The following is a 55,227-nucleotide window of genomic DNA, read 5'->3' on the forward strand; positions in this document are numbered from 1 at the left end:
ACAGGATGATTCATAGTAAAGTGGAAAATAATCATCTGATGAAGACTTTGCGATATGACTATGAGATTAGATTTGTTTCATAACAATTGAACAAAATCTAACCATCTTTCTTTTTTTTTTTTTTAAATTGAAAGTGAATACAAATATTTTGAAACCAAATGTTAAAAAAGTAGATGTATTATGAAAGCAAAATAACCTCAAAACCAAGACTTATAAAACTATACACTCTCTATTGTCTATCTTTTATTATGATGTAAAGACACTAACAATATATCAGATACAAAATGATACTACATACAGTATTCCTTAGGAAGTTTCTTACAAAAATGAATTTCAAATATGAAACAGCTTAAAACTGAAAAGGATGAAACATTCCAGAAAGTAACCCCTGACACCTAAACAGGCCACAAACATTCATAAATCACATACAGTCAACACATGCATGACCACCAATAAATGTGAAATTGGGGGATTCCAAATTTGTTTAAAGCCCCAACAGGCCCTGTCCATGGTACTGACAGTCTTTGTGGAGATATAACAATATTAATAGCGGCCTTATTTATAAAAACTTTTCAGAAACAAGTTACAAAGGTCTAAAAGGTTAATTAAATCCAAAATTGAAAAACCATTGATAATAATAGTAATAATAGTGAAGCCAGTAGCAGTTAGTAGTAGTGGTTATCAATTCTTCAATAACCACAACAATGAATTTTCTACTGAATTTGAGTTCATCCAGCACAAGGGACACGAACGTTGATATTTTTGGCTGGGTTTGACTCAGTCCAAAGCACGGGCCCAGTTTCACATCCATGAGTAGCTATTGTAGGTCTTGTATCAGTTTCTGTTCTCTCTCTGTAATTTTTTTACAGTTGTTTTGCAAAATTCCACAAACACACTCTTCATAGCTGCTGTCTAAAAGTGTTTCAAAAGCAGTTCCACTATATTTAACAATACTGGAAACGTTGCTACCTCTATCGGTTGTTTCATTTAAATTATGTCTCATTAATGAGGCTGCAACAACACAATAGAATTACAATGAACGATTTTGAAAAAAAAGATTTAATCATTTAATTAGAATGACAGTAGCTGTTATATTACTGTGGGAAAAGCCAGTCGCCCTTTGCTTTCTGAACGATAATGCCATAGCCATTTACACCAACAGCTGGTCTATCTGGGTCGCTTAAATTTCGTTGGTGGCTGGTCAACATAATGACCAAATTATTAATCTACCTCATGTGTCAGTCTGCAGTGTAAAATAAGGGAATGCTGCATAAAAAGTCTTAAAGAAGATTGTTTTTATTGTTTTAAGTTGATATATACTAATCTATGAGCGTGTTCCTGTAACTATGCACATCTTTTTTTATTTTACATGTTACACATTTTTATATTACATAGCATTTTGTTTGACAGGAACAAGACCTTCCGCTGGTGCAAGCATCTCATAGAGTGACACAGGCTGAAACCAAAACTTTCCCTGAGTTTATCCATAGACACAGGTAAAGCTGCTTGGAAGATTATCACCATGATGAACCTTTCAGTCCAACCAGAGCAGCCAGGCTGCATGGCATTCATTGTTCACAGATCCAGATCTTCAGTGCTGGAGACAAAGTTGAAGGGCCCCTGGGGCCACATCAAGCTAATGATGGCAGCCAAAGGTAATTGGATTGACTTAAGTCCCCTCAGGCTCAGTATTAGAAAATCCTAATCAATGTCACCGGTAGAAAGCGAAGGGGTGCTTAGCTTTCGCAACCAATTAGATTTAGCCATACAACTTAGTGCCATTCATTTAAAATGCAGAAAAGGCCCTTATTTCAGACAATAGTCTTTAAAGCAGTTCTTCATCTCATGAAATTACTGAAGATAGACTGTGACTGTGGGAAAAGATGGAACAAAATCAAACAAATGTACTAAAAGGTCATTATTTTGTGTCACAATTTTGACCTATTATTGACAATGACAGAACTCATTACTGTGTCAGTTTGAAAGTTGTGAAATAATTTAGATAATTCATTACAAATGTGTTTTTCCACCACCAGCACCACAGAGTAAAGAGAAACATTCACCATGCCTGTCAGTATGCAAGTCTAAACTACAAACTGACTTCAAACTAATTCATGTTTAGATTAAAATAAATCTCTTTGAAGTTACCCTTTAAAGACACCACACAGGATTCCAATCATTTCCAATGATTATAGTACCAACAAACAAATTTGCAACACAAGATTGGTACATGCTGTGTGTATTGGTTTATTGATTGAATGATTGAATCTGAGTTATCAATAGTTCTTGATACTTATGAAGTTGTTAAAATCAACAACTCATGTTCACAACACAGGGGTAAAACAGGCTTTTAAAGTAAAATATCAGTTAATCAGTTAACTCGTCATCTCTGTTTTTCAATAATGTTATTTATATCATACCATTTATATGATGATTTTATTAGAAAAAAATAAGGACTATGTTCTCTTTCTGTCATTTGTTGTGAGATTGACTAATTAGTGTTTGTCAAATTAAATATAGGGATTATGGTTATCTATATATATATATATATATATATATATATATATATATATATATATATATATATATATATATATTTGGACACTCCTTGTGTCTAAACTTTTGACTGATACTGTGTGTAACTCTGTAATATTTATTTGGTGTTACAGTCTGACATCTAGTGGATGATAATCTACACACTGATCCAGAGGCTGAAAAGACTAAATGTTTTGTGCAGAATGTTTGAGGTACTCAAAGGTTGCCCTCTAGTGGATGATAGCCATACTCACAAGTCACAGAAGTGTGTACTGTGCCATATAAGGCAATGGGACAACACAACATTGAGGAAAGCAGGGGTGTCAATAGATGACGAGATACACATGAGTAGGTCGTTCTGATGAAAGTACCTTCTCATTTACCACTAATCATTTATTATTTACTTTTTCAAATCATACAGCGGGTCCACTTTTTGAAGTATTTGTATCTAAGTACAAAGCATGAACTGTCCTCAACAGGGACCTTTGACCATTCTACTGTAGGTAAGTTCTGAAGTGATAAAAAGCCAGCACTGATGTGAGGAACTCGCATTGGTTCACCTTCTCACTTCACTTTACCTCTGCTAAGAGATTATCAAGACTTTTCCCTAACTGTAAACAAACTGACCCTTATGGGCCTCCTGTTTCCTGGGACCTGCCCCTCCTGCTTACATGTCTTTCCACAAGACTGAATAATTGTGGTAGAAGAAAGGAGTGTGTCAGGCCCTTCCCGCCTGCTGCTCACTGACCCTCAGTTGTACACTGCAAGGTAAGTGAATCTAGGAAAAAACCTTATTTGGTCGATGGAATCTCATGTGTATTAGTTTGCCAAGCCAACAAGAGAGTCAGGAGATCTCCTCAAAGCGTCCGTATGTCTGGAAGGAGGAGACAGAAGAAGATGGCAAAATGGACAGATATTTGCAAACAACTTTCTATGAAAAATAACTTTTTCAGCAAGAGTTTGTTGTGTTAATGATGTGTACCATAACTATAATTTATATTTTTTGGAATAACAATGTATCAAATGAAAATGTATAATGTGGAAGATTTCACTTGTTGTGATGAACCTACAGAGAATTATCATGAGAACCTTTATCTTCATGGAGATTTATAATGAGTTTGTAAAAGCTTAATTCTATTTGTGAGACCACATTAGACCCATGGCTGTAATCACAAAGGAGCCTATCCTACCAGTAGGACTCCTCCTAACAGCACATGGCACATATAACACATTCACAACCCTGCAGAGATCAACTTTTAATAAGAAGCTGAGAGATTGGTTTCGGTTAGGGGTTAAGGTAAAGGTATGCAGATTTCCTTTTTTTCAATAAAGTATGTCGAACTGTCTCTCCAGCATCTACCAAAGCCTCTCAACCAAGTGAGTTGTAACTATTTTAGCACTTTGGTGGATTATTTTTTAGTGTCTTTTTATTTCAAAGTTAGGCCTAAAAAAACAAGATCCACAAACAGGTTACAAAGCCTCTGCTATCCTAACAGAGCAGTATAAAGGTCTAAAAGTGCCTTAAAAGGGATCTGTCTAATAACAGCCTTACTAGGGAGTCTTTGATCTGTTGCTTTTACGGTCTGGGAATAGCTACTATTCTTGGAAAAAGGAGGGTAAAGTCAACTTCCTTTAAATGATGTCACAGCAATTAACTGCCCAACCTTTCCTCTGCAACAACTGCAGACGTCTTAAATTATAAAACATAATAAATAACATGAATTTGAAGAAAAAAAAGCTACATTTCATATGTTTCATGACCCTGGGTTCAAATGATGAAATGGCATCCAACTGTTTAGTATTTTAGCATTTTCTGCTTCCTCTCATTTTGACATAGTGTGTCTATTTTCCCCTCCCTACCTTTTCCACTCTCTGCTTCCCGTTAACCAACAAAGTTTGATTATTTTCCAAACTGCCACGTTGCTGCCTGTGTGTTTTAGGAAAGGCCCCCACACACAGAGGACTGACTGTCTGAACCTTGAACAGACAAGGTTTATTCTGTTAGCAGTCATTATGACACAAACAGCAGAAAGGGCTAAACTGAGCCTCTCACTGAGCATGACTTGGTAAGTCTTCAACCAGGGCTGAGCCCCACAGGTCACTCCTTCTCCTTGGGGGGTGTAAGTGTCTTCCCAAGTGCTTCCCTGGGACCGCCATACCCTTTCAGTTCACACAAAAAGCCCAGGAGGGGCTGGTCTGTGGGCGGGGAATATGATAATACCCTCCAGAGGAAGTGAGCGCAGTGTAGTGGAATGTAGTTGCCATTAGTGGAAGTTGAGCTGAAGCTGGCTAACAGTTAGCCTGCTATGTTGAGTGTGAGCTGGAGACACAGGAGAGTGATGAAAACATGCCTCACTTCACAGTGGTGCCGGTAAAGGATCGAGCTGAGTCCAGCTATGACAGTCTAGAGGGGATTAACTGGGTGGATTACAGGGACACTGGACAGGACTACCCTGATCATCAAGACACTGTCAGCTCTGATGGTAAGTCTAATAACTTTTACTTAGCTCTTTATCTCTCAGCTTTGACATGTGTTGACTTATTTGGAAGTTGAAAATGTTGAAATGTGTCCTAAAAGTGATACTTTATGAACGGGCTCCAGCACAGCATGGGGAAGTTTTGCTTTGTCCTGAGAGCCTTCTGAACAGCTGGTTGTATGGTTACCATGGCAATTCTCCAGGGTCAGAAAGCAGTTTTCGTAGCATACCGGTCTGTTTTTGACAGCTCAGTTACAGTCGGAGAAATACTCCTTTTTGTTATTTTGAAGGTGCTTTTTCCTGGATATGGAAAACCTTTTCAGATAAACTGAGGGACAGAGGAGTAACAAAGGGAAACAATGACAGGGTTGAGAACTATGGGGAAAGACACAAGGGGATGGGGGGTTTTGTGAGGAGGGCCAATACCACCACAACAAGAAAGGCCTCAAGTGCTTCCACACAAAAGATGGAGCTCTCTTTGTGCCAGGGGAGGATTTCCTTACACAGAGATTGGCTGCTCAACAACACAGGAGCAGATTTCTCCCTCCTCGCTTCTCTGCCTGAGCTTGTCTTTCACTGTCACTCACTTGTTTCTCCACTGTATCAACATAGAAAAAGGGGGGCCAGTACCGACAGAAGAGAAAGGGAGGATAGAGGGAAGAGAAGTGGAGGCGTGAGGAGTTTGTAGCCGTTGGGTAGGATTATGTTAGAGCTGTACTGATTTGTGTGGGCTGAGAGAAAAAACAAACCAGGGGAACTGATTTTTTTCTTTTTAATAAAAAACTCACATGGGCGTGGCCTTCAAAATGAAGCGCCCACACTTAACCAAGCACCCAGAAGGCCAGGCTGGACACAAACCCACACACTGGTAGCCATTCATTTATATTACCAGCTGTCTAGCAGTGAATATCATGCTGACTGTGAGCTTGTTACTACTGAATAACATCAGAAAGGATCAGAATTAAAGGCTGAAGACTCATTTAACTAGCTGTTACTTTAACGTTAATGAGCTTCCAGTGTTTGTATAAGGAAGTGATACATGTATATTTCTGTGATGACCCGTGATTCAGTGTGCCACAGGGTTCAAGGAAACTGACTGATGTGAAGCATAACAAGGAATCTCAGCACATGTTGACCTAGCTGTCGGGTTGTATAGTTCTGGAATGCATGGAAGTCAACCTTTAAAGAAACACAGCGTTCTCAAACTGCAGAAATGCATGTTAATACACTTAAGATACTGGACACAGCTGTACTTCATAAGTGTTAGAGGGTAATGGCTATGATGTGGCCTAAGCAGAACTTTGTTTCATGCTCTCTAAAAAGGTTTTGATGACACAGCTGTCCTGAAATAACCCTGAAAGTTTTCTGAGGGAGTTTTCGCACATGCCTGCTGCTGTCCTTGTCTTCCTGCTGTCATAAGTCTCACTCACCCACCCAAGCAGAGCTTCCTAAAACATGGGAACAATAATAACCGTTAAATTTAGTGGACAGCTGCAAAGATGACTACACGCTGGGCAGGGAGAGAAGAGGAGAAGAAGGAAGGGAGATTGTAATGAATGACAAGGTGGAGCAAAGGGCATGCAGTATTTGACCATTCATTTTCAAACACACATGGTAAAACATGGTAACACATGGTAAAACGGACCCAATCCATGACCCTCTGCAGTTTGCCTACAGAGACAACTGGTCTGTGAAAAGTGGAGCAAACATGCAGGAATCTGCAGGAACCTATGCCAGGGTCCTATTTTTGGATTTTAGCCACCACCTTTAACACCCGTCAGCACGTCCCTGCTGCAGGACAAGCTCTCTTAGCCTGACTCCACCTGCAGCTGGATCACAAACTTCCTGTCTGACAGCATCAATTTCACTCAAAGCTACATCCTTTCCCCTCTACTTTTCTCCTTGTACACAAACAGCTGCACCTTCAGTTATCAGTCAGTCAAGCTCTTGAAATTTTCAAACCACACTACTCTTATTGGGCCCATCTCTGATGAGGATGACTCTGCCTACAGGTCCGAGATTGACCATCTGGTATCAATGCTGTAAATAAGAATTATAAGTATCATATAAAGCATTGACCGTACTACTCCACATGACTGTTATCCTGACCCCAACTGACACCACATGTAAATTAACACATGTCCACATCTTATGCGCTACATTAACACATATCTTGCAAATATTCTGTATTGCACATATCCTTATACTGTACTTCATACTGCGAACTTTTGCACATTCCCTGACAATATCTGACAATATCTAGCACATTTCCGCACAAAACTGCACATCACGATTATTAAAAATAAATAATTTATTTGTATAATACTTTTTCATATATTTAAGTGTTATCACATATGTTTCTTGTATCTTGTTTTGGTCCTTGCACTTTTCATCGTTATGCATCATTGCACCAAAGCAAATTCCTTGTACAAGAGAACATTCTTGGCAATAAACCTGTCTGTGATTCTGATAATGAACTAAACAGTATAAGCTACTCAAGTCAATGTATTTGACTGCATTTAGATAGCATCTCTAATCTCTAATTATGGAAAAGAGTTATTTTAGGATTTTGCCATGCTTATGTTTAAACATGGATTTAATGGGTGAAATTATAGAAAGAAGTTTGGAACATGTGGCATATGAGATGTTGCTCCAATCCAGTATGTGAAAAAAGTTGAATCGGAAAGTAGTCACTGTGATAAAACAATCCAAAAGTGATTGCTTCTACTGGATGATTTCATCATGGGAGTGGTGGGTTTGGGTTTGGAACATGCCGTGTGTCTCAGCCACAGTGTGATGTTTACAGCAGGGAGGAAGTGACACAGTGTAGAGTCTGTTTCAGCCTATGAACTCAGCTCTGTCTGGCACAGGACAGGACTAGCCTTAACACTGTGGTCATTGTCACAATGCTGCACTATACTATACTTCACTTACCTGAAAAAGCATTCACAGGGAGGAAAGCGTGTTGCTATTTCTTGCTTGTCTATTTTCTTACTGCTACATGCAAAAAGAAAAGAATATCAGCATTATGTATAAATATGTTTAACACAACCTGTCCTCAGTGGACATAGCATTCTATTATTCTGCCATTAGCTAAAATTTTATTTTCTGTATGTTGTTCATAAAAGTGAGAAGTGTAGGTTTATTTGCAACATTCTAACATACTACTAAAGTACAATAAATCAAACTTTGTCAATAATCGAATGATAAAATCCTGTACTTATGTATATTGTTGTCCCTGGTGTTCTCACAGTTCATAGCCATTAAGCAAGGTGGAGACATTAGTAGAAATATTACAAAATAGTACAAAAACATACTGTAGATAAGAATGTACCAAAAGATTTGAAATATCACTCATGAAACAGAAGGTATTCATATTATTATTATTATTATTGTGAATGGTAAAAACTGATAACTGACTTTTCAGTTATGCCACAAAATCCAATTGAGTGGAAAAAAGTACATTATTAATAAGCAGCAAATTGTTATTACATTAATGTTTTATAATGACATTTAAAATTTCAGAAGACAAGAACAAACATTAGCATCATCAGGCCAATTGGCTAATGTAAGTCAACAGTCCTCAAGTTCTATTTTGTTCTCCATAAACTCTTAAGACAATATCTGGCTTATGTTACTGTGTTCTCATACTTTGTCCGCCATGAATTAGCCTATTGTTGGTTTAACAGAGTTTTATTTGGGAGTTTTTAATTTTAAAATTATGAAAATAGGTGCCTGCTGTGTCTGGAAATTAAGTTGATGAGATCAACATTTTTTGGGCTATGAAATCAAAACAATAATGCTAAAATGCTCTGTAGAAACGATTACATGTTTTTTTTGTGAATATAAAAGTATTGATTTGTTCAGCTATATTTCTTCTTCTTTCTTTTTTGTCTGCATTGGCTCCTGAGAACCTTTTTTAATGAGTGGAGGATTTGCAGAATTCCTCTGTGTGTTCCTTCACTAATTCTGGAGAATAGAAGAACCATTCCTGTCATGCTGTCTGGCATGCTACTCAGATATCCATGCAGAGATAAACACACTGTGGTACAGCAGAAATGTGGAGCTGATGAAAGAGATCTTACAAATACAGCTAGCCACACACGCATACACACACACTCATACACATGGCAAAAATCATGCTCTCCTAATTATTAAGATTTGTGAAAGAAAATACAACAAGACAGTTAATTTCTGATAAATCCTCTTAAGAGAACTATTCCAATGATGTAATTGTCAAGCCATTTGTGTATTCATCCAACTATCTGCCACCTTTGTTCTATCTGCTTATGTTAGTCAGCTTTAACGTGGCAACAGAGCAAACAGAATACGTCTACATTATGTTTTTCCAATGGGTGCTGCCAGCTCTTCCTGAGGATTCCTGCATTCTGGGGGATGTAGTTCCTTCAGTGTTTCCTGGGTCCGACTGCCTCACTTCAGACACTAAGAAAAGAGATCTGTGCAAAACAAGTCCAGTAATACATAAAAACATAGATAGTTCAGTGTCCATGCATAAATTATTTTTGCTGTGGTTTTCTTGGGTCTACAGTGAATGTGAAACATGTGAAACGTATTAGAAAAACACTTTCAGATAAGACTGTGAAAATATGAGTAGGGAATTCTGGCTTGAAGAAAGAAGCTCCTTCATGCAGCTACTATATTTGAGCAAAACTGTTGAGAGTAGAACTGATCTGGGAATCATAACTGAAGGAAAAACTTTACTAACAAGTTATGCTACTTTGTACCATGGTTCAAGCATTTAAATATATCCTGTGTAGATGCACAAAGCAGTGTCAGTGACTTGTTTAGTCATTAGATGTACACCTAGTGAAATCCCAATTTAATTCATTTGTGACTTTTGAAAGTCTGTTGTACGATGCACCTCTTCCCACCACCTTTACCCCCTGAGGTAATCAGGCTGTGCTGCAGTCATTTTCTCATCATTAGAACACATCAAAGTTAATATGGTTTGCTGTACGACTCAGCAGGTTAGCATTCCTCTGTTCTGTTCTGATGCTGCTCTGCATAAAACGCTGCCATTAAAACTTAACTTAATATAAAGCTAGAATTGAGTTTGATATGGAAACTAATTTAAGTTGGCATTTTGCTTCTAAAATTTGCCAATATGATTTGTTGCTTTTTCATGATGAAACAGTTTCTCTATAAAATACCGAAATTCACTGTGTAGGCCTGTTTTTCATAGAAATTTTAGCAAGTGTTGCTATTGTATCTCACACAGGCCATGTCCTCTACTGGACTCTACGGGTAATACTCTCCTCCAATCACACGCATACATTTGCCCACTGAAATATGCATGCACATAACCAGCCAATCAGGATGTGCTTACCCATTCTGTGTGTTCCACACAGTATAAAGAGGAGCTTCTCCTTGCAGCTCACATCCTTCTCATTTAAGAGACATCAGCTCACTGATCTTACTTCTGCACAGATGGAGTTGCCACTCCAAACTTGTTCCTCCCATCTCCTCTGCTTCAATTGCCTTACATGGGACCTTGCAGAGAGCAGCATGATGCAGCCACCACCAAGTGTGCACTGTCGGCCACTTTCTTCAATTCAGTGCTGGCAATGGTGGGACCATTTTCAGCTGTGTAAAGTCTGCTGCAATGAAAGTAAACTGAATCTTGAGATTGATCTCTGTGGCAAAGATGAGTTCACTGTTTTGTCTGGCCCTCCACATCTGCTGCCACTGCCACCACAAGGCATCTTGACTGAGACAACAACGGATAATAACTGGGTCTGAACTTTGGAAATCCACCACCAGCTTCAGTTCGCCATGATTTCCCTGTAGGTTACGGCTATGGCGGTGGAGTGTGTAGGGCTCTCTGCCCTCCCATCATGCCTAAGCCAGTCAACTGGTTTCATGAAGGCTTCTGCGGCCTGGCTCATCCGGCTTAACCTCCCTTAGTTTAGCCTCTTCTCATGGACATTTGTCAGTGTCTAAGTGTCCTGGAAGGAGACGCTGAAAGTGAAAGCACCTGTGGCAGGACTGGTTTCCTTACTGAGAGTGGAGGGCTACACAGAGTTGGGCTTTCCTGGTGTGCCACCCCCCTGGAAGAGGCCCTCACAGCCCTCCTGATTCCTCACTTGGTTGGCTAGGCGTTGAGCAGCAAGCCACAGCCTCCGCTGGTGCAGGGTAGGGACATGAAATATACCGGCCATGGCAGTTAACAATCTGGGAGTGTTGGGCATCACTAGTGTTTACTAACACACCACTGGATGCGCAGCTGAGCTGTCATCTGCTGCGCAGCCAGCAGCATTGCTTCCTCCTTCGGGGAGTAATGCCCCAGGCGAGCACATAGACCGAGGACAGTAGACATCAACTCTGTGCCAGTCCCCTCCCTTTTGGGCCAATTTTCAATTTATGGAAAGTTTGGCAGCAGAAATGGCTGAATCAGAATATCACAGCTTCCTGGCTGCTGACCTCAGCTGGTCACCAGTCTTCTGACATGTTTTTACAATGGTGTCACAGATGTGTGTCATCAGAGTGAATAGACAAAACGCTGAGACTGGGTCACTCCAGTTTTGCCATGTTCCTCCTCCGTTCTTGGGCATCAAAGAGATGAATCTGTTGTCATAAGAGATAGATTCTCTCTTCGAGGAGATCCAGGACCTGTTACTGAAACAGTCCGTCTTAATCGTTCCCAGTCATGACCTTCAGAAGGGGTTTTACTCCATGTATTTCCTGGTTCCCAAATAGATGGGAGGATTCTGGGACCCAGAATGGCCCATTGTATTGCCTGAAAATGCTAACTTTCAGGAGATTGCTGGAACTGGTTCAACCAAGTGACTGCTTCACCACCTTTAACCTGAAAGATGTGTTTTACATTGAGGTGGTACTGAAACACATGAAGTTCCTGTCTATTGCCTTTCAGGGGATAGCCTACGAGAACTGCCATTTGGCACATTCAACAAGTGTGTGGACAAAGTGCTGCAACCAGGGAATGAGGGTCCTCTTTTATTTAGATGACATCATTGTCATGGCCAGATCCAGAGAATGGGCAATTTTGCACACAGCCATGTTGGTGCTGCACATAACTCAGTTAGGTTTTATCAACTAGAAGAAAAGTGCTCTTCAGCTACACCAGTGGGCAGAGCAGTCCTCTGCCTACTGTATCCACAGTCCAGTAGAGGGTAGAGTCAGGGGTGGGCAAACATTTTTGGCTCAGGGGCCACAATGAGTTTTCAAATTTGACAGAAGGGCCGGGCCAGCATCAGATGGATGAAAAGTGTTTTTGTTAAGGAATATAAATTACGTGTAAAAGCCATTAACTAAAAAGTAAAGAAAACTTACATTCAATTTCAGTGGGAACAGTGTTATTGGTCACCCTTTTTTGCCAGTGCATCAAAGTTTGGTGTCAGTTAGGTTGTGGCAATTCTCAGGACAGATCTGAGGTGTTCATCAGTTAACTGGGATCTGTGGGGTGCTTTGTTGATGTTCATCACGCCGAACGTCTGCTCACACACGTAAGTAGAACCAAACAACACCAGCATCCTCTGTGCCATCTTCCGAATGTTTGGAAACTTGGCATAGCTTAGTGAAGCATAAAACTCATCCAGTTTAAGGGAGTTGAACTCCTTTAAGACGGAGTCACATTGAAGATCGATCAGTTCCAATTGCAACTCCTGCGGTGCTGTTTCAGAGTCTTGTGAAAAGGGACATGACACCAGTTGAAGTGACTTGTCAATTTTTTCAAAATCAGAGAACCGACGGCAGAATTCTCCATGCAGGTCGTCCAGTGATTTCCTGTATTTCTTCACATGTCGAGGGGCCTCTGTCAGCGTCGCTAGTGTGGGGAAATGAGTGAATGATTTGTTTGACATTTGTCCTGAGAATAAAGTCAACTTGGCTTTGAAGGCTCTCACATTTGTGTACATATCGTGCACAAATTGATTTTTCCCTTGTAGTTTCACGTTGAGCTCATTCATGTGTGTCAGTCAAAGCCAATCTGTGTTGGTTAGCTCAGGAAAATCGTCGGCTTTCCCGGTTAACTCCAAAAATGAGCTAATCTCCCCTTTGAGCTCCTACACTCTTTGACATACTTTCCCCAAACTTAACCAGCGGACATAAGAGTGGTAAAGCAAGTCCTGGTGATCAGCATCAGTTTCCTCAATGAATTTAATAAATTGATGATGCTGAAGTCCCATGGCTCGTATGAAGTTAATGAGTTTTACAACTGGCTTCACTACATGATCAAGCTGCAATACAGACTTACACAGGGCTCCTGGTGGATTATGCAGTGTAGGAAAATTACATCCAGCTCAGGGTTTTCCTCTCTCACCTTATCCTGGATTCTTTTCAGCAGCCCAACGTTTTTTCCTGTTAAGTCTGGTGATCCATCCGTGGTGACATTGGCAAGTTTACACCAAGGTAGCTTCAGCCTCTTGCTGACACCAGACAAACTCTCATACAAGTCCTCTCCTTGTGTTTCCCCTTTAGGGATTCCATGGTCAAAAATTCCTCCATTATCTCAAAATTGTCATTAATCCCTCTGATAAAAATTACAAGCTGAGCGGTGTCTTTTATGACGTTACTTTCGTCCAGTGCTAACGAATATAACTTAAATGACTCAGCTTTTTTGTTTAACTCGTTGGCTAAGTCTTCGTCAATTAGTTCTACACGGCGAGTCACTGTCCTGCGTGATAAACTAATTTTTTCAAATTTGCTTTTGCTCTCTGGACACAAGAGACCAGCTGCCTCTACCATGCATTCTTTCAAAAACTCCACTTCGGAGAAAGGCCTGCTGGCTTTTGCTAATTTGAATGCCAGCAAATAACTTGCCTTAGTGCTTGACTCTTGAATGGTAGTTTGTTGGAGAAAAGTGTTTTGCTGAGCCTGTAAATTGGCTGCCAACCTCTATTCACTATGTATTATTTTAGGTATATTATTTTGACACTTCCTGTTAAACGGATGTATTTTATCTTGAAAGAAAAATGTAAACGTAAAAGGAGTCAACTGACGTAAAATGATAGAAAAAGGTAAAGGAGCACACACATGGATAAAAGGAAATTCACGGATAAAGGAAAATAACTACGGTGTTGGACTAAACTACAAAAGAGATGTATTAGCCTGGTTGAAAGTGGCAATAAGGTAAAGGCTTGTGGTATATTTATGTTTGTGTTGAAATTTAATTACATTTTTATGTCAATTAAAGCAAAATGCTACAAGCTAATTATAGATGTATATGGACTAATGTTTTTTTATTTGTTTTTATTTTAGCTCTTACGTTGTTGTTGTTGGTGTTGAAAGTCAAAGATTTGCTGAAAGGAATGAATACTTCAGACCACCACCAGTAAAAGCTTCCTTAATTTCAACTGGCGCTACAATGGTTGTGTTCGTTAAATGTGTATTTGTGCTAAGAAAAGTGCTGGTGTTGCAATATGTCTTTGTATTGTGTAGTTATGAAATTAGTAGCACGACAGCGAATAAGCAAATGATGCTAACTGTGTTATGTTAACCACAGTGTCGTCTGTGTAATAGTGTGACGAGGAAACTATATGGCGGTACAGTAGTTAATAGAATGTTCTGTATGTTTACCAAAATGTCTATGTATTAATTACACATCACAGTGTAGTTTATGCTGTAATGTATTTCGTTGTTTGTATATTCAAATCTCAATCAATACAGATGTGACCAGAGGGAATTTGTGTCCATCTGTTTATCATAGAAGTACTCCCTTTCAGGGCTTTTACATATAGAGTAACTGTTTGGTCATTGCAAACAAACAAATCAGTTGCTTCTCTGCTCAGTTCAGGTAATTTTCAAATGCATAATGCCTGTGCTTATAGAACTAGGGTTACAATATTGTAACCTTCGATATTAGATCCTACATACATTTTTGAGTGATTGACATTTTCCAGATATGCACTACTGATGTGAGGTGATGTTACTTTACAGACTGAGTAAAGTGAGCAATCAATTTTGCTTACTTCATTTTACATTGAACTGAGACTTCAGTGCACTGACTGCAATCATTTCAGCATTGACACACCATACTGTAAAAATGTGCGTCTCCCTGGAAAGTTTATTTCTGAACGAGGAACCAGTTTGACACCCATCTTCAGCCAAAATTAACATCATATTCATAAAGACATCTGCTTTGATTCAGATAGTGATTCCAGTTAGTTGTAAGAGGTCAGAAAGGGAAGAATTATTTCTGCCCAGAAATATATAATGAGCTAAACACAATGGACTATAGAAATAAATACACATTTACCTCCTTACCATTTGAGCTGCTGCCCAGCAACTATTATAGCATGTTTGCAAAAACCAGTCATATCAAGCTATGCTTTGAAGGCAAGCAGTGTGTAATGCAAATGGAGCGAATTAAATGAAGAAATAAGAAAGCAGCAAAGGATATGCACATAAACTCTCGTTTACTGTCTCTCATTTATACACACAAACACACACCATCTCTCACACACATACCACCCCCAAACGCCCGTAATCAGTAAACATTCTTGCCAACTAACTGCACAAAGTAGAGTGAGCTAAGCTGTATGACTTCTCTGCCTCTAAGTGTTAAGTCTTAAATGTTTATTAAAGAGGAAGTTTAGCAAAGAGGCTTTTTCAAACCCTAAGGAGCTAATGGACAGCGATATTGTTTTCCATGTCTAATCGGATTTAAAAAGCGCAGACACATTACTGTAAAGTTTCTTTCTCTCCTGAACACTAGTGGTTTTGAAAATGTCCATTTGAAAGATAGCTGGAAAAAACACTTAATCCAAGTAGACTGTGCAGTCGAGATAAAGAAAACTAATGACCCGTTTGGTGTTTGGTGAAAATTCCTGGAAATAGTTTGTAAAAGCTGCTTTCTGGAATTTGGTCCTTGGACCTATAACAAATAAATCATATTGAGTTTTTCTTTGCAGATTATCTCTGGAAAGGTAGATCTTGTTAAGGAGTCATGTACTTTGAACTTTGAAAAGATTTGACAACCTAGAATCTTCTCAGATGAATTGGTCTAGCTGACACCCAGGCAGTATGTCAAAACATTTACTTTGGACTTTTGTTGCATGTTGTGTTTGGCTGGGGCTTAGAATTAAAGGTGGTGGCCAAACCTACAGTTTATTTTTTGTCTTGGAAGCCTATAAATAACAGCTGCTGCCACATAAATAGCTCAAATGCTCCAAACTTGTTAACAGTGTGCAGCAGAAAAGGTTAATGAACACGAACATTATTTAATACATGGATTTAGTGTACCCATACCACCACTGTTAAACTTGTTTAATGCGAAACCTGTCAGCCGCTACTGACAATTAAACAATGAGTCAGAGTATTTTAAATGCTCATCTGCTGAAAGTAAAAGTCATGTACGGCCCTGCTTAAGTTCTCTCCCTGCTGCAAATCTGTCTGTCCTAAGGCGCAGACAATCTTTGATCTTCTGGCTGTAGCTTTGAGCTGTTAAGGTGGGGGCACAGTGACATGCCAGTACACGTAGCCGTAAAGCCATTTGCACTGCTCTATGGGCACAGTGGGACTCTTGTGTGCCTTCATAACAGGACAGTTAATCTTTAATCTTTGTAATTAGATTCTTAATGTGAGGTTATTAACAAAAGACCCCCACTGTCTCTTCAGCCCATTGTTAGAGTGAGTTATATTTAGTTGGTTCAAAAAATAGAATGATTTGAAAGCTACACTATTTATATTTTTTATTTATTAAGTAACAGTTCTTGTTAGGACAAATTTCTACATTTCTCACTCTATGACAACAAATTCCATCTGCATTGCACCCGGTAAAGGCCAGCTGTGCCTTCACTTACGTAAATCAGTGCCTCTTTCTCATCTTCAGTAGTCTCCCATTATTGTTGCTTCAAACACAGATGTTCTCCTATGCCACTGACTGAAATATGCCACTAGAGGACAGTGTTGGCATTGTTTTTACTCTTATCACTTCCCAAGTATCACTACAATTCAGCTGTGTAAGTGTTTGGGTTTGGAAAGACAGACCAATATACATCTGGTCTTCATGCTCCCACTGATCACCTAGTTTTCATGTAAGTCAAGAGAAAGTTAAGTCTTAGGAAATCTTTCTCATTGATAACTCACACAGATCATTTTTCAGTCAGAGGTTGTTGCATCAGCTAGATATGTTGAACTGTAGCTCTTTGAGATACCGTCAAAGATATTATATCCCCATGAACAGACATGTGCCTTGCATGTGTGTTTATGTGTGCGTGTGTGCGTGTGTGTGTGTGTGCGTGAGTGAGTGAGTGAATTAGCACTATACCCTGCACTCGCCCCCCTCTCCGTGCACCATGTGTTAAATCAGGCCCCTGAATGAGTGTTCACCCTGGGTGACCGGGTGTCCTGGATAATAATCGACAATTCCCCAAGCTTGAGCACAGAATTCTCTGTTGCAGACTGCACACAGCGCATAACTATGCTTACCAACAGTGATACTAGCAGCAGTGGGACACAGAACACAGGTGAGTGAAGACCAGCATTGAAGCTCAGCCAGATCACTTGCAGCAAACTCTGGTATTCTCAGTACAGATGAGAATATTTTTCTATTTCATGCCAACTTGGTCAATTGGCAGACTTTTTATTGCAGGAATAATTTAGGGTTTAGGATGCTGCTGTTGAGGTTTACATGCTTTAATAACCCAAGGTTAGGTCATTTAGGTAAATTAGGTAATTTCTAGGTAATGTAGCATGTACATATCTTTGAGTGTGTTGTGTATGTGATAAAGTTTGCTGTGCCACTTTGTGTGGAATAATTGGCCCAGACACTGCTCATTTTTGGTTCCTTTTTTTCTTCAAAAGCAGAAGTTAATGAGAGTAAAATCTAATTAAATGCTTGTTTATCAACCAGACTTTGCTTTGTTGGCTTAGGGTGGTCAGCGCTGCTTTTGACCTTCCACTGCACCAGGACTTGCATCAGTTATGTGTCAAGAGTTTAACGTCACATGAAAGATTATCAAGGTGTTTGAATTATAATGAGTAGTGACAGTTTGCTGCTGATTGGATATTGAAAATGAAATGGACTTTCATGCATAAGAACTAAAATAGATTTTTTTCTTCTTTCTTGTATTAATTATTGTATAGGCACTGATGCTGGCCTGCAGTTTTTTTTTTTTTTACACAGTCTTATATAAATATTGGTTTGAGAAAAGAAAGTGTTTAAATGTTTTCATGGAATTACAAATCTGGATATACCTACATTATTTCCAATAAATTATTTTCATTTTATTCACAGTAAGTAGCATTGTTTGAAACCACATATATATGTCATTGATAATCCATGACTCACTATATAACTATTGGCACTTTGATAACCTAAATATCATATGTATTTAAACAAGTACCACATGTGTGAGAAGCAAAATTAAATTGTTTTTGAATATGTTACTGACAGCATTCCACTGTAAATTGTATTATATTCATTTTTAAATTCTACAAATGATTGGCTGGAGTTCAGAGAGATCTAGATGAACATTGCTTTCATCCTCTAAATCAAGGATTTTAAGGCAGGGTGATGCAGATCATATTCTAGATTTATCTCATTTTTCATTGCAGGTTTTGCTGATTTATCTACAGAAGAAAATATATTTATTCGCCCCAATAGCTCAATTTATTGAATGTCCACAAAGTAAATTTGTTTTTATTGTCATTCTTTTTTCCTTCTTATAGGACATGGGAATCATAAGGAAGACAGCCCATTTCTCAACAGTGCTGATGCTGCGAGCAAGAAGAATGACTTCTATGATAGGAATCTGGCCTTGTTTGAGGTCTGTTGTTATTACTTTTTAATATTTCTGTCAGATGATAGACTGTCATTATGATTAACTTAACTTCAGTTTCTCTCTTTTTCCAGGAAGAGCTGGACATTCGGCCGAAGGTTTCCTCTCTTCTCAGCCGCCTGGTCAACTACACCAACATCACCCAGGGAGCTAAGGAGCATGAGGAGGAGGAGAGTGCTGAGGCCTCCCGTAGGAAGACCCCCAAGGTCAGGAGTCAGAGCAAAGCAAGGGAGCACTATGTCTTGCTGTTTTTTGTTTGTGTACACTGAGTCATCTAAGGTTTAGTAACACTATCCTCAACCTCTGGCTCTTTCCCTGCCTCCCTATCCAAGTTCTAGTTTTGTATTAAGACTTGTTGATTGATTGCTTATGCCTTTGCACGCTCTGCAGTCAGGCAGTGACTCTGTAGGACCTGGATACATGCAAAAGCTGATGACATGATTGAATGACCTTTAAAAAGGACATCAATCAATACTAATGATCAATATGCTTGTTTCCTGAAATGTCAGACTCAATACTCTCCCCTCTCTCTTTCGCCCCTCCTTTTCTCCCTCTTTCTGTCTATCAGTCTCCCAACATGGGCACATTGATGGGTGTCTACCTGCCGTGTCTCCAGAACATCTTTGGTGTCATTCTTTTTCTGCGACTGACATGGATTGTTGGGATGGCTGGCATCATACAGTCCCTACTGATTGTCCTCATGTGCTGCTCATGTGTTAGTATGCGCGCACACACACACACACACACACACACACACAAACACACACACACACACACACACACACACACACACACACACACACACACACACACACACACACACACACACACTTTACTCAGACACACACACATACAGCACACATATACGCCATTATGCAGGGTTGATTTCACCACCAATGTGGGACATAAGCCAGCTTTTTTTTTGCTAACCAGTCGATAGAATCCACATGGTTGCATAAGCAGTATCAATGATGTAGAGCAAAGACTGTCACTTTGACTTTTTCGCACAGTATGCTTCCATTATCCAAACCTTTTTACACACATATTGTAGTCATATTCATTTCCAGGCTACATGCTAAATGTGTTGGATGTTTTCCAAGGGATTATGCTCTGTTTAATGGAAGATGTACTACATGACTTTGAGCTGTCAGTGTGATCAGTGGTTATTAACGTAAAGATTAGAAGTGTCCATAACATGTGTATGTGAGTGCTTCTCCATTTTAATTTATTTTTCCCTTTTCTTTGCAGACAATGCTCACAGCCATATCAATGAGTGCCATTGCTACTAATGGTGTTGTTCCAGGTAATTTGTGGAGGAAGTCCCTTATCATACATTTATCCTACATGTATCCTCTGCCAGCACTACAAATATTATAGCAGTCTATTGAACTTTATTACACCATAAAACTGCTTTTCAAAAACATACTTGTCGGTCCTTGATACAGTATCTTGTGGCTGCTTTGAATAAGTGTAAAAGTGAACATTTCCATTACATATTTTTCCACTTGGTGGCAGCAGAATTTAACTGTTGTGTCTACTGCATGCAGTAAAAAACAGGAGATTCTAACAGCTTGTTTTACTGTTTTAGCTGGAGGGGCATACTTCATGATCTCACGCTCTCTGGGCCCAGAGTTTGGAGGAGCTGTGGGATTGTGCTTCTACCTGGGCACCACTTTTGCTTCAGCAATGTACATTCTGGGGGCCATTGAAATCTTCTTGGTTAGTTTGTGAAAATATAATTCTGTGGTCACATTCCAGCTCACATTTTTATGCTCAAATATGATTCCACTGTTTTGTATAAAATACATCAGCATGTGAATTTTATATAGACTATCCTGTTGTCATTTACTTCTCTTTAGAAATATCTGGTCCCCCAGGCGGCCATCTTTCATGCCACAGACCCCCATGGGACCGACAGTGCCATGCTGAACAATATGCGAGTCTACGGTTCGTTATGCCTCAGCCTGATGGCTGTGGTGGTTTTTGTAGGAGTCAAATATGTCAACAAGCTCGCCTCTCTTTTCCTCGCCTGCGTCATTATCTCAATTGTCTCCATCTATGCTGGGGCACTTAAATCCATGACTCATCCGCCAGAATTCCCGTAAGTCTGTAGAGGAAATTGCTAGAAAAACATGTCTTAACAGGAGGTAAATGGAATCATGGAGACCTTAATATGGAAATAGTGTTTTTTTTTTAATGGTGGTGGGAGTGCTAACATTTGCGGTGTTTCTTGCACATGGAAACTAATACATACTTTTGTGTTGTTTGTGGGGATTTTTTTCTTTTCTGTATCATTGTGATTCTCTCGCCCATCTGTGACAAATAAGTCAACTACAATGTGGATTTTTATATCAAAGAATTCTATCTTTCTTTTTCATTTTCTTTTTAAATATGTTGATAAAGCTGACCATTACTTTTAGTTATGATCATAAAGAAGCGATATATGATGACAATTATGATGATGATGGTAGTGGTGGTTAGTGGTGGAAAAAATAGTAATAACATAATAATAATTTCAACATTTATCCATATTATTCCTATAGGATCTGCATGCTCGGCAACAGGACTTTGGTCCGAGATCGCTTTGATGTGTGTGCTAAGACTGTAATGAAAGGCAACATCACAGTGCCCAGTCAGCTGTGGGACATGTTCTGCCCACCGGGGAACATTAGTGGCACTCAGTGTGATGACTACTTCACCCAGAACAATGTGACAGAGATACAGGGCATTCCTGGATTGGGCAGTGGGATTATCAGAGGTAAATTAAATAATAGGTGGTAAGAAGCATGATATTTTGACCAAGACTCAATTGATTCCATGTATGATTGAACAATTAAAATCATTAAAAATTAAAAAACAAAAAAATCATTAGGCAGCAAACATTTTTTCATTAGAAAAGTAAACCATTACGTTTTGGACATCGCTATGTGAATAATAACACATATGGACAGTTGGAGATCGGTATGTCACTATCTTGTTGCTGATAACTTGTGTCTGTTCTCTGTATTAGAAAACATGTGGAGTGACTACATGCAGAAAGGGGAGATCTTAGAGAAGGCTGGGCTAGAGTCAGTGGATGCCCACGGTACCTTGGAGAGCTTTGGCATGTATGTGTCGGCAGACATTGCTACATCATTCACACTTCTGGTGGGGATCTTCTTCCCATCTGCTACAGGTAAGACAGCATCATAAACCAGTCAACTTAAGTTTCAATCTTTTAGTCAAGTAACTTAATTCTTAAAAAGATAATAATCTGCAAAATATTATTAAGAATGTGACAATAGCTTGAGTGTAAAAACTTAGTGGTTGATCTGTTAGACCTGTAAACTGACAAGTGCAGACATTATGACTCTTTAGACAGACCAATGGAATTGTTTATGCAGTATGATCACATTAAATAAAAGTCATCATTTTTGCATAGGCCAGTGAAGGTGATGGTAGTGTAAGTGAAACTGTTGCACAGATGCACAAAGCAGCACCACAGAGAAGCTTCAAACCTCTCTCAGATCCAGCCAATAGGGGGCACAGTTGAACCATTTTTACAAGACTTGTTTTTATCGACTGTCCTCTTGTTTTTGTAGGTATCATGGCAGGCTCCAACAGATCTGGTGATCTCCGGGACGCTCAGAAGTCCATCCCTGTGGGAACTATATTAGCTATTACCACTACTTCACTTGTTTGTATCCTTATTTTGGTGACTGTGCAGAGTAAGATTCACAATCTTACCACTTCAAACAGGATACAAAAGTAGATTTGATACACATATTTCTGTCACATGAGGGTCCTTGACCTCTTGCATCCAGATTTAAGTTCTGTGTTCCTGTTTGGAGCATGTATTGAAGGAGCAGTCCTGAGGGACAAGTAAGTTCATTTGTGTGCTACAGCAAGTCACGACCATTCCCCTTTTTTACAAACACTTTGTAAATGGTAAAAATGACTGTGAGTCATTCTCAGTCAACTTGTATTTGCAGGTTTGGGGATGCAGTAAGAAATACTTTGGTAGTGGGGACTCTCTCCTGGCCATCTCCGTGGGTCATTGTTATTGGCTCCTTCTTCTCCACAGTGGGGGCAGGCCTGCAGTCCCTCACTGGAGCTCCACGTCTTCTACAGGCCATTGCCAAGGACAACATCATTCCTTTCCTCAGGGTAGGTTACTACACATTGTTGATCATACCTTGTTTAATGACTTCACATTCTCAGAAAAAATTTCATTGTACAGTAATACATTGCTGTAAGACAGAAATGACTACAGAATTGAGGAACACACAGTTAGAGAAAACAGTTACTCTTTTGTTGGTGTCTTAAACAAATGTTTGGGTCATTTGAACATTCTGCGTAACTCCTACATCACATGCAAAATACTGTGCTGGAAATGCTGCTTGTAATATTTGGATTTCGGTCTTATTTGAATATCATACAGTACCAAACAAAAAAGTGATTTGAATGGCTGCATGGGTTTTGAATTTTTTATTTCAGGTGTTTGGTCATGGAAAGAGCAACGGAGAGCCTACATGGGCACTGCTGCTGACTGGTCTCATAGCTGAACTGGGTATCCTTATTGCCTCTCTGGATATGGTGGCTCCTATCCTTTCCATGTAAGCCCACAAACAAAAATATGCATGTATTGCACCTACAAACACACCTTTATCAACACTTTCACATTAATTTCCCCCAAATATGTTATCTACATGAATTTCTGTTTGTTAAAAGCCAGCTACACCATGTTCTCATTGTCTTTATTCAACAGGTTCTTCTTGATGTGCTATCTTTTTGTAAACTTAGCCTGTGCTGTACAGACTCTGTTACGCACACCCAACTGGAGGCCAAGATTCAAATATTACCACTGGTGAGTACAGTTTTAACGAGGTATTGTTTATTTATTTTAGTTATTTTGCAGTACATGGTGCAAGAAAAGGCTTAACTATTTCACTTCAGTCAGGTAAGTTTTGTTCAGGAACATGAGATATAGGGGGCTTTGCTTTTGATTCCACAGTACCTCGTACAGGAGGCAGGAGAACACTTAAGTTGTCCCAGCCAGATTGTCCTTTCTGTGTCAGGCATTTAAATCACAAACGTTTCGATTGCAAGTCCAACTCAGTAAGATTCAGGCTACAGTTGCCTTCATGAAATGTAATGCACCAGCTGGAGAGGCCCATGCATTATGCATACTTCTAAATAATGTTACTGCTCATGGTATGCAAATACAAAACTCTGAGCTTTGTGTTTTACACCCTCAGGGCTCTATCCTTCCTGGGCATGAGCATGTGTCTGGCTCTAATGTTCATCTCCTCTTGGTACTATGCTATCGTGGCCATGGGCATTGCTGGGATGATCTACAAGTATATTGAGTACCAGGGGTATGTATGGAGTAAAAGTTACATTTAAGCTGCTTTGTATTCCTGTCCCATTCATTTTTATATTGTTTGGGGTGATGATGTTTGTGTCTCTGCATTTATGTCTTCCCCCTGAGTATCTGTGCTGAATGCTGGAGGACAGCTGATCTCTTACATTTTCTGTCTTCCCTTATCTGTGTGTCTTGTCTCTTATACAAACGAACAAAAACAGAGCAGAAAAGGAGTGGGGAGATGGCATAAGGGGACTGTCCCTTAGTGGTGCACGCTATGCGCTGCTAAGACTAGAGGCTGGACCACCGCACACCAAGAACTGGAGGTACAGTTGAACCAACAGCAGACACTCTGAATGTTTCCTCACAAACATTGCATGACACACCGTACTCACATTTCTGAGAGGCCACATTCTGTTTTTCAAAATAAATGTTTTTTCACATTAATAAAGCTGCATCAAACATCCCACATTGTCTCTCCACTAACAAATGTTTCACACAGCATGTTGTAATGTAATGAGAAGCAGTAAGTTTTGTCAAACTCTCATGAGTGGGATTTGTAAAATAGTGTGAGAACCAGATGGACAAATGTAACAAATGAGCGGGTCCCCTTCTGTCCATTTAAAATGGCCCTCCAGAATGATGATAATGCAGTACATCATAAGCAATATGTGAAAGATTCACTACCAGCTGTTGTACATTTTGAAGCATAACGAGTAAGTGTCATCTGGAAAGAATGAATATAGAACAGTTTCGGGAAGTTGTGACCTGAGGAAGTAGTTACATGCTTTCCGGGCTGTTGAGTGTGTCACATTTTGCTGCAGTTATATTTTGCTGATACTGCACTTTTCTTTGCCACTCACTAAAATGCATTAAGAGAGTAACACAATAGCCAGTCTTGATAGTTTTCACTGCAGATTGAAGAATGAAAAGTGGCCAAACTATCAATAAAATGATCCCCCCCCCCCCAGACATTTGGTTTAAAGCTCTGCTATATTTGGTAGAAAAACAAACAACCAAACTGCCACAGACAGATGAAAACCAACATTGCCCCAATGACATTCAGTTTATCTTGTTTTGATATATGAAACACAAGCATAATCTCATGTCTGTGCTTTCAATTCAGCTCTTTTCAATTCAAAGAACTATATTCATCCCTAGCTGAGCAATTAAAAAGTATCTGCAGCAGAGCACACACACACACACACACACACACACACACACACACACACACACACACACACACACACACACACACACACACACACACACACACACACACACATGCACACATGCACACATTATCTCAACAAGACATATGAACAAATAAAACTGATATTTAAAATGCTAAAAAGTATGATGTAAAGTGTAAAATGTAAAATGTAAAGTGCATATTAACAGCATGTATCGTAGCAACTGCAAGGACGGGTCAGAGATCAACAGATCAAATGGTATGAGGCTAGAGGGGAACTGCTTGTAGGTCTGGAGTATGACGCATTTGGGGTCACTCACAAAGATTTTACTTTCCTTCTGAAGAGTGCATTTCTTGTATATGGTGGCCAGAGACAGTATGTGTATATGCAACAGCAACCAATGAAAATAAATATAATTTTTCTCAAATGATGTTGGCATTTGTCTCATGTTATCTGTCTGTAACTCTACAGACCTCAGTTGTTGGTGCTGTTGAAGCTGGATGAGGACCTTCATGTTAAATATCCCCGTCTGCTGACATTTGCCTCCCAGTTAAAGGCAGGAAAGGGTCTGACCATTGTGGGCTCTGTTATCCAAGGCAACTTTCTGGACAGTTATGGGGAAATGCAGGCAGCTGAGCAGGTAAATACTGGATAGGGATGTATGCTGTACTCTGTTGTGCTGTGTTGCTGAGTGTGTTGCAACTAAGTGTTATAAATGAACACCTTTTTTTTCATTTGAAAAGCACAATGAAGCGTTAACATACATCACTGTGAATTTTAAAAGTCTGTTTTTCTCCACCGGCAATTGTTTTTAAGTGTTTATCTTGTAATCAAAGGGTGTGGCTCGAAACAGCTTGTTATTAATAATGCAGTATGTTGCCAATGAGCCATTTCAGATAAAATAAGGGACAGATGTGGGGACATTTTTCATACTGTGATGTGTTTGGTAAATAAGTTAACAAGTGAAACAAAGTTCGTTCTTGTTTATGTGACAATAACTGGACAAATGAATTACTCATTCTTGATTGCCAATATTCATGCACTGTGTATCAGGAGTTTTCAACAGAGTAGTGTTTTCTAGGGAGGGACTGAAGGTAAAGCGTGTACTAATTTATTTTCAGCTGTGGAACAGTTGTTTTTTGCATTACAAGTCTTAATGATGAAAATTCAAGGCGTGATTAATTTGATCAGATGTAGGACCAGTTTTTAAGCATTATACATCATGGTTTATAATTGTTTCAGTATAGTTACTACTTTAAAGTTCATTCTGCCCATCTTTTTCCTGTCAGGCCATTAAGAATATGATGGAGATCGAGCGGGTCAAGGGTTTCTGTCAGGTCGTGGTGGCATCTAAAGTGCGGGAGGGCATTGTCCATTTGATCCAGTCGTGCGGTCTCGGGGGCATGAAGCACAATACTGTGGTGATGGGCTGGCCATATGGCTGGAGGCAGAGTGAGGACCCTCGTGCCTGGAAGACCTTTATCAGTAAGAGTCTAAATGAAATCAGCTTTGATTGTATACTATTTACAGAAATGTATGTAGGTGTCATGCCTAAATGTTCATGTGCTCAACAAATTCACTATTATGAACTTGTAGTTGCAGTAACCATGGGCTGTAATGTGAAAATACTTTTTGGTGTGTTAAAGTATAGTCTGTGATAGTTTTCTTCTGGCTTGTTCAGAAATAACTGCAGTGTGATTCTCATTATGTCAATGTATAACCTCTTGTACTGTGCAATTAACTTCTTTAAACTATTAATGCTGAAAAGGTGAATATCTCACCCTTCATACTTTCACCTCTACTCAGACACAGTCCGCTGCACCACAGCGGCTCACCTGGCACTGATGGTGCCCAAAAATGTGTCCTTCTACCCAAGCAACCACGAACGCTTCACAGATGGCAATATTGACGTGTGGTGGATCGTCCACGATGGGGGGATGCTGATGCTGTTGCCTTTCCTGCTCAAACAGCATAAAGTGAGATGTCTTATGTCTTATGACCGAATTCCCCGTATATGAGTTTTATTCCACGAAGCAAATAGAAGATGCAATGTGTTGAATGTTTCAATGCTCATAAATGAGTTCATAAATGAGTGTTACGTTATGATGATGTGGATAACTTCCTTTTCATTTTATTCCAATTCAATGAAACCAAAAGTGGTAAAGTAGTAATCCCAAACTTGGTTAGTTTTAGTTTATATCATTCAGGTCTTTTTGAACAAACATTTTAAACTTTAATTTCAAAGCATGCTTCCTGTAGGTAACTATCTTCCAGAGCTGGGGACTCGGACTCGCGACTCGGACTCGAGTTGCACTTAAGTCTCACTAAACTTTGACTTCAGACTCGACTTGGACTCGACCTCAAAAGACTTCAGACTTGACTTCGACTCGAGGCTCGAGACTCGCGAACAACCTTTATTTCATGTTATTATTATTATTCTCATTATTTATCTGTCATTCATCTTTTTGTATGATCTCTGGCTCTGAGCTAGATGTAAACACCAACGTCATGCCACGCGCATGCGCCATGTGTGAAGCGCGCATCTTCAGTATCAGACATTGACAATGGCGAGTGCGATAAGTTCAGCAGGAGTGCCTCAGATCATTACGTTTGGATACAATGCCTTCACACTCCCGTTTTTCCCTGGTTCTCCCATATTTCGAAACCATCTCCCGCCGCCCTCCCGTCATTTCTCCCGTAATTGACAAGCCCCAAATTTGTTTGTTAATAATAATAAGAAGCGCACAATAGCAAAGGTTTTATTTTAAAAGCTCAGACAGGAAACCACCGCAACTGTTATTATGCTTAGTGCCACTAACTTAGTGGCTCCGCTACTAATTATTAAAAAACACAACGTTGCGTTAACTATGGTCATTTTATATATATATATATATATATATATATATATATATATATATATATATATATATATATTATAATATCCCCACACATTCCCTGCTGTGTGTTGTGTTAAGCAGCAGATAAAAGGCAGCTTGGAGAAAAAAATAATGAACATGTGTTTGTACCACAGTGTTAAACTGCAGTGCAGTGTTTCTGTGATGTTCATGTTTTGTTCATTTTGTTATATTTTACAACATTGTTAAAATAATTATTTTTTTGTTGAAGAAAATACAGTTATGGAATTGAAATAATTCTTAGTGTATGTTTCTTCACATCACATTGCAGTAGATTCTCTATAGTGAACCTACAATTGGTACATTTTCATACTGTCCTATATCAAGGTCTAGGTCAAGGTAATAGCCGAAGGTAAATTTGGTAACAGTTTCAGGAGAGGACATCTCAACATACAAACAGATACTTACATACAAACTTCAGTGACAGCACACCACAAAAACAGACATGGGCAGGTGCTCGCAAGGCTAACTGATCAGGATGAAGGATTGTACAGCTCTAAGGTCAGAATTTGAATTTGAATTAGTGTTGGCGAGAGACTTGAGACTTGACTCGGACTCTTGACCAGAGACTTGAGACTTGACTTGGACTTGACCCTCAAAGACTTGAGACTTGACTTGGACTCTAGCTCAAAGACTTGAGACTTGACTTGGACTTGTAAAAAATGACTTGTGAACAGCTCTGCTATCTTCACACCCATTCAGTGTTGCACATGCTTATTATTTTTGTGGCAATCACATAGTTTTATTTGCATTTTAGGTTTGGAGAAAATGCAGAATGCGCATTTTCACTGTAGCACAGATGGATGACAACAGCATCCAGATGAAGAAAGATCTGGCCACGTTCCTTTACCAGCTGAGAATCGAGGCTGAGGTCGAGGTGGTAGAGATGGTAAGAGTTCCTCATACACAACTACTAATAAAAAGTCAAGGGCCAACTCAGAATAGATTTCACAATATATTGCAATGAAACCAACAGGTTTGCTCACTACATGATTGAAAAAAATGTATTACAAAAACAAAATAGAGGGTTGTAAAAAAAGTAAGCTATTGCCTGCCTCAACCTGCCTGATAGCATTAGCAGAAATCCATCCACACAGACAGAGAAACAAACACTTGAACATGAATTCATTTACTTTTATTAATTTACTTTTTCATTCTGTTGTGCTTGCAATAACCCCTAAAATTATATGTCAAATGGGATTTCAGCATGACAGCGACATCTCAGCATACACCTATGAGCGGACACTAATGATGGAGCAAAGGTCACAGATGTTGAGGCAAATGAGGCTGTCAAGTGCAGAGAGGCAAAGAGAGGTATGTTTGTTTTCTTTGTGTATTATATTTGTTCCTGAAAATTAGCTTAAACATCTCATAAAACACATGGTTGTCTGTAGTGGTGCAATGTGGGAATTTAACATGATCAACATTGATTTTGATGTTTTGGTATGAGTAACAGTATAAGTAAAATCTTGTGTACTGACAAGCAAACCTCATACTATTCCCATGGCCTCACAGGCCCAGCTGGTTAAGGACAGACACTCCTTGGTACGTATGGGAAGTCTGTACTCAGATGAGGAAGAGGAGGTGGTAGAGGCTCCTCCAGAAAAGGTTCAGATGACGTGGACAAGAGAGAAATGTGAGGCCGAGAGGAGGAACAGAAACAATGCACCGGAAAACTTCAGAGAACTCATGAGCCTCAAACCGTGAGTCACATTTAGTGTTTACTGCCTCTCATTCAATGCTGAACTTTTCTTCTCTTCATTACCTTCTGTTGTATATTTTTCAGTTTGAGACAGTGTGAGCTTGCTTAGAAATTGTTCAAAAAGTTTCTCATTAGTACAAATATTTGTGTTCCTTCACCCCTCTTATTGTACTGCAGGGATCAGTCCAATGTGCGGCGAATGCACACAGCTGTGAAACTGAACGAGGTAATAGTAAACAGGTCCCACGATGCTCGATTAGTGCTGCTCAACATGCCAGGACCACCTCGAAACACAGATGGAGATGAGAACTGTATCCTTTGCCAATATGATCAATCAAAAGATCATCTTGCATTAATCACATAAAAAGTGAGTTGGCCATTGGTTCGTTTTTCTCAGCCTTTTCCTCAGATATGGAGTTTCTGGAGGTGTTGACGGAAGGCTTGGAAAGAGTGCTGCTAGTCAGAGGCGGAGGTCGGGAGGTCATCACTATCTACTCATGACCTATTAGAAGCTGCTATACCAGGGTCGGTCTTTGCCTCAACAGAGTAACATTCCACCTGTGGACAAGATTGAAGCAACACACGTTCTGCTGCCAGAAAGTTCTTGGCAGATGCATGATATTGACTCTTTTTGAGTAAAAAAAGTGGTTTATTCTCTTCTTGTAGAATATTGGGACACATTAGTGTACATATCCATCTATGTTCTACCATTCTTTACAAAGCTGTTTTCAAGGCTGTTACTTTTCTCTCTCAGAAATCAATGCTTCTCTGTTTAACTGTCATGGACTTTAGGTTAATGTTTTTTTATTCATTGGTAACAAATACCTTGTCACAGGTGAACCTATATTTGAGAATTTGGCAGACAGAAGGACACTACTAAACCCTGAGTAGTATACATGCTGTCAGAAGTTTTCACGACCTTTAATCTAAAACAGCTCTTTGATTATGGCACTCTATTTATTTATTTATTCTTTCAGCGTTTCCCCACTGAGGTAAAAGAATATGTTACTGCAGATAATGAACACAATGCTCCAGTTTGTAAATGTGGATGCCAGAGATCATAAAGCAATTTTTGTTTTTAAATAGTTATAATTTATGATTATTTTTTTGACAGATTTTTGTGACATTTTTTTTTACATTTGTTCTCTTAAACAAACCTAAAAAGCTTATTTGTACATGAAAAATGGTGGCTGAAGATGTCAGCTACAGTATATGACACTTAAGATTCATGTGTCATTTTCTAAGACTATGAGCATGATCAGTATTTCTTTTTATGATTAAATGATCTATACAAGAGTATTTTATATTTAAGGGATAACCCATGACAAGCTGTGCAGTTATCAAAAACTAAATGCACAATGCCAAGAATGCCTCAAGTTCCCCACTTTATTAGATTTACATTTGTTTGTTTTTTTCGTTTGTTTTCCAGAACAGCATAGGCTGGAGTGGATTATTCCATTTGTGATATCATGTCAAATCCAAATGTACACTATCAGTAATTACATGCAAACTGTATGATGGCAGTATTTTAGTGAAGCTATGAATATTAACTTTTTTAGAGCTATGAGGCTACTATTTAAAAGCAGTGTGGTTATGTGAAAATCATGTAGAAATTAACATCAATGTGAGCTCACCAAAGCAGATTCCTATCAACTATGGCAATAAAGTATTGAATCTGAATTTGAATATGACAGTTGTCTGTTTGGCCAAAGGGCATAACAGCTCACACTAAAATACACACTTTGTTTTGTAAACTTCCATAACATTGTATTATGCTGTAAGGTAAAATAAACACATCTGTTAATAAACTGCTGTCCACTGACTATTTTGTTGAAGGTTTTCATGAAATGCCTTCAAATAATATAATAGCAATAAATTACTGTGTGTATACTTCAATTAAATCTTTCTTCACCAATCCTTATCACACAGTTCACCTTATCTAAACACGGCCAGGTGATCTCACTTCCTATTCCACTGAACCTGTTCACTTGTCAACAAAAGATAAAACAACTATAACATTTAATTTTTTTAAAGTGCCATCTCTGGAGTTTTATTCATTGTCATTATTGTCCTTCATGTCATACTTTTTTATAGAGTTTATGTCAACATAGGGACAAGAAATTCAGCAAGAACTTAAATATCTAATAAATAAAATCAAACTAAATTGAAATAAATGCCTTTCAGAGGACTGATGGTCTGTATATTTAGAAGGTGTATACAGTATAGCATTCTGTATGTTCAGTAGTAGTACAAATGGATTATACAGTATATGCTCTTAAATGCGCTAACTTGTAGAATGCTGTGATGACCTACAAATAGCAATAGTAAACTTATTTAAATCTTATTTATATTATAGAAAATATATATAAAATTATACACTTCAAAACAACAAGGTGCAGCTGAACTGAGTTTTTTAAGTATTCATTCTATAGAAAATATGATAGACAGCAGCAGAACCATGGGCCAGATTAGCAGACAGGGTGGTCCAAATTGGGCTCTGGAGGAGGGACTCTGATTAAAGGGCCGCTCTTTCCTTTTAGAAGGAGGTCTGAGGACGAGTCTGCAGGGGTTCTGCACCTCCTCTACAGGGATTTGCACCTCACTTGGATGGTTTGAATGCAACACATCACGGACCTGGAGAAATAACAGTGAGACAAGAGAGAAAAAGGCAATCTAGTGTATAAAACACTGAGCTTTTCATTATTGAATCTGTAAGTTGATTTTGGTCAAAAGAGTTAGAAGATTCTTGAATACTTTATAATGAAACAAGGGAGTTAATGTCTATTAATATCAACACAGGAAGATGCCTTCTGTTTTTGTAAAGGGTTACATAATACATATTTGATACACAGTAATGATATTGTCTGCAGAATATACAGCCTTTCTATGCTTCTCTACACTGTAGCTGAGCTGCTCCTTTGGCCAGGACATGGAGTTCATTCTCCTAATTTATTACAGAAGGCAGTTCTTTGACAGGATCTACAATAATCTTTTAGCTCACCCTCTCCACCTCTTCGAACACTCGTAGGAAATTCCTTCGAAGGACATCAGCCAGCTCATTCTCAGTCCAGTTCCTGTGCAGGAGTTCCTGGATTAGGGCGGGATACTTTGACACATCTTCTAACCCCTGAGGAAAGCTGTAGCCAAAAAATACAGTCACATTATTTATATTGTATAAGTTTTGGTTTGATATAATTCATTATGAACGAGTAGGAATAATAATAATGATAATAATAACAATGATAATAATGAACACTTTAGAGTCTAGAACTCAGTGCTATTTGTTTGAAACAGATCGTGCCTGTATACTGGGAACAAACAGATTTGATGCCAAGCATTCTACAGCAAATCTATTCTAACAGCCTCTCTTTCTCTAACAGGACAACATTATTGATTTTTTACCATTTTTCAATCTGTTGACAGCTGACAGCCAAATTGCTTATACTGTGACAGGCTAACAAAAGCATAAAAATTGATCTGGTTTGACAACAACTTTAGAAATATGTTGTCTCAAGGGTGCCACAGACAAGTGTGTACCCCACTGGCATGTGCTTTGTTATATTTTGATTATCTAGAAGCTAAGGCCTTTATAGTAGATTTGCTACCTTTCTCTTGTGCTTGTACTGTAGTTATCTGTCGGTTGTATGCTGGTGAAAATTTCTTACCTCAGAGCACCATCAAAGTCCCCTCCAATTCCTATTGACTCAGCTCCAATCACCTTCTTAATGTGATCAAAATGGTCTGCAAAACACAGGTGGAATAATACACAATGGGCCACATGCAAGAACCACTCGTACGTACAGATTCGTTCTTAAACCATGCGTACGAGTGATTTACGAGGATTTGCCGCATTCACCAATTTTTTATTTTTTTTTTAGGTACGAACAAAATTTACGAGTGGTGCAGACCTGTCGTACCTGTCACGCACAACCAACCTGCAGTCCTCCAAAGCAATAAAACATGACTGTTACTGTCTAATTGTCTAATGGCAGTGTGCCAACGATATCATGTCTTTTGGGGGAACTCAAATTGGGGGGGTGACATCATATACTAGATAAGAAAGATATGATAATCACTTAATGAACACATAACACCTCCACACGGGTATCAAGACCAAACAACACTGTATGATACAATACAGCCGAGCACGATACGGTAGCTATACTACAGTGATGTATGTCACTGTATGCTGACTACCACTTAACAGAGAAATTAATAATGTTGATCCGCAGGCTGAGCGTATATTATATTGTCAGTATTTTAGAGACCCCTGAGTAATGGGTGTGAACTACAGGGGATGTAGGCAATGAGCAAGTGTATACTATGTCCCGTTCATTAAATTGCACTTCTGAATCCATAATCATGATGACATTACTACAAACTTATTAGGCTATTTAGTATAAAGAAGTAGGCTATTTAACAATTTAGGTAGATATATCAGTCATTTAAATTGACAATTGAAACTATGATATAATGCAAGCGTACAATATAAATATTAGCGGCCGAAACTACAAAGTGACTTTTCCACAGTTACTTTTCCACAATATAAACTGACTATTTATTAATAACTTTATTCATTTAATTGAAATATTGCTTATCGAAGTAATAGTTTAACTCCCTGGCTGATGACATCCCCTGGCATAATTCATGTTCAGTCATTTTTGTTTTTATTTCTGTGACGGCGCAACAGCTGAGACAGCGTTCACAACATGGCTCATTTTTCCTTATTTTTTGTCTTTCTCAGGACCTTTAATTCCACCACTTACACACTAAATAATAATATGTGTTTCTGTTTCTGAGAGTGGGACCTCAGTCTGAGAGCTCGTAAAATTCTTATTCTTAGTCTTTAGTGCCATTTTCATGAATGGAGCATCTCCACAACCTGCCGGTCGCCTGACCTTATTTGGTATTTTGGGGGCGTCATTCATGTTAATTTACTATTCTCAGGAACGCGCGTTCATTTAGAACAGGTGGGATTCATCATGTTTACGAAGGTCATTTACGACTGTTTCCTGGTGATACGAGTGTGACGTGGCACTCTCGTAGATTCCACCACACGAAAAAAGTATGACAGATTTAAGAAGAAAAATACGAACATATTCTTGCATCTGGCCCAATATGGGATATATAAAATATAAAGTTCAGATTTCATTCATAAGCAAAAAAAAAAAGAAAATTGATGCCTCACCAGCCACATTAGAGATGTTGGCCTTATCTTTGCAGGAAATGAAGTTATTGTGGAGATTCACCATGATCAACCCTCGGTTCCTTTTCTGAAACACAACACACGAGTCACTGCCAAGTCTAGCAAAAAAGGAAGACAGAGAGAAGTGTTAACTACTACAATAAGATGATGATTATATGAAGACATTTTTGAACATAAGCAGCAGCTGTCATTAGTTGTTGTGGTAGATGTGGTAAACATCAGGTTGATACAGTGTATGTCTTATCTCAAACAACCTGTAGCCCTTGGCCTGCAGCACACACACTCAGAAATCTGTAGTATAATGAGAAACATGTCCACTCATATCCATGTTCCTACAGGTTATTGATATTCAGTCTTTAATATAATGCAACTGAAGATTGATATATTGTACATGTCAAATACATATTAACAAGCAAACCAAAAACAGATTTCACGTTGTATATGTCAGCTGACATGCTGTTCTGATGCCAACAAGAGAAATACCTTGGCTTGGAAACAGAATGGTTTTAAAAGACTATGCCTTAGCTCCTTTTGCACACTCAATATAAGTTTCTAAGTGTATACTAACACCATATTTAGAATAATCTTGAGTACATGGCACTGGGTGTTTACATTACACAGGAAATACTTAAGCTTCTGCTCCAAGAGTAGAAGGCAACATCACAGGCACAACATTTTCTCACCACTCTCCCTAATCTCCTGTTGCGCAAGGAAATGTTTCCCCTGATGACCCAATCCCAAAGAAAAAAAAAAGCACACAAGGATCACCTTTGCATCAACTCATTCATTCATTTAAAAATGTCCATGTTTTGGTCAAAAGGACCTTTTTCATCTCAAAGAAATCAATGCAGAGGTGACAAGTGGGTGCGGGAATTGACTTAACTGATAATATTATTAATAATTTCTATAACTAGAAGAAGTTGTGTTCAGCATAAACAAAGAGAAATAGACTGGATTACCGTAACCTGGGATGGGACTACACTTCTCAGTAATGCTGGATAAATGATAGAAAACACCAGTTGTGAAGGAGATTGCTCCTCTGTTGTAAGCAAAGTACAGCTTATATAAACAGACATTCTGGACTCAAGTGAGACAAGAGGTAAGTAATGGATTAGTACATACAAGTCAGAGCTAAATAAGGTCATAGACTAGTGGCTGTGTGTGTTTGAAGAGATATTCAGAGAAGATTTGAGAGCGAGAGAGAAAGAGAGCAGGGAGCTACACAAGTACAGCATTAAAAAATAACGTTGCTATAGTGTGTATGTAGTTAGCTGATACTTGATTGATTCAAGTAATTCAAAATGAGTCAAATTGTTAAACTGCTTATATTTTGAATACTTTGAATATTATGCTCATCATCTAGATGTTAAAATACACACAGTTATTATTATTAGGCATTTCATGTTTGTGTATATTTGTGCATGTTAATGGTTACACCAGGCAGGAAACTGATGAGAGGCAAACAAGGTTGTGGAAGTTATAAAGGATATGAGAACATTCTGTTAATCTACCCGCAGGATTTTGAATCAATTATACTAACTGTTGGCAGTCTGCAATAGGATAATTGTTTAATAGTGGAAATCTACTAATACATTTTTGATGTGTCCTGTTGATACACAAAAATCAGTGAAAGCATATTGTATGCCCTTTGTCAGAGGTATAAATACATAATAATTAAATTAAATTAATCAATCAATCACTTGAGTGCTCAGACAGTTACTTAATCAAGCAAGCAATTAATCATTCAGTGAATTGGTATTCTCACCAGTTCGTTCAGCAGCCAGTCAGGTACATTACGGCTGTGGCTACAGATGGAGTAGGAAGATGAATGACTAAAAATAACTGGAGCCTTGGAATGGTTCAGCACAGCCCAGGCTGTGTCCCAAGAACTGTGGGAGAGGTCCACTATCATTCCCAGTCTATTCATCTCCTCCACCACTGCCTCGAAAAAACACATTCAAAAACCATTTAAGCAGCTATTTATAGTATTACAGGAAAGAAGGAAGTCAATTCAGCTGAAAACAAGGGAGAGTTACACATGCACATAAACACGCTCACAGAGTAAGCAATCAAGGAAGTACATACTTATGTTGAGAGGACCAATTGAATAGGAAACGCATTATAAAGATGTTGGTGATTTTAAAATGAGTTGTTTCCTTTTTACAACAGACAAAGAAAAACATGTTAAAGTCTAATACGAGATACACCATTTTCTGTGTAAACAACCAGTCATAAAGAGAACATTTACAGTAGTATGCATAGCATTAACTAACTTTAATGATGCTGAAGTCCACTTTCTTTAACACAGTACATTACTGGAGGGTCTCAAGGCAACAACAACAACAATAATCATCATCATTATAATAATCCAATTTGTTGGATTATGTTTAGGGTTAGGGTTTGTTGGCCCATATTTCAGAACACAATAAATTAACTGAATGGGCACATAATAGGTACAAATGAGCAGTCACTGTCAGTAACTAACTAGGTTCTAATTTCTTGTCAGCACTGATTTTAGGAGTGACAGTGGTCACTTTTATCAAATCACTGGTTTTTCTTTTTTAATCAAACTTTTTCATAAATATACTGACAGTGTAATGTTGAAATAAATTACCAAAAAAGGCCAGCCAAACATGCTGACACAAGGCTTTGTGGATTGTGATTAATTAAACAATTCTGTTGTTTATTTAAGCTTACCTTCCCGAAGTGCGTCAAGCTGTTGTTCTGTCTTTGATAGACATTGTACAGTTTTGAGGATGACTCAGCCCTGCATTGAAAATAATTTGTCAAAACCACTTATCAGTGTTTTGTAAGTCCAGTGTGTCCCTCACTATCAGAAATGATAAAATACATATGGGCATCTGAATAGGGCTGCTTCTTTTCATACAGCTGGGGCTGTATCTACATTTAATTACTCATCTACATGTCATGCCAATTTTCAAAGAGAATACACATGTAAGTTAATTTGCATAGAAGGGAAGAAACAACTTTCCATTCAGTTTCCCAATAAAGCATTTTCATATTTAGTATGGCGTATTATTCCTGTCACTTTCTTCAAAATGATTTAAACTGGAAATCATATGACAATGGCTAGCCACTGAATTATTCAACTGTTCAGCAGCAAAGGCCTAGATGGTAAATATATTGTTCTACACAGGTCTGAGCCAATGAAGAATGTAAGGAAAAATCATAGCAAACAAACAAAAAACACCATTGTATTGAAGACAGGTGTGTGTGCATATGTTTTAATTGCAAAAAGATGATTATTTTAGCTTAAGTGTACTTCTTAAAAGTATGTAACAATTCAACTAAAATAAAGTATTAAAAATGAAATATCTTCATCACCACGGTGTATTGCAGTTATGTGTGAGGGCCATGGATCGAACTCCAAGCTGGTAAAACATCCGCAGGGCTGGCAGGCTGCTGTCAATTGAGTGGCCTCCCTCAATACTTATTAGACAGGCTATCTTATGCCTTATCTCAGAAATGTTCAGTTCTGCGGTGACAGACACAAATGTACAACATATTCTGTACAGTACACTCATTATTTGAAATGTATGACTCCACCCAAGCCAATAGCAGTCAGCTGTTTTAGGGGTGCATTTTTCAATTTAATTTAATTCATACAGAGGGTAACATATAGGACTGTCTTTAAAAAAAAAAACAGTACCACAAATATTTTTTGATTTCTCAATGTAATAAAAAAGATCACTATAATGTTTTTCTTTTCCCAAAATGTAGACTGTTAATTAGAACATTGATTCTTAAAAGACAGAAGTATGGATTTATTCAATACTACCATACTAGACACTAAACTCAATGCACAGTGAACCATATTTGCAGATAATTAACAATATTTTTTTAAAAATCAATCACTTAAAAAATGTATAGGTGAATTTGAAAGTATCTAGCCTGCAGTCAAAGCATGAGGTGTATTATACCCTTTGCAGAAGTGACCAGTTCAAAGTCCTGGTACTCAGTGCACATGCGTCTGACCACATCTATTTGTTCCAGGGTCAGCCTCACAGCATCCTTCTCCTGGGCCCCACATAGCACATAGACTGAAAACATCTGATAAAGGAACAGGGAGATCACACAGAGAGGGCGGAGGCATTCGAATTACATACGTGAAGTGTAGCAAACCACACTTTAGAATATGTGTCAAGAGTGAAAGATTAAATTACAATACCTGTGCCTGTACATGGCCTGCTTGGAGACGGTTGATGTCTGTGGCAACATTGCTGATATTATGAAGGTCAATTTGGCTCAGTTGATTGTTATGAAGTATCCTCAGCTGGAGAGCTAGGTCATTATGACTGACCGAGAGAGATGGTTTGAGGAAAATGAGACGAAATGGTTGAAGAGGCATTTTAATTTAATTCCAGGAATCTAACAACTGTATGATAAGATGGTTAAAAATATACTTTACCCATCAACAACAGGATATTTTGACATTAATTCACGTGTTCTGTCTCTCTCGGAGTATCCAGTTATCAAAAGACACAGAGAGGACAGTACCACTAGATGCCTTAGAGAGCTCATCCAGAGACTGCTTGAAGCACTTCTAACAGTTTTCACAGAGGGCATTTTCTGGAGAGAAAAAACACACCAGTGCATTACAGTTACCTGATGACAAAGAATCAGAGATGCAGCTTAACATACACACAATATAAGTCATATACACTAACTATATGGGATTTTACATTAGTTGTTTTATATTAATTTCTTTATACCTGGCAGTGAAGTGACAGAATATATGTGACAGCACAAATAAGTCCCCTTTGGAGTCATTACAGAAGACATATCACAGGGACAGCAGGACATAATAAAAAAGGGAGGATCATAAACTCACTTCTTCATAAAAGCAAATCCCACTTTATATTACACAACAGTGATTAGATTAAATGCATGATGGGTTCATGTGTTTTGACACAGTGCAGTTAGTCACACAAGACATACTATAATAATAGCCCATTAATTCTTGATAACAAACGTTAAATGACTTAAATATCCAGTGGACATTGGAGCACCTAAACACATCTCATGCTCAACATTTTTAAATCTTCATCAAAAAATGACGTAAAACAACAAAAGTTACCTGCCAAGTCGTTGAAACCCAACCTGTAGACTACCTTGTTCAACAACTGAATAGAAACAGTACGGGTTTTACAGCTCTACGCCCAAGCACACAAACTAAACTAAACCTACACAACAGCGGCTATGCTGTGCTGCATTCCAGTTCTGTCGGAAAAATGACTTGCAAATAGGTGCATTCAAACATTTAGTCCCCCATGTCATTGGAATGGCCAATTACTATATCTTCTAGGATCCGCCTGTAGATCCTATGGTTTCGGATGGGATTTAACAATGGCCCAAGTTAAAGTTACAATAATACTGAAGAAAACAATCAAATTCAGGTTTCAATCATAACCTTCTCTGGAAATTCGTTGCATTTTAAAAATTCTGTTGTTGGAATAAGTTATTTACGACAAGCATGTGAAGGCAGCGTTATGAACTGTGAGGTTGATGTTGCCATCTGCTGGCCAAATAATGTAGCTTCTACTATAGAAGGTTCATTATAGGCATCAATACTGCATGTTATAAGTGGCTCCTTTCACCTTAACGGAGCTAACACTCCGAGTTTCTTGTTTGACATAAATGAACAAGTCGTTTGACAACATTTTTTTAGCGTAGGCCTACCGTATTTTTGAAAGCACATTACAGACTTTTCAAAAACCAGACTCTCCAAAATGCCATCCAGATACAGGCCAGCTGTTGCACAAACGTGGCAGCTAGTGTTTCACCATATTTGGTGGCCCATCAGATTCTGTGATATGCACTGGTGGAACAAGTATTCAGACCCTTTACTTAAGTATAAGTAAAAATGTAAAAATACGTCATTAGAAGTACAAATCCTACATTTAAAATCCCTCTTAAGTAAAAGTGTAACCCAGTATTACTAGCTAAATTCACTTAAAGTGCTGAAGTAAAAGTAAAAGGCACAGTATATTTTCTTCAACATTAGTACTTTTGCTTCAATGCTTTAAGTAGGCATTTTTACTTCCTTCCAAAGCGCAGGTCACAAAATCTGAAAGGTCACCAAATATGGTGTAACACCTGAAAGTGACAGTGAAAGGAAGCCTATCCTTGGAAAGTGAGAACTTCGTCTTAAACGTTGCAATTATAATTATACGTATGTGTGATAATATGTCATGAAACAATTGTTGGTATATATAAATAACCCAATTAGAACAAATTTGTGTAATGCCAACAAAAAAGAGCTAGCTTGGTTACTGGGTCACTTGTCACTAATGTAGCGGGAGTTAGCTAACTTAACATTATTTTAGCTAATGCACCTTAGAGTTAGCTTACTTGGAAACAAGTCCAAACTCTGTTGTAACATTAAGTTTATTGTGCTGGTGGAAGATATGTATTACATCCGGATAGAAACACGTCTGAGGAATCTGGAAGTCAATAAAACGGGGTAAGTTTTGTTTAACAATGTTTGTAAACTCTGAAAAACTTATTCTAGCTAAGTAGATGTTTACCTTGGCTTGAGAATCAACAGGCCTGACATTTTGACATGCACATATATTACTAATATCACTTCATAATAATAACAAATGAATCGATTTTATCCTAGTGTTTAAACTAAAACAGCTAAAGCAGTAATGCTTATAATGTTTTTTATTTTTTTACACCTTTTCTTAGGCCTACTGTGACTTATCAAAAAGGCCTAAGCCTAAGTCTCGAATGTAAACAAAACCAATTTATTTAATACAACAGAGGCTGACAATACAATGCATGGCATGGAGCCAGATCTTAATGGGATGCTTTTTAATATCACAACAACATGATTCTTCAGCTTAAAAAAAATAAGCATGTTTGTATACTTACACGGGTGTGGTGTACTAACAACTTGGCACATGTTTTCATGGTCAAAACAGCTGTAATTAATTTTACGTTTGCAAGATGCAAGTAAAATACAAAGATGTCTATCTGATGGCCATACGTTTAGTCCACTAAATTAAACACAGAACAGTGCTTAAGAATGATTTTTAATTAAGCTGGTGCCCGTGCCTGCTCAGAATCAAATGGGAGGAGCATGTACCTGCCTCAGGAAAAGTTTAGAGGTTGCACACAACAAACATGTCAGTAACAAGATCGTAAGAGAACATATATATTTATGTAGTCATTGATTTATTTTAAGGACCTCATAACTGATATCCATGGTCTGAATGTTTGGCAGTATTTGGTTCTTCAGTGCTCAGTGGTAGAAGAGCAGTGGTTGGCATGTTGATTGCAGTAGATGTGTTTGTGATAATTTTGTTTGTCCTCTTTTGCTTAAGTAGTACTTTGTTTTGCTTTGGAGAGAGGAAAGCTTTTGCCTGTGGTGTTTAAATAGTGTGTGTCCTGTGAGTGCATTAGAACACATTATTTACATGAATAATGATGATAATGTTAGTGGGGATAGATAAGATGTGTACTGTTCTTGACTTGCACAAAACTAGTCCAAATAAATTGGGTGTATCCCCTTTTTATATTTGGTAGGTTATCATGTATTGCTGCCCTAGACCTTCAGTCTCCCTATGCCTATGTTAAAGGGGAGTAGATGCATTCAAGGCGCCACTCAACTGGAGCAATATAAAAGGTGTGTCTGATACCGCAGTTTAGACTTTGACCTGAATGCTGAGGTCCAGACTACAGATTATAACCTCTGTTTTCACATTCTTTCAAACTTGAATTGAATCGAATTGTCCAAATGTGAATGAGTCTGGTGTTGATGGGGAGCATCAGGGTGCCACAAATTAATTTCAGTTAATTTCAGTAGGAAGATAGAAGCCTGATTCTGTGGTCCACCCATTGAGATTTGGCCTGGTAGACCATAATGAGGAGAGTGATTCGGCTCTGATTGGAGCACCCTACTGCTTCAATGGAGTAATCACAACTGTGTTGATATTACTATACCAATCCTCCTACTGCGTGAAGTGGACCCCCAGCTGACACTGTTTGAATCCAAATTAACCAAATCATTTAGTCATATTGTCAACCTTGGTGTTGAATGTGACTGGCAATACAAGAGATACAAATCCCTCACTTTACACTGAGCCTTCGCAGATGAGGGAGCTTAAGCCAAATTCCTGTTGCCAGTAACAAGCTGAAGCACTTTGTCTGTTAAGGTAGAAAAGTGCTACTACAGTGCAGTCCATTTACCATTGATTTTATCATGATGCATTTGTTTTAAATGTTGGAAGGTATGAGTGTCGGGGTTAGTCCACTTCAGAAAATGGATTTTCTAAATGATGATGTTTTTCCTGTAAAACCCTAAATGAAACAGTGTGATGGTACACTGGCTTTACAGAGAAGCACTCTGACCACTATAACCATTAGGAGATGCACTGACCTCAGATGTTTGTTTTTTTAAACATGAGTACCAGTAATATAAATGGCAGAAATGTTGCTGCATTTTTTATAGTCATTTCTAAGAAGTGCATTGGGGTAAGTCCATTTTTGAATGTAATTCTGCAGAATCAAAAAACCATGAAATTACATTCAGAACTTTGTATCAAAAGTTAATCATTGTTTTAATTCAAATGCTGAGATTATTAATACAATTAAAATGATTCTATTATCATTATTATAAGGTAGTCAGCGTTGCATTGGAAATGATAATGGTGCTGTGGAAAAATTATTATTGCCTTATTTATCATTGCCAGTTGAAAACTAATTGAAGAGGAAGTAAATCAAATTCTAAAAAAAAAAATTACGGTCAACCATCAATTTTAAACAGTTGTGGTTGCTAGGCAATGTTTTGTTTTCAAACTTGTATTCGTATTTGAACAACTGTGAAGGAAAAATATTCAATCACTGCACTTTTAATACATGTCGTATAAAAATCAAGATACTCAAAGGTAGCTATGTATTCAAAGCTCCAGGATAGTCTGCAGAAGCCTTTTTAGCCCCTTTGCTATTCCAAGTGGGTGATACTTAACAAAGCCACTGTGCCTTTTTTTTACGACTATATTGATCACAATTGAAGGGGGCGATCCAATTATACCGATAACACCTAGAGGCAGCAGCTGTTCATCATTCTAGCAGCACTGAGTAAAAGATTGAAATAAAGTTAACATGTAATCCTGGAGCACTGCACATTATACTTGGCATGTTTTCACCTCTGAACAGAGCGACTATATGGAGCAGTTCAGTCACCAAATTAAACATCTGTTTTTACACATTTCCAGTTAACCAGGCATTATAGTGTCCATCTTGCTTTTCCTTCAAATCTGCACTGCCTCCACCTTTTACTGGGCATTACTGAAACCGAACAGACTTGGTGCAGACATTAGTGTGGTATTTATGTGCATGAAAATCTTTCCATTCTTGCTTTATTTCACTAATATTAGCCACTAGCCAGTAGAATACACACCTCAGTGTGTGTCACTGAGTGCTTTTTTATATTAAATATTTCTTCAAGATAATTAAGTCTGAAGTCGTTTAAATATGATGAGGGGTAAGGGTATGATGATAAAAAGGGTACAATGTAGTTGTTGCACTCATTAAAATTAAAGTAGGAATAAAAGCAAATTTTCAATGAGCAAGCACTGAGATTGCCACTAAATGATCCAGAAAATAGCTTGGCTCACAGCTGCTATATTTAGTCAGAAAAGCTGTGCTATATTTTTAAAACATTATTACAGACACATTAATTATTTTACCATTCAATCCTGGTCTTTTCTGTGAACATTTAGTTTAGTTTTGCAGATTTTGTAGTCCATAGGGCCTGAAATAGCTTAAAATGCAGCATTAATAGCATCATTGAGCAAGGAGATGTGTCTACCCTCTGCAGTAGTTTTTGAACTTATTTCTCCACCAGGGGGCAGCAACAGTCAGAAGAAACTTTCATTTGTCCTGGCGTTTGTAAGCCCATCCCTTATGTAAGAAAATAAATACAATACCTACATAAAACACATAATTAATAGATGCATGCATGTGTAACCCTACTAAATGCATAGATAAATGGATAGATAATTCAGAAAGTTTTAGAAAATGATCATAGCAAATAACATTTTGCTACAGGTTTCTTTTCAGTTCTAATGGCATAATGCATCTGTCATAAGTCCATTTCCATGTTATTAGCCACTGAGTCATATATAATGTTTTGTATAAAATGTTCTGTATTTAGTGTAAATACAGTGTGGCCTTATTTTGTATCAGGGCTTTTGAAAGAACGCTGAAGACATTTTGGTTTCCTAACTTCTCATTTCTTTTGGCCTGGATTCTGGCAGCCCTGTAGTCAGCGTTCATTATCTGCTCTTACAGCTTTGACTTCAGCACAGCAATTACATCCTCAGCTGCGCTGATTAATCCAACATGGAGGCATTTCACAAAATGGTTATGAAAAGACATTTCCAGACACTTACCAGGGAGTAGCTGTGGCACGGCTTGTTTATGCAGATAGACCACAACCAGTCATATTGCAATAATATGTTTCAATGGCTGCTTAAGTGTTCTCTTAACCTCTAGTGTACACTGTGCAGGAAACAATAGAGTGTTCGGAGAGTGATTAATTTAATCTATTTTCTTCTTGACATAAAATGGAGGTCTGCCTGATGTCATGTTTGGGTAATGTACATTTCTCTTTTGTTAAACATATTCCTCTCTGGCCATTCGTTAATATGTTTCCATTGCTCCCTGCTTAACTGCTTAACCTTCCATTCTCTCATGGCGATCACATAATCAATCACTGTCCCATTACTTGACAACACAGACAAAGTGAGTGTATGAGTGAGAAAAACCTTTTGGCCTGTCTCGACAAGCAAGAGGAATGTCGACTTCAGAGAAACACACAGGCAGAAAACATAGGCCCAGTAAATATTCAATTTAAAGGATTCCCAGATAAGGCGAGTTGAAAAATTGAGGCAGCACCCATTCTTCTAGATAAGAGAAGACGGAGCCATCTGGAGGCTGGGAGATAGCGAACTCCCACGCCATCCCAGAGACCTCACTCTCATCTGCTGCAGCGGCAGAAAAGGGGAAAATAGAGTGCCAACACTTTCATTATGTTAACTTCAAAATGAATTCATTCACATTCAGTGCATGCAGTTATTGGCTTTGGTACACAGAAGGTTACTGATGTGTCTGCCATAATAGATAACAATGATTGGTCAGTCTTAACATAATGTTGTCCCTACTTAATGATTTAATAATAATGCAGTAAAATATTTCTATGCATTACCATTTTGAAGTTTAAAAAAAAATCCATTTGTTCTTAAAGAAAGTAGTTGTAGATAGTTACATTTATCGTTAAACTTGCTGCGTTAATAGTTACAATAAGAAATATATCAACTGTTTTCTGTGCCTGAAGTAGTCATTTATACTAAAACAATAATAATACTACTAGTCTCGGATAGAGTTGGACCCACTTCTTAAAATCAAATTTATGTCTGATCCAAATCATCTTTAATATGTCCACCCTCCTTTGACCTGTAAATCTCTTTAAAGATTCGAAGAAATGGTTCATTTGATTGGTGGTCTAACCTCCTCCCTTCTTCCCTTCTGTTTCACTAACAGAGCAGGTGTTTTAAACATTTAAATACACTGTATGCATAGAGTACAGGGTATCTGAACACAAATAGTGTATTTTAGGCCTAGGCCTGTATCTCGTCCAAATCCACCTTGACTGCATCTTTGAAAACAAACATTATTGGCAAAATAGACACTCAGGCTGTGAATAACCTTGTCCACATTCCTATAATGCACTTTGTTGACTCCTCCGCCATGCTATTTTGTGCCAGCCACATTGGATTTAGCTCTGGGATAATGCTTTTGTCAGTATGTTTTATCAGTTCTCTCACTCAGGTACGCTATGCCGTTATCCCTAATTACCCCCACTGCATTTTACACTTGGCCTAGAATTCTTAATGCTTGATAACAGATGCAGGTCGATTTGAAATTTACTTATAGTGCCACTATCTTTTTGACCCGTATCGCAGACTGACTGTCCCATAGGCTCTTTGGTGAAAGCTGTTAAGTCTGTGATAACAACGACCTGAAGTGATAACCTTCCAGCAGTCTCGAGGACACACAGTTTGCTACATATGTACTGTAATGCAGTCGCAGCATTTCTTATTCAACCTTGGGTGCTCTGCTGTGCTCTGATTCATTTAATGGGATCGAGAGGAAGGTTAATCACTATGTCCGCCATAGACTGTTAAAGTGCTGGCTGACCACTATGAAATATTATGATTTGTATTGCTTTGAAAGACAGTTTTGAACGCAAATGCCATAGAAGTGCACTCTCCTCTTTCTATCTATTCTAAGCTTTAACAGAATTGTCTTCGCAGTTAGGAGTCACTTTGATTAATTTGCTTTAGGAAGCCGACATCTGTGTACAGAACAACAGTAAAAGCTTCAGACAAGGTTCCACTTATCTCCACTTATCCCGAAAAAGACACAGTAGATTAATTGGAAAAAGTTTTTTTTTATTTTTTTAAATTTTGGATAAAATTATTCTCTGGTTGCTATCAGTTAGATGTATTTCGTTTGTTTGTTTAGGGCAACTTTTTAAGAAATATATGTAGAAATCTGTAATCCATAAAATTCAATACAAATGCTCCCAGCTGTTTTTCTTTCTGCCGCGGTGCATTCTGTTCAGAGTTGAATTTTGATCCAATTGCCGTAGATGTCTGCAGCATCCAGTTAAGCTTAAACAATTACTCAGAGGTACTTTTTTTTTTTTTTTTTTTTACAACTAAAGTGTTATCTAAATGGTGTGAAAATGTGGAGAGGTGATGCATACACAATGTCAACTGAAGGAAGTCTGCATTTCATTTATTGTGTCAGTAAACTACAAGTGCATAATGCTGTGGAAACTTGGCTCTCTTTAGACCGCATTGTTCAGCATATTATGTTGCTTGAGAAATGGTAGTATATAGCGGAAATGCATACACTGTACTATATAATAGATATGGTGGGCGGGTAGGCCTATAGGCTGAAAGGGGAGAAAAGTGTAGCGTGTTGCCTTGGTTTCATATTTTGCAGGAATGGTGTAGTGTGTAGCTCTGTCAAGCCTAGTTTTAATCCTTTTCTCCACTGTGTTGTGTGATGTTATGTTGTTATCTTAATGATAATCAGTGCCTGTATTTCCGCCCTAGGCATTTCTGTCAGGCTGGGTTGGTTTAGGAGCTGCGCCTTATCAACAGCTTTGTCATTAAATCAGCTATTTCTACAGACAAATTTCACTGCCGTTATTCTTATCAAAAGATCAGCACACTGTGATTTTCTGTTCAGTCAAAGCTTTACAAATTCAATGATGTGTGAGTAAGAAAGATGAAATACAAAACAAAATTTACTTTGGAAAACCAATTTATTTACTTTTGTTTTCATGATAAATAATCAGACAAATAAAATGTGTTGCATTTGTCATATCATCAATGGCTTTAAGCTGTTTTCCTTTTGTGATCTTCAGACTACTGTACGTTCTGTATTTTTAAATGCTACACTTAAGAGCATGGAGGAATCAAGATGATTGTAACATGATGCAAATAAAGGATTTTGCCCACAGGCTGTAGATAGTTTACTGCAAGCAGGAATCTGGAACCTGTGCAATTCATGGCTTCTTTTTTTCGTCGGTGTGAAATGGGATGTTAATTTGTTAACTTTTATAGCATTGTAGCACACATTATCACAGTTTAGTGAATCTAAGAGACCATGTTGGATGTGCTAAGAAACACGATCCCTAAATGCTGTATGTACAGAGGCAAGCTTTTAGGTCCCAGTCAAACTGACCTCTGTAGGCTGGAATTGGTACTTAGTTCTTCTGAGAAAGCACTGTTCTGTCTGAGTGATTGTTCTGATTGTCTCAGCATTGTGCTTGAGTGGAGGGCAGCGCCAAATGAACTCCTCGGATTCAATCCTCTCCACTGTTTGACACCAGTTCAGCCAGTCAGTGAGGGGGGAGGACTGAGAAGCCTTCTCCCAAACACACCCTCTTACAGTGAGGGAAACTGCTGTGTGACAAAGGTCCAAGAGGTCTCTTGCATGCTGTCTGCGAGGCACTGACACCCTCTCTCTCCTCCCACAATGCACCGAGAGTCTCCGGAGGTTGGTAGCCTGGTTCCTGTGGATCCAGGGGATCTTTGGAAAGAAGGATGCTGATGGAGGGCACAGTCCTGTGCACTGTCATCTCCGATGCCCCCCCTTCAGTACTCTCCCACACCTCTTTCACCACCTTGTACTGCAGTTTGGTCAGCTGGTGCAGAGAGCCAACTTTTCGTTTCATGATCTCAGCACAGGTGATGGTCTTTGTGACAGCGCGACCTGACCCCGTGAAGACCACCTGCCTCAGCCCACCACCACCACCAACAACAGCACTCACACCTCCCCCACTTACACTCTTTTCTCCCTGCATCCGTGCCATGGCAAATCCCATTAAGTTGCGGATCTTACTTCCCTCCTTCACGCGCATCTCCAGCACCCCGGAGGCCAGTCCTGGGAAGGGACAGGGGCTGTCCTCCTCAGTTCGGCAGACCTTCTTGAACCCTTCCTTCCCTAGTTTTAGTGCTGGGGGAGGGACTGGTAGTGGTGTTGGTTTTAGTGGGCTGGAAACATTGTTAAACACTGCGGGCTGGCCTGCAGTGCTGTAAGTTTGACCCTGGTAGAGAGGACAGGTCCCAGGGGTTGTCCCAGGGGTTACCCCATTCTCCATTTGGATCGGTCTGTTTACCTCCAGTCCGGGGTGGGGCTTGACTGCGTCTCTGGTCAGGTATTGGCTGTGGCCACTTACCAGTCCGCATCCTGTAAACATTTTCCTGTCTTCAATGCTCCGCGGAAAGTGTTAGTCCAGACACACACTTTTCCCACATGTCAACAGCTGTAAAGTTTCAAGACTTCATATAAGAAATATTACCCACTCCCGAGGAGCAGAAGTCTTTAATGCTCCCTCTCAGAAAGAGCTGGAGAAATAAGATAAACGCCTGGCTGGTGAATTAAGAGCAGTGTCGGGACTATTCAAGATGTTCTTTAAAGAGCATCTCAATTTCATACCACAAGTGACTATTTGGAAAGTACTCTGGATACGGATAAAAAAAATTTAAAAAAACAACTATTATCCTCTTTTCTTCAGTTGTATGTATTTCACATAGTGCTTTTATCCTTAATAGCTGCAAAGATATGGAGGACTTTGTTGATTTTTCTTTAACAAAACTTTTCTAAAGAGAAAATAAAAGCTCAAATCAAGACTCCACCTTTTTCTTAGCGATCCATTCCAGCATTGTTGGTTTTGATCTGCTGATATATCGCCCTCTACTCAAAATGACATCTTGGGTTGGTCCAGCTGTTAGGTTCCACCTTCTGTTTTGGATATTTGGGTGTTTTACTCCAGCTTGGGTGAGTGTGCGTCTCCTCTCCCTGTGCTCATCTTGGCATCCACTGTAGTTGAGGCTAGGGGTTGCATGGAGGTCTGCACCTGGGGTGTCCTCCCTAGAGCTTTGTCTTGTCTCCAGTGATGCTCTGGGAAGTCTGTTCTGTTCCCCACAAAGAGACATAAGGGACAGGAGCTGCTTCACAAATGCTCACAGGAGGAGTGTCTGTGTGGTTGAGGGGGAGCATGAGGGAAAGGGGAGACAGCCCTCTTAAAGGCGCAGGTCTTTTCATCTTTTAGATGAACACCCTCCCCTCCACGACTGAAGCCTGCCATCTGAGGAAAAAAGGGAAGGGTAGTGCTACTGTGTCCCTTTAAAACCTAGAATCCCCGGCAACTTTGTCAATCTCTTTAGAGGACGTTCCAGTGTTCAATGTACATGACTGATTAAACCTGAGTTCTGAAATAGAGACTCAGTCAACCTTTAAAAATGCATTTTCAGCTACGAAACAATGAATTAAATTAGCTCTGTTATAATTGAAAACATCCTTCAAAGAGGCACTGAAAGTCAGCAGCATTAAATTTCACTGTACTTAGCCTTTATCCTATTAGATGTTTGTGACCATTGCAATTTACATAATGCAACATTAATAGCTTCATTGTTGAGGCAATCAAGTGGCGCCGTAAGAATGCCTGTCTCTTAACGCTTGGATTGTTATATTGTTGCAATGCTGGAGAGCCCTTGTGATCAAGGACACAAGGAGCACAAAATGCATAGAGGCATGACTTCCATGACTGTCTTCATTAGTTTGGCATTTCTTTGCATGTGAGGAGATGGGGCTGACAGGTGGGGTAATAATCATCTTAATGGGCTTTCCATCACCAGTGGAGGGCGCTGACTTGCTCCCTCCTGCACCGAGTCAGGCCCAGACAGCTGTAGCATCGCCCTGTTCAGCCCAGTCTCCTGGTCGACAGGTGGATTTGTTTTTGTGTGTGACTGACAGATGGGAGAATAGGTAAAGACAGCCCACTGAGGCTGAACCTATAAGGCCAAGAGAGAGAGAGAGAGACAAGTCCTAACTACTCTCTGCTCAGTATATCCCATGGTGCATAGTGGTACACAGACAGTATAAACTCACGGTGGCTCGGCCCAGTACTTACTGTGAGGCTAATTCACAGTGGCATGTGTGTTATATTGGATCCCTATGGTAATCAATGAAAAAATAAGGAAACCTCCCTCCGTCCCCTAACCCAAACTTGCAATGTGCAAAGAGGGTTTGAATGTCTTTTATTAGCAGTTTGAAATAATCATTGAAGAATCAATAGATTGATTGAATCCATGGAATAATTAACTTTGAAAGAAAATGTGTATGGGGCGGGAGAGCTATTTATCTACAGATCAATTCAAGACACTGCAGGGGATGTAGTAAGAAATATCTATCTTGTTCTCGCCTTTTTTGTAAGCTAAAAAGAAGACGGGAGAGAGGGAAGACAGAGGGAGGAGGGAGGGTCTGTAGTGCTCACCACCAAAGTGATCATTCTGTTGTTTGGGAGAAATTACCCTCATCAGTCATACAGAGATGCACAGCTGCCTAAGGGGATCTGGTAATGTTACTGCATAATAAACCGTGTTTGTGTGTGCACATGCATATATGTGTGTGTGTGTTCCGAGCAAAAGGAGGCAGGAAAGAAATGCAAGAGGGCAGGGGGTAAAAGAAGTGTGATTTAACCACAGAGAGGTTACAATTGATGATAAAAGCAGCTTTGTAATCATCCCTCTTTACTACATGATGTTGGCACCTCATTTATTTCTTCTCAGTTTAACTTTGGGAACCTGTTTGCTGGTGGGAATGTGATAGATTAAGCAGTTCAGCCTCTTAGAAAAAAATACAGAGGGGGTCTGAGAGAAGTGTCTTCAGACGTATATTCACAACATTTGTGGTCTCCAAAAGTGGCTAAATAAAACCATCAGGGCTTTGCAGAAGTGCTGTGTATTGACCTTTTTGAGCAAGGCTTTTTTCTTTTAAGTGGCTTCATTTAATGATGGGTAAAGGCGATGGTGCTCATGCTTGGTCACTCACTCCTTCACACCTCCTCCACAGAGCTGGCCCCTGCTCTTGTAGTTCTCTAAGCACTTACTCCTCACTTTATCTGACCTTGGCTGGCATCTGTGACATTCTAGACATTCTCTCCTGCAAATCTTCGTTCAACAACCACTCTCAGCTTTTGCTCCCAACCACCAGAATTTAAGTGCAGAAAAAAAACATTTATTCCCAAAGACTGTGACAAATAGCAGTGGTATTGTGTTGCTCTCTTGCTCCTTGCTATGTACTTCAGATGTCTGAAGTGGTTGCTGTTATGAAACGTCGGGCCGTCCCTATGTTGTTTGTTCCACCACTGCAGAGTCTAGTTGTAAAGGCGCTTGTTGTGCTGTTGTCAGGGCTGCACATAAGCGCAGTGCCTCACTGTGACAGCCGGTCGCTCACTTTACGTTAACCGCAAGCGTTTTCACGGTCATCAACCAATGGTGGCCTGGAGGCTGTCATTTCGCTCCGTGTGGAGCATGCCCATGGCTTCGTTCTGCCCCACAAACTCACAGCCGGCCCCGGTGGGGGGGCAGAGCAACACACACATGCATATGCACACACTTATAGACACCCACACACCCACTGGATGGGCACACACACACACACACACACACACACACACACAAAAACTATATGCTCAGCATAAGGAAGGCTGTTGGAGCAATTACAGAAACATGGCAGAACACGATGAAGCAGGCCCCACTATCAGAAGGGAAATAGAGTGAGCAGAGGAAAAATGATGACGCCATTAATAACAGAGAGGCTCAGAGGCTCTGAGGGAGGTGGGGGTGGATGACCCTCTATGTGATTTCTATGTGACAGCACTTTGAGGTGCAAGTGATTGTGTTTGTGGTAGATGTTTGGATATTTAAATGGGTACATTTTTGCGACAAAAGCAAAAAAAAAGAAAAGTGTGTGTATATGTATATATACAACCACAATGTTGTAATATGCCAAATGTATGAAGCTATGTTTTCCTGTCACTCATGCATCCATTATTTTGGTAAATGACAGGTCAAAATTCCTTATTCCTTTGTTCTCTCTTTTTGTGTTTCCGTCTCAAGCTATTCATACACATCTCTTCTCCCTCAGCCGCGGCTTTCCCTTTGGCACTGCAATGCAGTTGTGTCTCACACAGTGGCAGGAAACTTTAATTGAAGACGCTTGTGAAATAGGATCATGAGAGAAGGGCATGAAAGAGATGGAGCTAAAGGTAGAGGGGGACAGAAGTGGTATATATGCAATTCTGCAAAAAGTGATTAAAAAAGTTTCTGGAAACCTGAAGCATTAGAATATGAAAGAGTGGGAGCATATGGTACAAAAAAAAGACATGGCTACTCTTGATTTATGAGGCCTGTCAGTGAAAGTGATGTCTTTTGCTTCATCAACCAAACAGCTTTACAAAGCTGTCGCACCAGCTAACAAATGTTTTGATGTTCTTGAAGTAATACCGTGATATAAAAAGGATAACATTAAATCAAATTGGGCATAGCTGAACTCTGCTGACCTACAGTATGCTTTTAGGTGTATTATTGCACACAGTTTGATTAACAGCTCTGCCTGTAATTTAAATTGGCAGCTGCAGTTGATAATAGCGTTTGCGTTTGTGTCTGTTTTGTCTGGCCTCAGGCTTGAAGTTAATGGACTTCATAGAATTCTTTTCACCAATTTTATCAAGAATTAAGTGACCATGCTGAAACAAATGCAAAAAGCAAATGAGTGCCTCCGAGCAAATATTCACTAATTCTCTAACTTTCAGTGTAAGAACATTGTGTCATTTACTGTACTTTTGTAGACAGCAGACATGTGTCACAACAAGGTGAATGACATGGCATGAATGGAAAAAATCAACGTCCCACACGACAAATAGACAGAGCTGATGTTAATAGCAATGCCATAGGTTAATGATAGGGGTGAGTGAGAAAATTGATTAACATAAAATTTGCGATTCACAAATGCCAAAATATTAATTTTCTAAATGTTAGTTCATAACGTTATGATGACACTTGGATAATCTACAGCACACACATACACACACGCTAGAGTTATCTTGTAGTTCATCTTCAAAAAAGATGCACCATCTAATACTAATGTTAGTGGAGCAGAGCAGTGATCTCCGCAGTAACAAATGAGACCAGCTAACCAATGCTCACTGCAGCACTAAACAACGTTTCCTGGGGTACCTGCAGACCCCAGAGGTATACTTTTTGTCATATCTCACACCTGCACTACTGTATCATATCAATTTTTCATGACTTTGTCAACATTTCAACATTTTTCTGTTTTAAATAGTGCTTTTAAAAAAAAACAAAAAAACAATGTTTTAGGGTTCTGGGGGACCCCAGTCAAAAGCACCCAAAGCTGCCTATGCAGTTTTAATAATAATAATAATAATACTAATAATAATATTTAACTTTATTTATAGAGTGCCTTTAACACAAGGGATGTAGCTCAAAGTACTTTACAGAGAAAAATAAAAATTCTATTCTGCAAATACAAGTAAAGTTAAAATTAAGTTAATTTGTAAAAATGTGTTGTTTAGTAAAAAATAATTAAAATGACATGATTGAAAGCAAGATTAAATAAATAACTTTTCAGCTGTCATTTAAAAATGTTCAGAGAGCCCATGTCTCTTATAGCATTAGGT

At 38.9% G+C, this 55,227-nt stretch overlaps 3 protein-coding genes across 3 annotated transcripts; 1 reads left to right on the forward strand and 2 right to left on the reverse strand.

The window, feature by feature from the left end:
- The first annotated feature begins 4,591 nt into the window (after positions 1-4,591).
- On the forward strand, positions 4,592-31,956 carry slc12a4 (solute carrier family 12 member 4). Its single transcript, XM_062420307.1, has 24 exons — positions 4,592-5,018; positions 18,663-18,760; positions 18,847-18,978; positions 19,341-19,487; positions 20,021-20,075; positions 20,361-20,491; positions 20,632-20,873; positions 21,316-21,530; positions 21,783-21,947; positions 22,354-22,452; positions 22,576-22,633; positions 22,744-22,918; positions 23,249-23,367; positions 23,520-23,618; positions 24,010-24,129; positions 24,338-24,442; positions 25,781-25,949; positions 26,599-26,794; positions 27,116-27,285; positions 28,982-29,113; positions 29,431-29,538; positions 29,740-29,927; positions 30,104-30,237; positions 30,336-31,956. Exons 1-24 carry the CDS (start codon positions 4,883-4,885, stop codon positions 30,425-30,427), a joined length of 3,285 nt encoding a protein of 1,094 aa, XP_062276291.1. The 5' UTR covers positions 4,592-4,882; the 3' UTR covers positions 30,428-31,956.
- On the reverse strand, positions 31,957-40,336 carry dpep2 (dipeptidase 2). The gene is made up of 11 exons (XM_062420322.1): positions 40,231-40,336; positions 39,562-39,722; positions 39,322-39,448; positions 39,074-39,203; positions 38,478-38,628; positions 37,830-37,899; positions 36,898-37,074; positions 35,115-35,199; positions 33,592-33,667; positions 32,928-33,063; positions 31,957-32,560 (listed from the first exon to the last, which is right to left on the reverse strand). The coding sequence occupies exons 2-11, from the start codon at positions 39,717-39,719 to the stop codon at positions 32,348-32,350; spliced, it is 1,323 nt and encodes a 440-aa protein (XP_062276306.1). The 5' UTR covers positions 39,720-39,722; positions 40,231-40,336; the 3' UTR covers positions 31,957-32,347.
- A 5,677-nt stretch (positions 40,337-46,013) lies between these two features.
- Positions 46,014-49,938, reverse strand: LOC133979584 (uncharacterized). Its single transcript, XM_062418134.1, has 2 exons — positions 49,128-49,938; positions 46,014-46,147 (listed from the first exon to the last, which is right to left on the reverse strand). The coding sequence occupies exons 1-2, from the start codon at positions 49,936-49,938 to the stop codon at positions 46,014-46,016; spliced, it is 945 nt and encodes a 314-aa protein (XP_062274118.1).
- Between the last annotated feature and the right edge of the window lie 5,289 nt (positions 49,939-55,227).

Source organism: Scomber scombrus, chromosome 1 (assembly GCF_963691925.1).
Source record: "Scomber scombrus chromosome 1, fScoSco1.1, whole genome shotgun sequence".
NCBI classification, from domain to species: Eukaryota; Metazoa; Chordata; class Actinopteri; order Scombriformes; family Scombridae; genus Scomber; species Scomber scombrus.

Excerpts from the sequence above, each read along its gene's own strand:
- LOC133979584 (XM_062418134.1), bottom strand. The coding sequence starts at position 49,938 with ATGTTTACAGGATGCGGACTGGTAAGTGGCCACAGCCAATACCTGACC. Across the intron at positions 46,148-49,127 it reads ACACAGCAGTTTCCCTCACT|CAGATGAGAGTGAGGTCTCT; the intron begins GTAAGAGGGTGT and ends CTGCCGCTGCAG.
- slc12a4 (XM_062420307.1), top strand. The coding sequence starts at position 4,883 with ATGCCTCACTTCACAGTGGTGCCGGTAAAGGATCGAGCTGAGTCCAGC. Across the intron at positions 21,531-21,782 it reads GGGCAGTGGGATTATCAGAG|AAAACATGTGGAGTGACTAC; the intron begins GTAAATTAAATA and ends TCTCTGTATTAG. Across the intron at positions 26,795-27,115 it reads TGCCTGGAAGACCTTTATCA|ACACAGTCCGCTGCACCACA; the intron begins GTAAGAGTCTAA and ends ACCTCTACTCAG.
- dpep2 (XM_062420322.1), bottom strand. The coding sequence starts at position 39,719 with ATGCCCTCTGTGAAAACTGTTAGAAGTGCTTCAAGCAGTCTCTGGATG. Across the intron at positions 39,204-39,321 it reads CAGGCCATGTACAGGCACAG|ATGTTTTCAGTCTATGTGCT; the intron begins GTATTGTAATTT and ends TTCCTTTATCAG. Across the intron at positions 38,629-39,073 it reads ACTGGTCACTTCTGCAAAGG|AACTGAACATTTCTGAGATA; the intron begins GTATAATACACC and ends CTGTCACCGCAG.